Here is a 72,089-nt window from a genome sequence, read left to right as displayed (position 1 = left end):
TTAGTATATGTGAGGATGTGCCCATTGTTGTTGCTAATGTTACTATTTTGACTGACTTTGTTATACTTGAGATGCCCGAGGACGACAACAAGTCGATTATCCTTGGTAGACCCTTCTTGAATACTGTAGGGGCTGTTATTGATTGCAATAAAAGCAATATCACTTTTCATATTAATGGCAATGAGCATACAGTGCACTTTCCAAAGAAATAATTTCAAGTGAATGGTATTAATGTTATTGAAAAATCTCCGACAATCACTACTGGAAGTTTTCAAATACCTCTATCTACTGTCAAAAAGAAATATGAAATGCTTATTGTTGGGGAAATGCATATCCCCATTGAGGTAACTTAGTGATTTACGAAAGTTCTTTGGTTTCATGCTAATCGAAAGTGGTTGTTAATAAGACTTGATCAACCTTATTAATGAATCATTTTCAAACGGTATGAAGTTGATGAATTTAGTAAGCACTACTTTCTATCCCTACTTTTTATTCTCTGTTTTTATTAGTTAAATAAAATAAAATTCCATGTTTTGTATGTTTTCTGAATTTCCCATGCAATAAAAAAATGACCCAAAAATAAAAGTTCTTAGAATGCCCTGAAAATTTTGTATGATTTTTTCCTGAATATTTAAGAATTTTTGGTGCAAAAATAACTAGAGGGGGTGCACCAGGTGGGCACAACCCACCTGGGCGCGCCAGCACCCCCTGGCACGCCCTAGGGGTTGTGGTCCCCACGTGGGCCCCCTCACTTATCTCTTTAGTCCACATTGTCACCTACCTCCAGAAAAAAATCACTCTTGCTATCCCTCCCGTGTTCTTGCTCATTTTGCTGCCATTTTCGATCTCTTTGCTCGAAGCTCCATTTCTGAAACTATTTCGGGAGATTGTTGCTTGGTATGTGACTCCGCCATTTGTCCAATTAGTTTTTGTTTTTGTGGTTTATACTTTGAATAATTAGCTACTCTTGGTGCTGCTGTAGATGTGCTTGCATGTTGAATTCTTAGTGGTCTAAGTAGTTTGAATGCTTGCTATGGCCTCTATGTATCCCTATGAGTAGTTGCTATTAGTATTGTGAAGTTTTGTTGGAAAAAATTTGTGCACTAAAAATTCAGATTTTTGTTCATAGGAAAAATTGTACGCGGATATGATGAACCTATTTGAAAGAAGTTCCTCGAGGAGACGATCCTCGAGGGCATCCTCTAGTGACAGCTCTGCTCGTCAGTCTTACGTTGAACCAAGTGAAAGTTCCACGTGAGATGCAGCCACCAAAACATGCTTATGGCCTTGCGATGAGTATATGATGCAGGTGGGCATCAAGGAGGAATTTGAGCAATATGTTCACAATGTCGGTCTCGGTCCCTACCTCTCAGATAAGTGTGAACAGTGCCATCTTCTCACTGAATCATGCATGTGTCAAAGGATTTAAATATTTCCCTCATGAGTCTAGGGTGTTGTTTATGCTTTATGATGAACCATTTACTATTCCACTAGAAATTTTTGCTTACGATTGCAAACTTCCATTTTGGGGTTCGCTTGATGAGCCAGCAAAGGCTGAGTATGAGACCTTCTTGACTAGCATTTGTTACTGTGAAAATAGAGGAGTGAGGCAAGGAAGAATAAAGAGCATTCACTTTCCCGCAATTCAGTACCTTGCATTATTTAACGGGAAATGCATAGTAGGCAAGCAAGACTATAGCATACTTTGTTCGCCAGACTTGAGCCTCATTCACACCGCTCTCACTGGTGAAAGGAATTATAACCTTGGAGCGATTGTTGCACATAGACATAAGCATAATGCCAAAAGTGGCTGGTTGTATGGTGGAATTTATGCCACACGTTTAGCACGAGGACTGGGTGTTTCACCTTTGCCCTTTGACCCTATCCTACCCACTCGATATTTAGATTTTGATGCCTTAAAGGAGCATAAGATTCTCAACTGGAAGGGTTGATAGCTTCACTTATAATTTGTTGTTTAACCAATCACATGGTGTGGACACATATTTGCCTGTGCCTGCTCTCTTTGATTGTCACAGCAAGGAAAGATATTTTGTTCTTGACAGCGAGGCCCGATCTCACAATGCATCAGTGTTGGCGGCACAGTGTGCTGAGGCCTCCGCACCGAGAGCCTCTGTGAGCTACCACGCCGACTACTACCCTCCAGGCTACTGGTTCACTACCAAGTTAGGCCAAAAGCCTAAGCTTGGGGGAGTATGTGTCTCTCACCGACATTACATTCATGTCCACTTATTCCCTTTGTCGGTGTTCACACTTTTTCATTGTATCATCCATGCTTAGATTTATTTTTCTTGCTTTCTTCTTGTGTGTTTGAAAAACTTTAGAAAAACCAAAAAAATTAGTTGTAGTAATTTACCTTCTATGCATGCTTAGTAGTAGTATTAAAAAGGAAATCCAAAAAGATTTCCTTGTTCTTCTTTTGCTTGTTGGGAGCTTTCCCATGTAAATAGTTTTTGCCATTTTTGTTTTTTATTTGCTTGTTGAAGAAAACCAAAAACTCCAAAAATATTTTAGTGTGTTTCTCTGAATTTCTTTTCTTTTATTCGAGTTGTACCGAGGAGAAGACCACGATGAAAATGTTGAGTGGCTCTCATATGAATAACTGTTGAACTAATAAGAGCCCATTTTACCTTGTCTTCTTCTGTTGAATAAAATGTTTGTAGATTCCAGCTTAGTCCATGGCACTCTTGCACTATTAATATTTTCATATCATTCGGTCGTGCAAGTGAAAGGCAATAATGAAGATATTCGATGAGTTGGCCGTGGCAAGGAGAAACTAGTATGAACTCGACTTGTTATGTCTGTGTAAATATGTTTAACCTAGTATCCAAGCTTCAGCCCATTATGATTAAACATGTTTGTAATGACAATTAGAGATTATAGTTTCTCATGCCATGCATAAGTAGCTGGGAGTGGATAATGATTTATCTTGGATATCAACATAGCGTTAAAATGATTGTGATGTAGTATGATGATATGGTATCCTCCTCTGAATGTTCGAGTGGCTTGACTTGGTACATGTTCATGCATGTAGTTGGATCAAAACCAACATAGCCTCTATAATATTTATGTTCATGGTGTTCATATCCTACTCATGCTAGTGTCCAATGTTACTTATGCATAATGCCTGGTTATGATCGTTGTTGCTCTCTAGCTGGCTGCTTCCCAATCTTAAATTGCTAGCCTTCGCCTGTACTAAGTGGGAATTCTGCATGTACATCAAAAACCTCAAACCCAAAGTTATTCCAAATGAGTCCACCATACCTATCTATATACAGTTACCCTGGCGTCCTAAGTAAATTTGCATGTGCCACCTCTAAAAACTTCTAAAAAATTATCCGTTTTGTGTGCCTGGATCATTCATGGAACGATAGGAGGTGGTCGATATGTTCGGTGCTAAGCATGTTATCCTCAGGTCGAGTGTTTATTCACTCTCCATCACACGAGGAAATGGGCGGTAATAGGGATTCCCAGTCCCGAACTAAAAAATGCAAATAATTAAACAAAACTCCCCCGGGGACTGATGTTGGTATGGACAGCACCCGTTGTTTCGGACAAGCCGTGGAGTGTGATTGATGGTGGAGGGGGGTAAACCTTTACTTCTATCGCTTGGGAACCGCCACTAGCGTGCTTAGCATGGAATATGTTGATAAGTGATGGTCGTGAAGTGAATGAGAAGGGTGCATGTCTCAAAACATCATTTATCTCTGTTTTAAAAATTGAGCTCTGGCACCTCTCCAAATCACTGCTTCCCTTTGTGAAGGGACTATCTATTTACTTTATGTTGTGTCATTACCTTCTATAAACAAGCGCCAGAAACTGAGTAGAGCACAGCGGTCATGATTTATGCATTGTGTATAGCTCATGCTGGGTGCATCATGACAGGATCTTTTCTACCATGAATTACAATGTTTAGTCGCTGCTTGAACTTTGGAGGTGCTCTGCATTTATGTTTTGCGGTCTCGGAAAGGGCTAGCGAGATACCATTATTGTCATATTATATCATGGTTGTTTTGACAATGTGTTGTTGTTTGAGATATCTTATTATTGCTCGCTAGTTGATTATGTCATTGATATGAATCATTACAATCTTTAAGAGTTATTGTTGACATGGTTAGTTATAATGTTGGCTGAAAACCTAGGTGCTATTTAAGCTTATTTATGCAAACAAGAGCAAAAGAGTTCATAAAAGTTTTTCTTTCTCACTTTCAGTTTATCAACTGAATTGCTTGAGGACAAGCAAAGGTTTAAGCTTGGGGGAGTTGATACGTCTCCAACATATCTAATTTTTCTCATGCTTTTCCTCTTATTTTGGACTCTAATTTGCATGATTTGAATGAAACCAACCCCGGACTGGCGCTATTTTCAGCAGAACTACCATGGTGTTGTTTTTGTGCAAAAATAAAAGTTCTCCGAATGGAACGAAACTTTTGAGGATTTTTTATACCAATAATAAGAATTTCTGGAGCCAAGACCCACCGGAGAGGGGCCCCTGGGTGGGCACAACCCACCAGGGCGCGCCCCCTCTCCTAGCGCACCTAGGTGGGTTGTACCCACCTGGTGGCCCCATTGATGACCCCCTGATACTATAAAATCACATTGTTCCAGAAAAAAATCATTGGTGATCCACGAGACGGAGCCGCCACCAAGCCCTGTTCTTCCTCAGGAGGGCAGATCTGGAGTCCGTTTGGGGCTCCGGAGAGGGGGGTCTTCGTTCTTCGTCATCACCAACCCTTCTCCATTGCCAATTCCATGGTACTCCCCACCGGGAGTGAGTAATTCCTTCATAGGCTCGCTGGTCGGTGAGGAGTTGGATGAGATTCATCATGTAATCAAGTTAGTTTTGTTAGGGCTTGATCCCTAGTATCCACTATGTTCTTAGATTGATGTTGCTATGACTTTGCCATGCTTACTGCTTGTCACTTTGAGCCCGGGTGCCATGATTTCAGATCTGAACCGTTTATGAATTCATCATTATATCCTTGTTCTAGATCCTATCTTGCAAGTTATAGTCACCTACTACGTGTTATGATCCGGCAACCCCGGAGTGACAACAACCGGGCCCACTCCCGGTGATGACCGTAGTTTGAGGAGTTCATGTATTCACTATGTGTTAATGCTTTTTCCAGTTCTCTATTAAAAGGGGGCCTTAATATCCCTTAGTTTCCAATATGTACCCCGCTGCCACGGGAGGGTAGGATAAAAGATGGCATGCAAGTTCTTTTAATAAAGCACGTATGACTATTTACGAAATACAAGCCTACATTATATCGATGAACTGGAGCTAGTGCCGTATCGCCCTAGGTTATAACTGTCACACCCCGGATATGATTTTCCCAATATGTACTCCAACTCTTGCCGTTTTTGGCGCTAAGTTATTTTATTTTCTCGGGTTTGGGTCTTTGTCTCCATGTGTTGTTATCGTTGTCATGCATCTCAAATCATGTCATCATGTGCATTGCATTTGCATACGTGTTCATCTGATGCATTCGAGCATTTTCCCCGTTGTCCGTTTTGCATTCCGGCGCTTCGTTCTCCTCCGGTGGCCATTTCTACCTTTTCTTTCGTGTGTGGGTATTAAACATTTCCGGATTGGACCGAGACTTGCCATGCGGCCTTGGTTTACCACCGGTAGACCGCCTGTCAAGTTTCTTACCATTTGGACTTCGTTTGATACTCCAACGGTTAACCGAGGGACCGAAAAGGCCTCGTGTGTGTTGCAGCCCAACACCCCTCCAAGTTGGACCAAAACCCACCAAAACCCTCTCCATCTTCTAGAGCATTCGATCACGATCGTGTGGCTGAAAATCGCACCTCATTTGGACACTCCTACCTCCCTCTACCTCTATATAAAGACCCTTCTCCATCGTCGGCGCCGCCACGACCGCTGCGCACCCCGCCGGCCGGAGCCGCACCTCGCCGCCCGGAGCCCGCCGCCTCACCGCCGCCCTCATCCGCCACCTCCAAGCGCCGCGCCGGCCCTGCGAACCTCTTCTCCGGCAAGTCCCGTCTTCTCTGGCGTCGAATTCGGCCATCCTCGGGAATCGTGCCGCGCTTCTACAGTACACTCGTGCCGGATCCAAATCTGGGAAACGGTTGACTTTTGCCCGAAACCCTAACTTTTTGCATATTTCATCATGCTATAACTCCTCATCCGTAGTTCCGTTTTGGGCATATAGCATATCAAAATGTTCGCCTCAAAGAGCACATCATTTCATCTCATTGCGTCATTTTCATTTGAGTTCATCCTGATGCCAAAAATGCTGTTAGAAGAGTGCTATTTGAGATAATTGTCAGATCTGCTACTCCAATTAGATATTTGTTATTTTTGCCATGATTATTGTGTGCATGATATGCCCCTAAGCTCTTCATGAGTTTTGTTATATGTTTTGCCATCTATCCGGAGGTGCAACCCATGTATTTTTGTGATGTGTGTGGTGACCAGCACAAGCTTGCAAGGTGGAGCATTCGTTAATGCTGATTTCAGGGACTTAGCATGTCTACTAAGTCTTTGGCCTGTTTATCTCATTATGCCATATGTTCATGTTGATTCCTAGTGACCCGTGCCTCTTTTGAGGATGATCAGTAAGGATGTTTTGTTAATCTTGTAGTGCTATATCCATCCATGTCTTTGTTTGCAATTATGGAGCACCCTAGCTTGAGTCAATCGAACTCTACTTTTGTCATTTCGTGAATCTGGGCAGATTGTCTACTTGTTAGCAATTTTGCCGAGGATGTTGTAGTTGATCTGTGCATGCTCTGCTATTGTTCTTGCCATGTCTAGCTTGTGTTTTGTGTATTCTTGATGGGTGCATGCTTAGATTGTCCTGACTTGCTCTGTAGTGAGTGCATCAAGCTCGTAAACATGCCTACTTGATATCTGTTTTCAGCATGCTCCAGTTTTCACTAAGTCTGAGAACTGATTATGTTTTTTCCATGTTCACATGCTTGCAAATGTAGTTTCTAATCCCTTTTGGCTCAAGGTCACTAAGGGACTTTTGTTAAGCTCTTTGAGTAGCTCCATGCCATGCTTTACTTTGACATGTTCAGGTCATGTAGCATATATTTTTCATGCTCCAAAGAGTGCTATCTGATCTGAAATTCCAGACAAGTGTTAATTTCACTAAGTCTGAGATCTGTTTGCCAAATGCATTTTTGCCATGCTTGTTTGAACGTGTTAATGAATGAATTGGCCATATCTCAGTGCTAGTCTTTTGTTAAGCTTCATGAATGGATTCCTGCCATGTATTTTGATGCCATGTTTGAGTGCTATAGCATGTTCATCTTGTTGCATTTAGATGGCTACTTGCTGTAAATCGCAGAACGTGGTCATATTTGAATCGCTTGCCATTTCCAAACCGTAACTCCGATTCCGGCGTTCTTTACATTGTTTTCAAGCGATTTCATCTCACCTTTCCAGTGGCACACTTGTATTTCCAAGTTGAGTCCAGGTTCTTGCATTCCTTGTCAAATCTTGCATATGCATCACATATTGCATCCCGCATAGCATACCATCTTTGCATCATATTGTTTGAGCTATGCACGTGGTTGATTGCGTTCCGTTTGCTTCTTTGTCTTGTTTGGGTAGAGCCGGGAGACGTGTTCGCTAACGAGGAGACCGTTGAGTTTGCTTTCGAGGATCCAGTCAACTCTGACAACTTTGCAGGCAAGATGATCATACCCTTGAAATCACTACTATCTTTGCTTTGCTAGATGCTCGCTCTTTTTCTATGCTTATGCTACGATAGCCTACCACTTGCTTATCATGCCTCCCAAATTGCCATGTCAAACCTCTAACCCACCTTGTCCTAGCAAACCATTGATTGGCTATGTTACCGCTTTGCTCAGCCCCTCTTATAGCGTTGCTAGTTGTAGGTGAAGATTGGAGACCGTTCCTTGTTGGAACATTATTTACTTGTTGGGATATCATTATATTATCATGTTATCTTAATGCTTCTATATACTTGGTAAAGGGTGGAAGGCTCGGCCTCTCGCCTAGTGTTTTGTTCCACTCTTGCCGCCCTAGTTTCCGTCATATCGGTGTTATGTTCCCGGATTTTGCGTTCCTTACGCGGTTGGGTTATAATGGGAACCCCTTGACAGTCTGCCTTGAATAAAACTCCTCCAGCAATGCCCAACCTTGGTTTTACCATTTGCCACCTAGCCTTTTCCCTTGGGTTTCGCGGACTCAAGGGTCATCTTATTTTAAACCCCCCGAGCCAGTGCTCCTCTGAGCGTTGGTCCAACCTAGAGCACCGTGCGGGGCCGTCCCTTGGAAACTTGGGTTACGTTGGCTCTCGTACGCTTAGCTTATCCGGTGTGCCCTAAGAACGAGATATGTGCAGCTCCTATCGGGATTTGTCGGCACAGCGGGTGGTGTTGCTGGACTTGTTTTACCATTGTCGGAGTTGTCTTGTAGAACCGAGATACCGAGTCTAATCGGAATGTCTCGGGAGGAGGTCTATTCCTTCGTTGACCGTGAGAGCTTGTCATGGGCTAAGTTAGGACTCCCCTGCAGGGATTTGAACTTTCGAAAGCCGTGCCTGCGGTTATGGGCAGATGGGAATTTGTTAATGTCCGATTGTAGACAACTTGAACCTTAACTTAATTAAAATGAATCAACAGTTTGAGTTACCGTGATGGTCTCTTCTCGGCGGAGTCCGGGAAGTGAACACGGTGTTGGAGTAATGCTTGCGCAGGTTGTCCTTTAGTTACTCGTTCACGCTTTGCCTCCTCTTCTCGCTCTCTTTTGCGAACAGGATAGCCACCATATATGCTAGTCGCTTGTTGCAGCTCCACATATTTACCTTGTCTTACCCATAAGCTTAAATAGTCTTGATCGCGAGGGTGCGAGATTGCTAAGTCCCCGTGGCTCACAGATTACTTCCAAACCAGATGCAGGGCCTGATGACTCTGTTCCAGATGACGCGCTTGAGCTCAAGTGGGAGTTCGACGAGGACTCACGCCGTTACTACGTGTCTTTCCCTGATGATCAGTAGTGGTGCCCAGTTGGGGTGATCGGGGCCGTGTCGCATGTTGGGTTATCTTTTATTTTGGCGTTCGTAGTCGGGCCATGAGTATTTGAATGTTGTGATGCTATTTATGACGTTGTGTGACATGGCGAGTGTAAGCCAACTATGTATCTCCCCTTTTATTATCTATATTACATGGGATGTTGTGAAGATTGCCTAACTTGCGACATTGCTTTCAATGCGGTTATGTCTCTAAGTCGTGCCTCGACACGTGATAGCTATAGCCGCATCAAGGGCGTAACAAGTTGGTAATCAGAGCCTTCCCCGACCTTAGGAGCCCCATTGCTTGATCGTTTTTAGCTGCCGAGTTGTGTCTAGAAAAATGTTTTGAGTCATTTAGGAATTATATATCGGAGAGATTAGGAATTCTTTTTACTCCCAGTCTCCTCATCACTTTGGTAAGGCATCCTGACGTAGAGTTTTGACTCTTCTCCTCTCAAATTTCACTAAAAAAAATTTAGGATCACGCGGGTATCTTGGAATCGTTCCGATGGTTTTGTTACGAGAACATTGTTCTTGGTGCCTCCTGTCTTTAGGGGTTGTGGCAGTGTCCCGGGGAGTTGAGCTCCGAGGTGTTGTCGTCACAATTTTATCGTTGCAGTTCTGGAATACCTGAGTCTAGTACGCCGACATCGAAAATCTCTTTTATGCAGTTCGTTGGTGAGATAACCTCGACGCCACCCAGTACTGGGGCGGGAGTTCGGGAGTATCGCCATAACTTGTATAACGGATGCTTTTCGAAGGTTGAGGTAGATGGTTTCCGAAGTTTTCTCGGTTATGTGTTGAAGGATGGATACAGCTGGATGTAGGATTTGCTAGATTTGGGTGAGATATTATGCTTCCCCTGTATCCCCAGCACCTGATTGCATAACCGGAAAGGTTCGGAAGTTTCATAGGTGGGAATTCTTGTAGCTCTAGTTATTATTCCACGGATATTTGGTTTGAGATTGGGATTTCTTACCGAGTATTCGTTCTTGATCCGTACCTTGTTGATTTATTTCTCTACCTAAATTCTAAGTGGCTTCTCAATTTATGGATATGTGACCATTTCAAGAGGAATGCATTCGTTCTTATGTTCGGATGTGAAGACTTTATGTTGCAAATTTTCATTCCATTGGATTCAGCTTCAATATTTGTCTATCAATGTGCTAATGGTTGTCACACTCTTCAGGATGCCTCCCACTAAGAGCACCAATCAGAATCAGAATCAGGATCCGCCACCACCTCCTCCTCCTCCGGAGGCATGGCAAGCTGTGATGGCCGCAACCAATGCAAACACGCAGTTGATCATGCAAATTCTTCAAGAGCGCAATAAAGCGAACCAAGGGAACCAAGGCAACAACCAGAATCACTCTGCTACACTCAAGCAGTTCCTTGCTAATGGGCCAAAGACTTTCAGCAATTGTGTTGAGGCAACTGATGCTGACGATTGGCTCGTGGATCTGTGCAAGCATTTCGAGTGCAGTAACGTCAGGCCAAAGGACTTCGCCAAGTTTGCTTCCTTCTAACTCAAAGATCAAGCTGCAGAATGGTTCCAGCAGTACAAGGATTCCAGAGGAGGCCGTGCGATTACCTAGGATGAATTCCGTCAAGACTTCAAAGCTCATCATATTCCTCAGAGTGTGGTTGAAAGCAAGCGTGAGGAATTCCGCAACCTGAAGCAAGGCTCTTTGTCTGTCTATGACTACAACAAGTTGTTTCAGAAGCTCGCCCGCTTTGCCAAGCAGGATGTCCCTAACGAGAAGAGCATGATATACCAGTTCAGGGGTGGTCTCAAAGAAGAAATCCAGCTAGCTCTTGTTCTCTTTGAGCCCTTGAGGTACGATGAGTTCTACAACATGGCATTGAAGCAAGAGGCCGCTCAACTGAGGTGTGATGCTTCCAAGAAGCGAGTCAGAGATGCTACTCCTTCTTCCTCTACTCAAGTGGTCAAGCAGCAGAAGTATTGGCTTCCTCCTCCTCTGTTCCGTCAGCCATATCAACAGAAGAGCAAAGGTGGCAGTGGATCTTCCCACCCACCCAACCCTGGCTTTCAGAACAAGACTTCGTCTCAAGCTCCAAGATCAAGTGCGCCGTATCACCGTCCGCTTTCAGAGGTCACGTGCAACAAGTGCCAACAGAAGGGTCACTATGCCAACAAATGCTTCAATCAGAGGCGTCTCCCTCCTCCTCCTATGAGATCGGCAAGTACAGCTGTGGTCAAGCATAATCCCAAACACGCCAAGGTCAACTTGCTGAATGCAGCTCAGGCAGAGGACTCGTCAGATGTCATCATGGGTAACTTTCCAGTTAACTCTTTTCCCGCAAAAGTTCTTTTTGATACTGGTGCATCGCATTGTTTCATGTCAAGATCATTTGTTTCCAAGCATGACTTCGTTTCGCAAATGTTGGGTAAACCTATGGGAGTGGTTTCTCCGGCTAAGTCTATGAGGGCTACTTCTATAGTCCCGGATGTTTCTATCATGATGGGTGATTTCAAGTTTCTGGCTTCTCCAATGGTTCTTGGTAATTCGGATATTGATCTTATTCTCGGGATGGATTGGCTTTGTAAGCACAAGGCTCAGCTTGATTGTGCAGCCAGGCAGATTCAATTAACTCATTCGTCTAAGGATTTAATTGTCTTTGCTGCGAATGACGATACCATCCGTCTGTTCTCTCTCAATGAGAAGGGTGAACTGGATGCTATCTCGCAAATTCCAGTCATTTGCGAATATCAAGACGTCTTTCCAGAAGAGCTTCCAGGAATGCCTCCGCACCGGCCAGTTGAATTCGTCATCGACCTTGAGCCTGGCACGGAACCAGTGTGCAAGCGTCCTTACAAGCTCGGACCTGAAGAGTTGAAGGAGCTGAAGAAGCAACTCGATGCTCAAGAGAGAATGAGTCTCATCCGGCCTAGTTCTTCTCCGTGGGGTTGTGGTGTTCTTTTTGTGAAGAAGAAGGATGGAACGGACCGACTTTGTGTTGATTACCATCCATTGAACAAGAAGACCATCAAGAACAAATACCCACTTCCGAACATCAATGAGCTGTTCGAACAACTCAAAGGTGCCCAAGTATTCTCCAAGCTTGATCACCGTATGGGTTATCATCAGATTCGAATCCGTGAGCAAGATATTCCCAAGACGGCTTTCAGGACAAGCTATGGTTCATATGAATACACTGTCATGTCTTTTGGCCTCGTCAACGCTCCTCCGACATTCTCTCGCATGATGAACTTCATCTTCAACGCCTACACTAATGACTTTGTTTTGGTCTATCTCGACGACATTCTTGGTTTTCTCGAAGAACAAGGAAGATCATGCCAAGCACTTGCGTTTGGTACTCGATAAGTTGAGGTAACACAAGTTCTACGCCAAGTTCTCCAAGTGCGAATTTTGGCTCGATGAGGTTCTTTATCTTGGTCATATCATCTCTGCCAAGGGCATTGCGGTGAATCCTGAGAAGGTGTCTGCAATTGTGAATTGGGAACCTCCTCAGAACGTGAAGCAACTCCGTAGCTTCCTCGGTCTCGCAAGCTACTGTCGAAGATTCATTGCAAACTTTTCTAAGATCGTGAAGCCTCTCTCTAATCTTCTCCAGAAGCACGTCAAGTACGTTTGGTCTCCGGAGTGTGACATTGCTTTCAACACTTTGAAAGAGAAATTGATCACTACTCCAGTTCTGACTCCGCCTGATGAATCCAAGCCGTACGAGGTCTTTTGTGATGCCTCTCTCCAAGGTCTTGGTGCAGTGTTGATGCAAGAGAAGAAAGTTGTGGCTTATACCTCTCGCCAGTTGAAGCCCAACGAGAAGAACTACCCCACTCATGATCTTGAGTTGGCGGCAGTTGTGCATGCTCTTTTGACTTGGAGACATCTCTTATTGGGAAGAAAAGTGGACATTTTCACTGACCACAAGAGTCTCAAGTACATCTTCACTCAGCCTAATCTCAACCTCAGGCAAACTCAATGGGTCGAAATGATTCAAGAGTATAATCCGAGTATCGAGTATACTCCAGGCAAGGCCAATGTGATTGCTGACGCATTGAGCAGAAAGGCTTACTGCAACAGTCTGATTCTCAAGCCTTATCAACTTGAGCTTTGTGAAGCTTTCCGCAAACTTAATCTGCAAGTTGTTCCTCAAGGTTTCCCCGCCAAGCTTCAAGTCTCTCCTACCTTGGAAGACCAGATTCGCCAAGCTCAGCTTCTTGATGCTATGGTGAAAAAGGTGAAGATTGGGATTGCCAAGAGTCAACCCAAGTACAAGTGCTACCGCCTTGATGACAAGGATACTCTCTTCTTCGAGGATCGTATTGTTGTGCCCAAAGGTGATCTTCGTAAGGTTATCATGAACGAGGCTCACAATTCTCTCCTCTCCATCCACCCTGGGAGCATGAAGATGTATCAGGACCTCAAGCAGGCTTATTGGTGGACTCGAATGAAGCGCGAGATTGCTTAGTTCGTGAATGAGTGTGATGTCTGCAGAAGAGTGAAGGCAGAACACCAAAGGCCAGCTGGTCTCCTCCAACCTCTTGCCATTCCAGAATGGAAGTTTGACCACATTGAAATGGACTTCGTGACTGGGTTACCAAAGTCCAAACGTGGCAATGATGCTATATTCGTTGTCATTGACAAACTCGCTAAAGTGGCTCATTTTCTGCCTATCAAAGAGTCAATCACTGCAGCTCAATTGGGGGAGCTCTATACCTCTCGAATTGTCTCTCTACACAGCATTCCTCAATTGATATCTTCAGACCGTGGCAGCATCTTTACCTCCAAGTTTTGGGATTCTTTTCAGAAGGCCATGGGCACCATCCGCTTCAGCACAGCTTTCCATCCTCAAACTAGCGGTCAAGTCGAGCGTGTCAATCAGATTCTTAAAGATATGCTCAGGGCTTGTGTGATCTCCTTCGGCATGAAGTGGGAGGATTGTCTTCCATATGCTGAATTCTCCTACAACAACAGTTTTCAAGCAAGTTCGGGCAAGGCCCAATTTGAAATTCTGTATGGCAGGAAGTGTCGTACCCCTCTCAACTGGTCTGAAACCGGTGAACGTCAGCTTTTGGGAAATGACTTGATCACAGAGGCAGAGGAAATGTGCAAAGTCATTCGAGATAACCTCAAAGCAGTCCAATCCCGCCAGAAGAGCTACTATGATAGTAAACACCGTGATTTCGCTTCCGAGATCGGAGATCATGTTTACCTCCGCGTCTCTCCAATGAAAGGTACTCGCCGCTTCGATATCAAAGGGAAGCTTGCCCCTAGATACGTGGGACCTTTCAAGATCGTCAGCAAGAGAGGCGATCTCGCCTATCAACTCGAGCTTCCTTCAAACTTTGCAAATGTTCATGACATGTTCCATGTCTCTCAGCTCCGAAAGTGCTTCAAGACTCCTGACCGCACCGTCAACTTCGAGGACATTGAGCTCCAAGAAGATCTCTCTTATCGTGAGCACCCCGTTGCTATTCTTGAAGAGACTGAACGCAAGACTCGCAACAAGTCAATCAAATTCCTCAAAGTCAAGTGGTCACACCATTTCGGCCGTGAATCTACCTGGGAACGCGAGGATCACCTCCGTTCTGAATACCCGGCGTTCTTTCAGTCCTAGATCTCGAGACGAGATCCTTTCGTAGTGGTGGAGTGTTGTAACACCCCGGATATGATTTTCCCAATATGTACTCCAACTCTTGCCGTTTCCGGTGTTAAGTTATTTTATTTTCTCGGGTTCGGGTCTTTGTCTCCGTGTGTTGTTATCGTTGTCATGCATCTCATATCATGTCATCATGTGCATTGCATTTGCATACGTGTTCATCTCATGCATTCAAGCATTTTCCCCGTTGTCCGTTTTGCATTCCGACGCTTCGTTCTCCTCCGGTGGCCATTTCTACCTTTTCTTTCATGTGTGGGTATTAAACATTTCCGAATTGGACCGAGACTTGCCAAGCGGCCTTGGTTTACTACCGGTAGACCGCCTGTCAAGTTTCGTATCATTTGGACTTCGTTTGATACTCCAACGGTTAACCGAGGGACCGAAAAGGCCTCGTGTGTGTTGTAGCCCAACACCCCTCCAAGTTGGCCCAAAACCCACCAAAACCCTCTCCATCTTCTAGAGCGTTCGATCACGATCGTGTGGCCGAAAACCGCACCTTATTTGGACACTCCTAGCTCCCTCTACCTCTATATAAAGACCCCCTCCTCCAAATTCGCGGTTCCCCTCGTCCCTAACCCTAGATCCAGCTCCTCCGCGCGGCCGGACACGTCCGCCGGCTGCCGGACACGTCCGCCACCGCCCGCAGCCAACCGGAGCACGCCACGTGGCACCCGCGTGCCCCACTTCGCCGCCGGCCGCGAGGGCCCGAGGCCGGCCCTCCATCCGCCCGACTGGGCCGAGCCGCTCCAGCCGGCGCCACCCCGTCTTCCCCGCGTCCGGTGCGTTACCACCGGATCCGGCCACCGCCGCCCTTCTCCATCGTCGGTGCCGCCACGACCGCTGCACACCCCGCCGATCGGAGCCGCACCTCGGCGCCCGGAGCCCGCCGCCTCACCGCCGCCCTCGTCCGCCGCCTCCAAGCGCCGCGCCGGCCCCGTGAACCTCTTCTCCGGCAAGTCCCGTCTTCTCCGCCAAGTCCCGTCTTCTCCGGCGTCGAATCCGGCCATCCTCGGGAATCGCGCCACGCTGCTACTGTACACTCGGGCCGGATCCAGATCTGGGACACGGTTGACTTTTGCCCAAAACCCTAACTTTTTGCATATTTCATCATGCCATAACTCCTCATCCATAGCTCCGTTTTGGGCATATAGCATATCAAAATGTTCGGCTTAGAGAGCACATCATTTCATCTCATTGCGTCGTTTTCATTTGAGTTCATCCTGATGCCGAAAATGCTGTTAGAAAAGTGCTATTTGAGATAATTATCAGATCTGCTGCTCCAATTAGATATTTGTCATTTTTGCCATGATTATTGTGTGCATGATATGCCCCTAAGCTCTTCATGAGTTTTGTTATATGTTTTGCCATCTATCGGTGCAACCCATGTATTTTTGTGATGTGTGTGGTGGCCAGCACAAGCTTGCAAAGTGGAGCATTCGTTAATGCTGATTTCAGGGACTTAGCGTGTCCACTAAGTCCTTGGCCTGTTTATCTCATTATGCCATATGTTCATGTTGATTCCTAGTGATCTGTGCCTCTTTTGAGGATGATCAGTAAGTATGTTTTGTTAATCTTGTAGTGCTCTATCCATCCATGTCTTTGTTTGCAATTATGGAGCACCCTAGCTTGAGTCAATCGAGCTCTACTTTTGTCATTTTGTGAATCTGGGCAGATTGTCTACTTGTTAGCAATTTTGCCGAGGATGTTGTAGTTGATCCGTGCATGCTATGCTATTGTTCTTGCCATGTCTAGCTTGTGTTTTGTGTATTCTTGACGGGTGCATGCTTAGATTGTCTTGACTTGCTCTGTAGTGAGTGCATCGAGCTCGTAAACATGCCTACTTGATATCTGTTTTCAGCATGCTCCAGTTTTCACTAAGTCTGAGAACTGATTATGTTTTTGCCATGTTCACATGCTTGCAAATGTATTTTCTGATCCCTTTTGGCTCAAGGTCACTAAGGGAATTTTGTTAAGCTCTTTGAGTAGCTCCATGCCATGCTTTACTTTGCCATGTTCAGGTCCTGTAGCATATAGTTTTCATGCTCCAAAGAGTGCTATCTGATCTGAAATTCCAGACAAGTGTTAATTTCACTAAGTCTGAGATCTGTTCGCCAAATGCATTTTTGCCATGCTTGTTTGAACCTGTTAATGGATGAATTGGCCGTAGCTCAGTGCTAGTCTTTTGTTAAGCTTCATGAATGGATTCCTGCCATGTATTTTGATGCCATGTTTGAGTGCTGTAGCATGTTTATCTTGTTGCATTTAGATGGCTACTTGCTGTAAATCGCAGAACGTGGTCATATTTGAATCGCTTGCCATTTCCAAACCGTAACTCCGATTCCGGTGTTCTTTATATCGTTTTCAAGCGATTTCATCTCACCTTTCCAGTGGCATACTTGGATTTCCAAGTTGAGGCCAGGTTCTTGCATTCCTTGTCAAATCTTGCATATGCATCACATATTGCATCCCGCATAGCATACCATCTTTGCATCATATTGTTTGAGCTTTGCACATGGTTGATTACGTTCCGTTTGCTTGTTTGTCTTGTTTGGGTAGAGCCGGGAGACGAGTTCGCTAATGAGGAGCCTGTTGAGTTTGCTTTCGACGATCCAGTCAACTCTGACAACTTTGCAGGGAAGATGATCATACCCTCAAAATCACTACTATCATTGCTTTGCTAGATGCTCGCTCTTTTGCTATGCCTATGCTATGATGCCTACCACTTGCTTATCATGCCTCCCAAATTGCCATGTCAAACCTCTAACCCACCTTGTCCTAGCAAACCGTTGATTGGCTATGTTACCGCTTTGCTCAGCCCCTCTTATAGCGTTGCTACTTGCAGGTGACGATTGGAGACCGTACCTTGTTGGAACATTATTTACTTGTTGGGATATCATTATATTATCATGTTATCTTAATGCTTCTATATACTTGGTAAAGGGTGGAAGGCTCGGCCTCTCGCCTAGTGTTTTGTTCCACTCTTGCCGCCCTAGTTTCCATCATATCGGTGTTATGTTCCCGGATTTTGTGTTCCTTACGCGGTTGGGTTATAATGGGAACCCCTTGACAGTCCGCCTTGAATAAAACTCCTCCAGCAATGCCCAACCTTGGTTTTACCATTTACCACCTAGCCTTTTCCCTTGGGTTTCGCGGACTCAAGGGTCATCTTATTTTAAACCCCCCGGGCCAGTGCTCCTCTGAGCGTTGGTCCAACCTAGAGCACCGTGCGGGGCCGTCCCTTGGCAACTTAGGTTACGTTGGCTCCCGTACGCTTAGCTTATCCGGTGTGCCCTGAGAACGAGATATGTGCAGCTCCTATCGGGATTTGTCGGCACAGCGGGTGCTGTTGTTGGACTTATTTTACCATTGTCGAAGTTGTCTTGTAGAACCGGGATACCGAGTCTGATCGGAATGTCTCGGGAGGAGGTCTATTCCTTCGTTGACCATGAGAGCTTGTCATGGGCTAAGTTGGGACTCCCCTGCAGGGATTTGAACTTTTGAAAGCCGTGCCTGCGGTTATGGGCAGATGGGAATTTGTTAATGTCCGGTTGTAGACAACTTGAACCTTAACTTAATTAAAATGAATCAACAGTGTGAGTTACCGTGATGGTCTCTTCTCGGCGGAGTCCGGGAAGTGAACACGGTGTCGGAGTAATGCTTGCGCAGGTTGTCCTTTAGTTACTCATTCGCGCTTTGCCTCCTCTTCTCGCTCTCTTTTGCGAACAGGATAGCCACCATATATGCTAGTCGCTTGCTGCAGCTCCACATATTTACCTTGTCTTACCCATAAGCTTAAATAGTCTTGATCGCGAGGGTGCGAGATTGCTGAGTCCCCGTGGCTCACAGATTACTTCCAAACCAGATGCAGGGCCTGATGACTTCGTTCCAGATGACGCGCTTGAGCTCAAGTGGGAGTTCGATGAGGACTCACGCTGTTACTACGTGTCTTTCCCTGATGATCAGTAGTGGTGCCCAGTTGGGGTGATCGGGATCGTCTCGCATGTTGGGTTATCTTTTATTTTGGCGCCGTAGTCGGGCCATGAGTGTTTGAATGTTGTAATGCTATTTATGTACGTTGTGTGACGTGGCGAGTGTAAGCCAACTATGTATCTCCCCTTTTATTATCTATATTACATGGGATGTTGTGAAGATTGCCTAACTTGCGATATTGCTTTCAATGCGGTTATGTCTCTAAGTCGTGCCTCGACGCGTGGGAGCTATAGCCGCATCGAGGGCGTAACAGCCTGTCCTGGGGTAGTTTGGGAGAGTTGACCGGACTCCAAACATGTATTCAAAACATGGTGAACAAGAAGCTCAAACTCGTCAATGTAGTCCAGTTCATGCTCCACCGCCGGATCCTCCCATGCCAACAGCGGGACTTCAACTTGTGGAAGTTCGACCAGGCGCAACACCGAACTCTGAACAGGCTCTTCGACACAACTCACGAAGATGCCTGGAGGGTGCTGTTCAAAAGCGCCGAGGTCCCCCTCCCATTACTGAGGATCGCAGATTCAGCACGAAGTGCCAAGCCAGTGCGGTAAGCTGCTCTACCTTTCACAGGATACTTATTTTTTATAGATTGACTCCATGCGGGATCTAAACTCCGGTACCTTTCACAGGACTGGCAGGAGACGGCCGACAGATCGACTGTCCGGCTCCTTTGCCCGAAGGCCCAGCAGATGCTCTTCTGGCGAAGATGCTGACTCCGGCTCCTTATATGGTGCCGGAGAATACCAAGAAGGCCAAGGGAACCCGAAAGAGTTCCCGACTCTAGGCGTCATCGGACTCACCGTCTGAGGACTCTACGGTGCAATCCTTCCCCGAAGACAAGGAGGCAGAAGAGGATGCTCCCCCTCCAGACGGGGGAGACAAGAAAAGGAAGGCCGCCCCAACTGGGGAGGCCGAAGGGTCCAAGAAGGGGAGAACTCTCCTTCCGGACTACTCTACCACCACCGCCGACGGCGAAGACGAGTGGCTGCCCAGGGCCAAGCCCCTGGGGAAGTCGTAAGTATTCGGATACCAGAGTAAGTCATAGTATTCCTTTACCGCACTTCTTCACCTAAAGCCGAAATATGATTATGCAGGTCGCCCCGAGCCCGTATCGATGTATCATCGGACGACTCCCTGGGCTCGTCGGACTTGGATAGCGATCCAGTCCCGACCACCACCTCCCCCTATCCTGTGGACGACGCCGAGGTGCTATCTCACGAGGCACCGGGTCGAGGGGAGAAAGTCCCGGAGGCGCCTCAAGGTGTCCTCCTGGACTCCGGGAGCCGAGGGGAGAAGGCCCTTAAGAGCTCCGAGTTCGGCCCTCAGTCGAACACCGCGCCAGAACCTCCAGTGGTTCCGGGCTTGGGCAGGCGGCCTCCTTCTGAGAGGGGCAAGAGGCCTGTGCCGGTGACCTCTGTCCATCCAGAGGTGCCGGACAATCTGTTGGAGGCGCTTCGCAGCGCTTCCATCAACGAGGAGCACCGTTCTATTATGAGTGTGGTGGTCCGGAAGGTTCAGTCTGCCAAGAGCGGATTGACTGAAGCCTGTGCCAGCCTTCTAACGGGCTTTGAGGTAAGTGTTTTAAAATATAGGAAAAATATTACCGCATAGACAGTAGCCCCTGATGCTTTGTTCGGTGTTCATAAAGAAAAGCCGAACAAAGGATCAAATAATATCGCAGGAGTCTAATATAAGTATGTCAATATGCGTATGCAGGCCTCGCTGCGGGCATCCGCCGCACTGACTGCGGAGGTCACCGTACTGAAGCCGGACCTCGAGGGGTCCAAGAATGAGCTCAGCCTTGCCAAGAGGCAGCTCGAGGAGAACAAGGATAAGTAATACCCTGTCTATAGATATGTATATATAAAAGAAGACGTGATTGCAAAATGACAGGATCATCGTATATTTGTCAGGGGCCACGACCGAGGTGGCGACCCTGAAGCAAGCACTAACCAAGGCCAAAGATAAAGCGGCCAAGGAGCGCACCGAGCGAGAAAAGCAAGAGGCTCGGGTGGGCGAGGTGCAGCAAGAGCTCCAGGCTCTCGTGACGAAGCACGAGGCGTTGGAGCTTGACTCGAAGACGCGGGAGTATGAGCTTGCCGCGGCCCTCGAGAGCGCAAAAAGTGCCAAGGCCAAAGCCCAAATGGCCCTCCAGGAGATCGACGCAATGAAGAAGATAGCGGCGGGTAAGGCATTCTATATGCAGAGCAAGCATGTAAAAGTAAATTGCCAATTACTTACCCGAATTCGGAGCTCTCCAGGAGCATTCGTAGATTTGCCCCGCAGCGTGTCGGATGCCGCACAATTTTACCAGGCCGAGGAGGGAAGCTCAACAGAGAAGCTGTTCTGGTCTCAGTATACTAGGACCAAACACCCGATGCCTCTGAGCGACCAGCTAAAGCAGTTGGTCGAGCTGCACAAGGCGACCGAACAGGCCATGAAGGGCCTTATAGTCCGGCTGTGGCCTGGCGACGCCCTTCCGAAGAGCTACTTCGGCCTGGTGAGGCGGCTTGTGGATGCTTGCCCACGGCTAGAGGTCGTCAAGCGGTCTGTCTGCATCGAAGGTGCACGCCGGGCTTTCACCCGTGTGAAGGTGCAGTGGGCCAAGCTAGACGCTATGAAGCTGATCAAGGAAGGGCCGCCGCAGGGCAAGGAGCATCGCACCCCCGAGATTTATTATGAGGGTGTCCTGAAGGGTGCCCATCTTGTAGCGGATGAATGTTCAAAGGATGTAATATTTGAGTAAACTGGCTCGTGTGATCCTGTATGATGAAAACTTGTTTCATATGCGCTATGCAACGCTTGTGTGAATTTAAAATTTTACCTTCTGTTTGGCCGTTTATCCAATCTGAGAGATAGCTAGTCCTCGGCTTCTGCCCCCATGCCACGAGTGCTGGGGTGTTCGGGATAAACCTGAGCACTCTTGTTCCCATGTTTGGGTCCTTCGAGGCAGGTGCTCAGCACAACGAACAAGGCAACCAGACTAATAATGCTTTATCACTCTCACTTAGCCATAGAATTCTATAATTTTAAATTTTGGCGAAGCCCCTCGTATTCGGAAGGCCGAATTTGGGGCGCGATACACGCCTTTAAGCCGGACAGGGCCAGCCCCTCGCCCTAAGCGGCATAAGTCTTTAGGGACTCGAAAACCTCGCCGAACAGCGACCAGTCTCTCGCCTTATCATGACTGTCAGTTTTAGCTTTCTCTACTGAGGTGCTAAGCCCGGCAAGACCGGGGCACAATCGCAGTAGTTCTCCTAGCGCTACCTTAGCCGATAGAGCGGAACGTAAGGTACCAAAACATAGGAGCCGGGCAAACCCAACATTTTACCAAAGACATGATTCGGAGCTGATGCATATAATGCTATAAGTTCGGGGTGTCGCACTTGTGTAAGTGTTCGGACTTTTCACACCATATTGTGGGGTACGTAAGCCCCTAGTGTATTGGCCGTACCAAAGCGTACGGTTGCAAGGCATCGTTAATGAACACACATATATATATAACAAGAATGCAATAATAGTCGTGATGTTGTGCATTGTTTATTCAAAAAGGTGTGTTTAAAGCAGAATGATACAGATAGTGCGATAAGCAAAGAGTGGGACTATGTCCCTTCCGAGGGCAAGCTGAGGAATAGTATTAAATCAAATATTTCGCTCGTCATTGTAATCCACCTGGGAATTCTGTGGTGTGACGTAGCTTTCTGCCTCCTTGGTTGCTGCACCATGTGTTCGGCAATAGTGCTGCCGGATAGGGTTTCCAGAGATTAAGGTCCTGAAAAAGAGAAAAATAACCAAACGGGAAGCCCCTAGTGCGGTTTAAGCCGCGTCTTGGGGCGTGTCGCAGTTGTGCCCCCCTCCCCACCTATGCCCATGGTATTTTTAATGCGTAATTATGTACGCGTGGCACGAGTTTCGCCGTTTGGCTGGGACTGGGGTGGGGCCGCATTGCTACGCAAGCTCAAATCGCGCCAGGCGGTCTATTTGCCAATTGCTCCGAGCGCGCTTGAAGGTGTCCGGGTCTTGAAACGCCGAACTGGTGGATTGCCTTGAGAGGCTGTTTTGCGCTTCTGCTGCGAGGGCCGCAGTGTGCTCCTCTATTCGGAGAGAGCGCTTTGTGTTTCCATTGACTATAATAACCCCGCGAGGTCCTAGCATCTTGAGCTTGAGGTATGCATAATGCGGTACCGCATTGAATCTCGCAAATGCGGTTCGCCCGAGCAGTGCATGATAACCACTGCGGAACAGGACTATATCGAAGATTAACTCTTTGCTTCGGAAGTTATCCGGGGATCCGAAGACCACTTCCAGTGTAATTGAGCGTGTGCAATGGGCCTCTACACCTGGAATGACGCCTTTGAAGGTCATTTTTATGGGTTTGATCCTTGAGGGGTCTATACCCATTTTGCACACTGTGTCTTGATAAAGCAGGTTCAGGCTGCTGCCGCCGTCCATAAGGACTCGAGTGAGGTGAAATCCGTCAATGATTGGATCCAGAACCAGTGCAGCGAATCCGCCATGACGGATACTAGTGGGATGGTCCCTACGATCGAAAGTGATCGGATAGGAGGACCATGGGTTAAACTTTGGGGCGACTGGCTCCAACGCATATACGTCCCTGAGCGCACGCTTCTGCTCCCTCTTGGGGATATGGGTTGCGTATATCATGTTCACCGTCCGCACTTGTGGGGGAAACCTCTTCTGTCCTCCGGTGTGTGGCTGTCAGGGCTCCTCCTCGTCATCTCTATGTGGCCCCTTGTCCTTGTTTTCGGCAATTAACTTGCCGGCCTACTTGAACACCCAACAATCCCTGTTGGTGTGATTGGCTAGGTTTTCTGGGGTGCCGTGTATTTGACACGAGCGATCAAGTATACGGTCCAAGCTGGACGAACCCGGCGTACTTTGTTTGAATGGCTTTTTTTGCTGACCGGGTTTAGAGCCTTTGAATCCGGCATTGACTGTCGTATCCTCGTTATTATCGCTGCTAATGTGGCGCTTATGTTTGTTGTGACGTGACCTGCTATTGCCGTCCTTGGTATCCGAAGTGCCATGGTTCTTTGATATGTTATTACTGCGAGCCAGCCAGCTGTCTTCTCCCGCATAAAAGCGGGTCATGAGTGTCGTGAGGGCTGCCATAGATTTCGGCTTTTCCTGACCAAGGTGCCGGGCTAGCCATTCGTCACGGATGTTCTGTTTGAAAGATGCTAGGGCCTCTGCATCCGGACAGTCGACGATTTGATTTTTCTTTGTTAGGAACCGAGTCCAGAATTGCCTGGCCGATTCTTCTGGCTGCTGAATTATGTGGCTCAAGTCATCGGCATCTGGTGGCCGCACATAAGTGCCCTGAAAGTTGTCGAGGAATGCGGCTTCCAGATCTTCCCAACAGCTGATGGACTCTGCTGGCAAGCTGTTAAGCCAATGTCGCGCTGGTCCCTTGAGCTTTAGTGGGAGGTACTTGATGGCGTGTAAGTCATCACCACGGGCCATGTGGATGTGGAGGAGGAAATCCTCGATCCATACTGCGGCATCTGTTGTGCCGTCGTATGATTCAATATTTACAGGTTTGAAACCTTTTGGGATTTGATGATCCATTACTTCGTCTGTGAAGCATAAGGGGTGTGTGGCGCCTCTATATTGGGCTATATCACGACGCAGCTCGAATGGGTCTTGCCCGCTGTGTTCGGCCCGGACGGATTTACTTTTACTGTGTCCGGTGTGGCGTTTATTGTCTCACATAGTGGCGCGCCCTCATGATCCGTAGATAGATCTTGCATGCTTTGCTTTGTCCTCCAATATGTCTCACGGGTCTGGCGTATCTCCCCATGCCTTTTTATTTGAATGGTGTCGGGGTGCAGGCTGAGTTTTTGGCTGGAATGCCTCTCTATCGCGGCCACGAGGTGGCTGATCAGCCGCATCATACGCTTCTTCCTCCAGTCGGGGTAGCAACCTGTACTTTGGGTAACTCTTGGAGGGGCGCTCGAGTTTATATTCCTCGGCTGCGAGGACTTCAGTCCATCTGTCAGCTAGCAGATCCTAATCAGCTTGAAGCTGCTGCTGCTTTTTCTTAAGGCTATTTGCCGTGGCTATAAGCCGGCGTTTGAAGCGCTCTTGTTCGACGGGATCCTCTGGCACAGCGAATTCGTCGTCGCCGAGGCTTGCCTCGTCTTCGGAGGGGGGCATGTAATTATCATCCTCCTCCTCTCCATCTTCCGCTCTCTCAGGAGGGCTGGCTCCTCCATCCTCCTGCTCTAAATCTTGCTGGAGGGGATTGTTGTTGTCTTCGGCACTATCCAGAGTGTTATTATCTCATGTGCCGGTATCACCACTTTTGCTTTGGCGGGACTTAGAGCGGCGTTGCCGACGTCGGTGCTTGGGTTGCTTCTTGGAGGGGTCATCCTCCGCTATCTCGTCGCCATTGCCTTCTTTGGGTGTATCCACCATGTATATATCGTATGATGAGGTGGCTGTCTAGTGCCCTATGGGCAGTGGATCCTCTTCGTCTCCCGCATCGTCGTCCATACCGTCGATGTCTTCGGAGTTGAAGTCGATCATGTCGGTTAAGTCATCGACAGTGGCTACTAAGTGGGTGGTGGGTGGGCCGCGAATTTCTTCGTCGTCTGCATCCTAGTCCTGCCGGACATAGTTCGGTTAGGATCCTCCTGACAAGGAGAGAGACCTTAATGAGTTCAGTATGTCGCCAAAGGGCGAGTGCTAAAAAATATCCGTGGAGGTAAACTCCATGATCGGTGCCCAATCGGATTCGATGGGAACGGGTGCGGGCGGTTCGGAGTCCGTGGCCGGAGAAGGATCCGGCAGTTTAGCAACACGGCTCTTGTGCAAGGTAAGGTCGATGTTTGGCTCGATCGCCGCTAGGGTAAGGCCTCCGTGGCGGGGTCCATCCACCCGTCCAGGGATGGCACAACTGGCTCCGAATTGAGGGTCGAGGCGGCTGCCTATGTGATCTCCTAGACACTATCGGATGGTAGAGCTAAATCGTACTCATCGTGACCGCGTGACGCGCAAGGTAGAGGCTCAAATCCGTCGAAGATCAAGTCTCCACGGATATCGGCCGTGTAGTTTAAGCTTCCAAACCTGACCTGGTGGCCAGGGGCGTAACTTTCAATCTGCTCCAGATGGCCAAGCGAATTGGCCCGCAGTGCAAAGCCGCCGAACACGAAGATCTGTCCGGGGAGAAAAGTCTCACCCTGGACCGCATCACTGTCGATGATAATAGGAGCCATCAAGCCTAACGGCGACGACACAGAGGAACTCTCAATGAAAGCACCAATGTCGGTGTCAAAACCGGCGGATCTCGGGTAGGGGATCCCGAACTGTGCGTCTAAGGCGGATGGTAACAGGAGGCAAGGAACACGATGTTTTACCCAGGTTCGGGCGCTCTTGATGGACGTAAACCCTACGTCTTGCTTGATTAATATTGATGATATGGGTAGTACAAGAGTAGATCTACCACGAGATCAGAGAGGCTAAACCCTAGAAGCTAGCCTATGGTATGATTGTATGTTGTAGTTGTTGTGTCCTACGGACTAAAACCCTCCGGTTTATATAGACACCGGAGAGGGTTAGGGTTACACAAGGTCGGTTACAAAGGAGGAGATATCCATATCCATATTGCCTAGCTTGCCTTCCACGCCAAGTAGAGTCCCATCCGGACACGAGACGAAGTCTTCAATCTTGTATCTTCATAGTCTAATAGTCCGGCCAATGGAGATAGTCCGGCTGTCCGGAGACCCCCTAATCCAGGACTCCCACACCCGCTGTGGACGCCGCACTACTAGAATTCCGGCGGGAGAACTGGGACATATTCGCCTGGCATCCCTCAAACATGCCAGGAATCCCACGCAGGCTAGCCGAGCATAGCCTCAATATCCTAAAGGGATTCAAGCCGGTCAAGCAAGCTCTTCGGCGTTTCTCCGAACCTAAGAGACAGGCCATGGGAGAGGAACTAGCCAAGCTATTGGAGGTCGGATTCATCAGAGAAATAAAACACCCGGACTGGCTAGCAAACCTGGTGATGGTACCAAAGAAGGACAAATCCTAGCGCCTTTGTGTTGATTTCAAAGACCTCAATAAAGCTTGCCCAAAGGATCCCTTCCCCCTCCCATGCATCGATCAAATCATTGATGCTACCGCAGTACATGAGTCATTGTGTTTCCTCGACGCATACTCCGGTTACCACCAAATCAAGATGGCGGAGTCCGACCTAGCCGCAACGGCATTCATCACACTATACGGTCCCTTCTGTTTTAACACAATGCCATTTGGGCTCAAAAACGCCAGCGCAACATATCAACGCATGATTCAGACATGTCTGGAGAAATAAATCGGCAAAACAGTAGAGGCATACGTAGACGATGTGGTCGTCAAAACCAAACACATCGACTCTTTGACAGACGACTTGAGGCTCACATTCGACAAGCTCCGAACATACGACATCAAGCTCAATCCGGAAAAATGCATTTTCGGTGCACCAGCCGGAAAGCTCCTGGGTTTCATTGTCTCCAGTAGAGGTATTGAAGCTAATCCGGCCAAAATCTGAGCTTTGTCACAGTTGGCTACCCCAACAGACCTCAAACAAATCCAGAAGTTAACTGCATGCGTGGCGGCTCTAAGCCGCTTTATCTCCCACTCAGGAGAAAAGGCTTTACCCCTTTATCGCCTCCTTCGGCGCACCGAACACTTCGAGTGGACGGATGCGGCCATAGCCGGATTGGACGAAATAAAGGCCATCTTGGCAACCAACCCAATCCTGGCCGTGCCAAACATCGGCAAACCAATGATGTTGTACATTGCAGCAACTCATCAAGTTGTAAGCGCGGTGCTCGTTGTCGAACGGGAAGCGGACGGACATAAATTCCCTCTTCAAAAGCTGGTATACTATGTATCCACTGTCCTCACTCCATGCAAATCACGGTACCCGCACTACCAAAAGATAGCATATGCTGTATTCATGGCATCGCGGAAGCTGCGAGACTACTTTCAAGAGTGTTCGATTACAGTAGCCTCGGAAGTGCCACTTAATGATATTATAAAAAACCGCGACGCTACGGGCCGGATTGCCAAATGGGCCAATGAGCTCCTCCCGTTCAACATAACATACAAACCTAGACGAGCCATTAAGTCGCAGGTATTGGCCGACTTCGTCGCCGAATGGACGGAGGCCGAACTCCCTAAAGAGTACGGTGCATACTCCAATTGGATCATGCACTTCGACGGTTCTAAAATGCTGGCTGGTCTAGGGGCTGACGTCGTCCTGATGTCCCCAACCAGAGATACCGTTCAGTACTTATTGCAAATATTGTATACAGACTCCAACAATGCTGCCGAATACGAAGCTCTGTTGCATGGTCTTCGGATGGCAGTCTCCATGGGCATTCAACGCCTGGAGGTGTGTGGGGATTCAAACCTCGCAATATCCCAAATAAATGGAGACTTTGACGCCAAGGATCCGAAAATGGCGGCCTATCGAAACGCCATCCTAAAAATGTCAGCTCGGTTCGAGGGGCTCGAATTTCACCATGTGGCTCGGGAAAACAATCAGGCGGTAGATATCCTCGCCCGCATCGGCGCAAAACATGATGCGGTCCCCCCAACATATTTTTGGAAAGGCTGTTCAAGCCATCCGTAGTATGGGAAGGGGACACCGGTAACAACAGTCCGGACCCGGCCAAAATACCCGATACCGAACTCTCTGACACAATCGGAGGCTCCGCCACCGAAATAACACCTTCAGCCCACGAAATAATGGCCATTATTGCCCCGTGGACAGAACCATTCCTGGCCTACCTAACTAGACAGGAACTTCTGGAGGACCAAAATGAGGCACGCTGCATAGTGCGGTGATCCAAGGCCTACAGGGTCCATGAGGGAGAATTGTACAAAAAAAAGCACTATCGGAGTCCTTCAAAGGTGCATCTCCGAAGAGGAAGGGCGGAATCTTTTGGCAGAAATTCACGCTAGACACGGCGGTCATCACGCCGCAGCCCGGGCTCTTGTAAGCAAGGCCTTCCGTACAGGATTCTATTGGCCAACAGCCCGGGCAGATGCACAAGACTTGGTCCAATGCTGCGCCGGTTGCCAGCTCTTTGCAAATCAAAGTCACATGCCACCTACCGCCCTCCAAACTATCTCCATTACATGACCCTTTGCGGTCTGGGGGCTTGACATGGTTGGACCCCTTAAAGGGGGAACCCACAAGAAAAATACTTATTGGTCATGGTGGATAAACTCACCAAATGGATAGAGGCCAAACTTGTTAAAACAGCCGAATCCGGACCGGTGATAGACTTCATATCCGGGGTTGTACACCATTATGGCGTCCCCCACAGCATCATCACTGATAATGGCACGAACTTCACGGCCGATGAGGTAAAACTCTGGTGCAGCAAAATGGGCATCAAGCTCGATTATGCTTCAGTCTATCACCCACAAACCAATGGTCAAATAGAGCGAGCAAACGGTCTTATAATGAGCGGCATTAAACCTAGATTAGTGCGCTCCTTAATGGAGTCTAACACGCACTGGGTAGAGGAGCTCGACTCCGTACTCTGGGGGCTGCGGACCACGCCGAATCGTAGTACCGGATATACACCCTTCTTTATGGTGTACGGCGCAGAGGTAGTCTTGCCCTGTGACATAATTCATGACTCACCTCGAGTGCGCATGTACAAAGAAAGAGAAGTCGAGCTCGATCGGTAGAACAGTTTGGACACCCTGGAGGAGGAGTGCGACGTAGCCAAAGCCCGTTCCGCATTTTATCAGCAACAGGCTCGCAGATACCAAAGCAGAGAAGTACGGGCCAAAACTTATAACGTTGGCGAACTAGTTCTACGCCTGCCGGATAAGAAAAAGAACAAGCTCGAGCCCAAATGGGAAGGTCCCTTCATTATTGACCAAGTTCTGACCGGTGGAGCGTACCGACTGCGGGATGCATCGACTAGTCGACTCGAGCCGAACCCATGGAACGCGGCCAGGCTCCGAAGATTCTACGCCTAGCACCGGACTCTATGTTAGTCCCCTCCCTTTGTCCATTTTCTGCATATACATTATCTGTCTTGTTTCTCTTTCTTTCTTTCTTTTATTATTTCTCTAGGCCTTCAAGGGTCACCTTGTGCCTCGCTTGCACATTACAGATGCGCTAGCCGCACTCTTCATACCTGGGGGCTTCTTTCACAGAAGCTTAAATTATTTATCTGGGCCTCATGCCCCACACATGTGTTATACTTCCGCATGTACCTTTTTTCACCATTATATGCATCGATATGACTTAAGTTTTGGCCAAGCTGGGTTGCCTGGCTCTTGTATTTATGCCCTACGTTCCCGTTAATTCGGCTAGGGCATAAGGGGAGCACCTCTGCGATTGTTACTGCCGGGTCAGCCGGATGTGTACCTCAGACTGGGTGAAGCCGAAAGCTAGCGTTCTTAAGGGAATATTCGGTCGGTGAACAAAAGATGATTTTTATTTATTGTCCATATCTGCCCCCCAGATGTTTTTCCTGCGTTTCCTATCGCAGTCCGGACATGCACTTTAGGGCATGCTTACCCAGGGAAAGGAACCCTTAACAGAACTATTCTCACTGGAAGATGTTTCTTACTACCCATGTAATATAACATAACTAGTAGGGCACTTGTCTGATAAAGCATTAATGACCCCTACGCCTGGTCTCCACGCATACCCCGGTTCTTATATAACTGAGCGGGTATTCGGATACACTCCGGACTATTGGGCCCAGAGGTTGAAGCGAAAAGGTCTGCAACGACAAATGATCTACAATCCGGCTAGAAGGCATTATACATGTCACTTTAATTACATAGTCATTTAGACTGACTAAATTCCTCTTCTATACCATCCAACAGGCGGTCTAGCTTACAATCCTGTTGAGAATACTTTGCGGCTAATTCTACATGCCCATAAACTAAGCTAACGGGGATCTCTTTTCCGTCGGGCCCCACAGGTCCGACCTCGGCCATGTGATTTGGGTCTGCCTTGGTATATCGCGTCTTCACCATGGCCTAGGCTTCTCTGGCACCCTGTCGGCAGGCTAATATCTTCCATAATCGGAAGCGCCACCGTGCTCCCTTGAGCTTCTCTGCAAGCTCGGCAACGCCCTCTGGCAGGGGGACGGACGGCCACAAGGCCTGGGCAACACCTGCATCACCTGTCGAACTTGTTCGTGCAGATGTGACAGCTTGGACAGAAGATCACCCGTAGACCCGGGCATTTCCTCCGCGGGACGACCCGTCAGCATACCTACAGACATAACGCTGTTAGTCGGCTTCTTCGCCGAACTCCTTTAAAAGGATTCGTTCAAGCACTTACTGAAAATGCCACGCCGAAGCCGCTTATTCTCCTTCTCGGAGTCTGCAAGATGGCCATGAACGTCTTTTAGCTCCACGCTCAGCTTAATATTGGCATCTTGGAGATTGTTTTTCTCCCGCCTAACCTCAGTCAGCACGTGTTTGCCAGCCTCTAGCTGTCGCATAACATGCTGGTCCTCCGGATTCTCTCCGGATTCATCTGCAACATCTGTTGTTAGATCTGCAGCCATGCCGCACATTATATGGTAACCATCATTCTTTAAAGTAAATGTTACCAGCAGGTGACTTTTTCGGTTCCTGCAATGCGGCCACAGCAACCCGCAGTTGGGTCTTGCATTCCTCCAGCTCCTGTGACAGCCTAGTATTCTTCTCTGTAAGAACCTGCACAATAAAGATGATCCTTAAATCAGTTCTGCTAACTGTTTCAAGTCTCAGGGGCTACTGATACATATAAATCGTCAGATTTACTCACCCATACATCCTTTACATACTGATCCGTGGCTCTGGCTAGACCATCTTGAGCAGCACGGAGGTACGCCTCTCCAGAATTGAAGGCGTCAAACGCCTCTGGTGAGAAACAAGCGTCACGGAGTACGGCCCGGCGGCGCCTATGATTCATGGCGCTTTCCACTTCTGAGTTTGTAGCGGATAATCTATCCGCATCCTCTGTAGGGGGATTATCCGGCGCCTGCCCCATATCGGCTTCTGCCTCCATGTCCGGCCCTGGCGCCCTACTGGTGGAAGCATGATTGGCAACATCGCCGGACATATTCCGGCGAGCGTTTTTTCTGTTAAAGAAACACGGGCGTCATTACATTTCGAGAAAAACGACAACCATGGAGCGGGGTTTGTTATACCTTTGCGCCGGCGTCTCCGTCCTGACCGCCTTCCTTTTTGGCCTACCTGGCCTCGGTGCCTCCTGTTGGCGCGTTGCCATGGGTTCGGCAGGGCGTCCCGAATGCCTTCCCTGTAAAATGCCATGTGTGTATGGTGGGTGAAGTGTCTAAAAGGGGATCCTAGTTTTGGAGTTGGAATTTTTGGTTTTTCTTATGTGCGATGCAGGGAGCAGTCCGGGATAGTCGGCCGTAATGGCCACCATGGCATCGTCACAGCTTAACTGATAGAACTGTCGGTCTATCAGCTCCACGGATATAACCGAATCTTCTTCAAGTCCGGAGTCGAGGGCCCGGTCAGGGTCCTCTGGTTGTGGAGAAGGGCTGCTGACCTCCTTTATGGCTTTTCGCAGTTCCTGCCACAAAGTGGCAAGGTGAATACTTATGACAAAGAATGCGGGAAAATGGGAGCAGGGAGATATAACTTGCCCAGCTTGGAGGATTGTACATGGAGAACCCATCCCGTGGCTTGATGCGGGTGAACTCCTCTTCCTCACCCTTGAACAATTCTGACAGAATTTTCGCTAAAGCGGCGGCATTGTCCGGACCCTTACGCCCACAACGGGTGGCGTCATCTGCCCCGTTATAACACCACAAGAGGTGCCCACGATATTGAAGTGGTTGCACTCCCCGCATTATGCAAATCGACATAACTTCGATTATTGTCAATCCTGATTGAGCCAGAGCTTTGATCCGGTTCATCAGATAGAGTACTTCTCTGTTGTCTTCCACCTGGGGGCTCCATGGGTGCCAACTTCGGCGTTTCTTCAGAGGGGCATTGTTGAACTCAGGAAGACCCCGCCGAACAGGGCCCGGAAGGGGAACGTCCTCCATATAAAACCATTCTGAAGGCCGGTCTTCGAGCGACTTCTTCGGAGTACCGGACAGGCATCAGGTATCGGTGATGCGCCATATTTTGGCTCCTCCCACTTGATAAAGTGACCCCCTCTGTGTGTGAGGGACAAGGCAAAATAGCCTTTTCCACAACTCAAAGTGAGCCTCGTAGCCAAGGAACAACTCGCAGAGAGCCACATAGCCAGCGATATGTAGGATGGAGGCAGGGGTAAAAATGTGTAATTGGAGGCCATAGAACTCCAGGAGCCCGCGGAGGAATGGGTGAATTGGAAATCCGAGTCCCCTTAATAGATAGGGAACAAGGCAGACCCATTCCCCCATAGAGGGACAGGGAAAGCTCTCCGCTTGCTCCCCGCCATTATAGGTGGCGAGCCCGGCTCGAACGGGCACCATGTACGCCGGAGGGAGAAATCCCTTAGTCTGCAGTTTGACTAAACAACTGTGCGGGACTGAACACCTCTCCCAATCGCCGGGCTTAGGGCTTCCAGGGCGGGAGGAGGAGTTGCGGAGGTCGGCCATGCTGGAATGGATCTTTTCAGAAGGCGCTCTGATGGACTCTCGCTGGGGGAAGATGGTATGGATCGGATCTAAGGATCCCCATCCCTTTAATAGACAATTTATTTATCTGGCTAGGGGGCGAATGTAAAAACACCCTGGTGCCTCGTATTCATTCGACGCATGGGAGAAAGCCTTTATTGGGCACAAAAGCCAAGAGGTCCAAACATTTATGGGACCGGACACTGCTTGACAAACATTCAAAAGATGGAGAAGAACCCGCCTTGCAATGCCGAAGACAATACTGCGCGCCGGACTCGTCGTCATTGAAGCCTGGTTCGGGGGCTACTGAGGGAGTCCTGGATTAGGGGGTATCCGGACAGCCAGATTATATCCTTTGGCCGGACTGTTGGACTATGAAGATATAAGATTGAAGACTTCGCCCCGTGTCCGGATGGGACTCTACTTGGCGTGGAAGGCAAGCTAGGCAATGCGGATATGTATATCTCCTCCTTTGTAACCGACCTTGTGTAACCCTAGCCTCCTCAAGTGTCTATATAAACCGGAGGGTTTTAGTCTGTAGGACAACATACAATCATACCATAGGCTAGCTCCTAGGGTTTAGCCTCTCTGATCTCGTGGTAGATCTACTCTTGTACTACCCATATCATCAATATTAATCAAGCAGGACGTAGGGTTTTACCTCCATCAAGAGGGCTCAAACCTGGGTAAAACATCGTGTTCCCTGCCTCTTGTTATCATTCGCCTTAGACGCACAGTTCGGAACCCCCTACCCGAGATCCGCCGGTTTTGACACCGACACCCCCCCCTCCACAATCCTCCGCCAACCTCCCCCCCCCCCCCCCCCCTCGAACCCTAGCTAGCTGCCGGCGCTGGCACCGCCAACCCCTGCCAGTCTGCCCGTGCCTCCTAGCTTAGATAATAAAGTTCACGTTACCCAGCGATTCACATACCGTCGCCCCCCTGAGTTTTTAGATGAGGCATGCGGTGTCCCTCCCCACCAGATCCACATCCCCTGCTCCAGAGAGTCACAGCCTAAGCCTGACCACGTATCCCGGGGAGCCCGGCGAGTGTTCGGCCAAAAAGAGGTTTATCATGGCCTCTCAGGCGGACGTTGGCGAGGTGGCCGCCATTCGTCCTGACCTGTCGATCCCAGGGCAACACCTCGTCACGGAAGCCGGCAAGGACGTTGACTATGTTGCCATGCCGAAGGCTTCACGCCAGCGGGCTAGCATATTACTGTATCTCGAGAAAGCTGGCTACAACATCAAGCTCATCGATAGTGGCGGATTCACACGGGCCATGTCACAGGTTAAGTGGTCCATCCCTAACCCCTCTGGTTCAACTGTCGTCGATATCTTCGAAGGCCTTGCCGCTGATCTCCTCCGCCACACGGTCAAGGATTTGCAATTCTTGTACGCCATCGAGCCCATTTTGTCATTTTTTAAGGACACGTTCTACGACGGCGGCCTGGGGTCCTCAATTGCTAAGTCAGATCTCATCGACCACGACACGAGGAGGGAACCCACAAAGGTTCTTCCAAGGTGAAACAACCCATTTGCGACATCAGAGAGCGCACCATGGGTCTGTGCTCTTCCAACTAGAAGGATCTCGTCCATGACAAGTGAGACAACATCCTATGAGCAAATCTTACTTTTTCTAGCTAGCCAACCCCCACTCTTTGTTGTAGTAGCTTTTTTGATGTGGTATTTTAACTATGTCGTGTTTAATTATTTTAGTTATGCAAAAATGTAATGTTCAATAGGGCTATGTGATGTTTAAGTATGAATTGTCCACTTCAGTTTCACGAATGGCTATATTTGGTTGTTTATAGTGAGTAGATGCCTTGCTTAACTTTATTTGGTTGTTAGGTTGGTTGCAGTGAGCATTTGTCCAGTTATCAAGCAGATGCCTTATTTATCTGTATTTGGTTGTTAGGTTGGTTGCAGTGAGTATTTGTCCAGTTTTCAAGCAGATGCATTGTTTATCTGTATTTTCTTGTTACATTGGTTGCAGTGAACCCCTGTTCAGTTTTCAATGGCTATATTTGGTTGTTATACTGACCATTTATGCCTTGTTTATTTCAGTCATTCATAATGTGATGTTCATTATGTGCAAGTCGGAACTGTGCAGCTCGATTTCATCAATACCAATTGGAATGGCTATATTTGGTTCCAGTTATGCCTGGTCTAGTTAACACATGCCATTTGTTTCAGTTTTACACATTTATCCAGTGTGATGTTTAAGCATGAGCTATGCTCTATTCATTTTCAACAATACCAGTTTGAATTGCAATATTTAGTGGCTGTTAAGCCCGTTGTAGGCAACATGCCCTTCCATTTTATATCTGCTTCAACAGCATGTTGAAACCAACACATCCAAGCTATCATTTGGAGACGATATTTTTTACCTTGGCTATATTTGTTTGATGTTAAGGTTGTTGTACTTATCATGCATTTCCACTACTTATGCAGGACAACAACGGGAGTGGCCAGCATTTTTCGCCGGGGTTAGTTTCATCCCTCGGCTTGTACCCCCCCCCCCCCCACCCGCCGTTCCTTAATATAGTGCATATAGATCCAGGCATGGACATTTTTTAGCTTCTAATACTGACCTTTTGCTTGTAGGTACATATGTCCTTGGCCAAGATCCACGCATCGACCATTTTTGCGTATGGGGCAATGAGATATTTATGAACCAGCATCAAGTGAGCAAACTGATAAGGATTATTAACAAAAAGATACGAACGGTGGCCATCAAATTATTTGCTTACGCTCTATCCAACACAACAGTGAGCTGTAGGATGGTAACTACAAACTCTGTGGCCTTCTCTTTTTACTGCCCATAATGAGTTGTAGACAACAATGTCTGAATCTTTTTTGTTTGTAGTGGTTCCCAAAGCAGTTTACTCAAGATTACCTTGTAAAGTACATGATTGGTGGATACGTGATGAAGGTTAAAGTTTTTCATCGAGACTACAAATGAGCATCGAAAAGTCCTAATGAAGACAGTGAAGGATGGGCGGGCAGTCATCACAAGGGGTTGGCCTAGAGTTATGCACGCATTATGCATGGAGGAGGGCACAATATGGGCATTCCGCTTCACCTCCTCCAACAATCAGAATGTCTTTCACCTGTCTCTTTACAATCTTTAATACAACTGTGGTTCATCTTGCTTTAGTTGGTGCTTCTGTAGTTCTTCAGTATATGTACATGTGCATCGAATTATGCATTCGTGCTTGAACCTATATTGTAATAAACATGGTTCGATATGAAATAAGTGATTGCCTACTTTCAAATTCATAATCTATGATTTTTAAATGCAAAGATTAAATTAGCGATAAATTAGGTTCTGCAGGCCAGTACACTACACACGGTTTGCGAAAGTCAAACGTCTGCGATAAACATGGAGATCAGAGACGTTTCTCAGATCCACTACGTGTGCGATGAATCTCTACTGCACACACAATCAACCAAGAAAAAATGTGTGAGATTAACAACAACAGCGCACACAGTTCCTTATTATTAAATGTTTGCGAAACTCACCTTATCACACACACTTTACAATTATGGACTGTTTATGATGTCATGTGCATAGTAAATGTTTGCTCATACAAAAACCCTTGGGATAGGCCCTCATCCGACGCGGGTACGATGAATGAATCGTATGGAATATATTCAAGCTTCGTGTATAGTTTTATAGGGAAAACTGTATGCACTCTTATGTCGAATCGCATACAGTCAAGGAAAAGTAAATGTGTGATTGTCTACTTATCATACATATTCTATAATAGTGAACTGTTTGTGATGGGGCGCGCATGGTAAACCTATTACCATGGAAGAGCGACTGCGATGGCAATGCAAGCACAAACAAATAGTAAGGATGGAGCATTTAGGATATGCGAGATATCACAGACTGTTGTATGAAGACTCACGTTTGGGATACATGCCGGCAACGCATACGCTTAGTTATGCAAAACGTATGCATTGCTACTCCCTATCCCCAATTATTTCTTGGTCATGTGGGAAGGACCCCCCCCCCCCCCCATCGCCCACACTCACTAGGTGACGGTTAAAAATGTCGTTGCGGAAAGAGGTTAAAAACGTTTGTATAGCAGCTCATTGTATTCCTCTTATATTTGGTAGTAAAACTTTATGTTGTATTTCAGAATAAAAATATCCACAATTCCTCTAAAATCAACATTTTGGATATTTTTTGTTAGTCGCTTGCCCCCCCCCCCCCCCCCCCCCCCCCCCCCTCTCAAACACACATCCTTGATCCTTCAGCAACTCGTTGTTTTCTTCTAACCATACCATGGGAAATTTTGCCATCCTGATGGGGGAACTGATCACATGCTTTTACCGTGGTGTTGGAATGGTAGTTGTGAAGTTTACGTCGAAAAAGATCATACATCATGTCCCTTCAATAAACAAGTGTATTGCCAGTCGTTCTTTGTTTAATTTTGCATTAAAATCCATGTAATAAACGAGGGCCTAAATGGGCATATACCCAAAGTGGATGTTATCATGAGAATATATATACGGGAGTTCGGCTTTGGTCCCTCAACATGAGTATCAAACAATCCCTACAACTTTGATCATCTGCATCGGTTAGGTTGATGACATGTCAGTGTTTTTTACACATGGCAACACGACCTGTTGAAAACAATCCGAAAAGGAAGTAAGCCTATCTTACTTGGTTGGGGGAGTGGGTGTGCAATCTCACCACCCATGTTCAAGTCCTCATGTGCGCGAACTTGAGTCCTATTTGTACTTCCTCCGTTTCTTTTTACTCCCCATATAAGATTTGGTCAAAGTCAAACTACATAAAGTTTGACCAAATTTATATAAAAAATATAAATATCTACAATAACTAAACTATATAGTATGAAAATACATTTCATGGTGCATCTGCTAATATTGATTTCATATTGTGAATGTTTATATTTTTTTAATATAAAGTTAGTCAAATTCTACAAAGCTTGACTTTGACCAAACCTTATATGCGGACTAAAAAGAAACAGAGGGAGTACTTTAGATATCTCCATTAATTTTTGAGGAATCAACAAACGAATGCAAAGAAATTAAAACAAACAAAAGACAAATCAAAACTAGAGAAAATATAAATTATATAAAAATACTCTATCTGGTAAAGAAATATAAGAGCGTATAGATCACTACTTTAGTGATCCAAACACTCCTATAGTGATCTATACGCTCTTATATTTCTTTTACAGAGGGAGTAGTTTATAAGCATTCATGAGAATCCGGAATTATTCAGGAGTAATCTCTAACTTCCAGGTTTACCAAATATTTATGTTTTGTTTCAGAATTTCCTATCTTTAACTATAAAACTCTCATCTTCTCCCTAAGTTGTTTGGAATTTTTCATTTGAAATCTCTATGTCGTTTTCATTTATTTCTGTTTATGAAATTTTCAATTTTGTTTTGTTGACTGTGCTACTACGAGTGAAAAACCATTACCCTCTTCAATTTGGGGGAGGGGCCTAATTTGTCCTGTTCGAAAAGTCAGGGTGTATACTTTTCTCTATCATTATAGGTTTACATATACATGTCGAATGACTAAGTAATTACTCCTTTCATATATGTTTTTTTAGCAAAATAGGGGCATCCCTCTCAGATTTTCATATGAATTAAAGAAACCATATGGTCTGTTTACAAACTACTACCAAACGCCCAAACTAGACCAAAAACTAACATGAACCGGCAGTTCTAAAAGCAAGGCTAGCCACTTCGGAACCTCCTCCCTTAGTTAATAAAAAGATAAATCTTTTGCCTCGTTTCAAAATAAATAAATACGACAAGCTAGCAAATTAGCATGGCCAGAAGGGCTCCACCAGTTCTGGCCTGCATGCACCTCCTAGCTCTGATCCTACATGCACCCACAGCTGCATCCATGAACGACCATAGCCACTTTTGTTGGTTAAGCTAGAGTGTAGCCTGATTAGCTTAGCTAGCTAGGTAGGTCTCTGCTCTTTCCCTAGGGGGTCCCTATCAGCTCTTGGCAATACAGTGCGCGCCTCATGCACGATGCTGATCACAAACTCAACCCAAGTCCTTTCGTGCTATAGCTGCTAGCCGGTGCGCGGAGACCAAAGAACGAGAGCGTATGCACGCGGTGTTCTGCCTAATGAAAAGACGCAAAGCTTTTACATGCTCTCGAAAAGAAATACGCGGGTATACACGCTGGTACTTACTAGTACTGCGCTTCTACTAAAAAAGAGCGATCGAAATTTGAAACCAATGCATACTACTGTACTACTCCCTCCGTCCCAAATTACTCATCGCATAAATGGATATATCTAGAACTAAAATACATCTAAATACATCCATACTTGCGACAAATAATTCGAAACGGAGAAAGTATGTACTATCATAGTATTAAAAAGCATCTTACATTTTGGGACTACTCTTGCTGTTGTGCAGAAGTACTAATTCCAATGGAAAACATATGGACATCGTTGTGTTCTAATCGCGTGTTGCTGTGGATTTCAGTTTGTTTTCTTTCTTTTTTGAATTGAAGTGTTCCTTCAGAGTTAATGTACTGACATCTTTGTGGTCATATGATAAAGTTCTATGGTTTTATCGGACTATTAGTGATAGGCCAAATAATCAAGATTTGGCTTGTTGATTACAACATGCATGGTTGATCTAGAGGTTAATTTGTGTTGAGCTTATAGTTGTACAGCTAAGTGCCAATAATCTCAATGACAATGTGGACGAGAACATTTATGTGCTGCCCAATTACAAAAGAGCGGTTTGGTCGAAACCATATATTCTGCAGGTACTACAGAATATCAGCGCATATATTCACTTGCTGCTGGCGGCTCGGGCGGCGACTCGATCCGGTTTTCCCGGTAGCCGTCCCTGCGAGCCCTCCCCTCGCCGCCGCCGGTTGGCGCCGCCGGGCTCGCCCGCGCGGCTGACGGCGGCGGCGTGGTTCCATTCCCGTGGCGGTTTGAGCAGGCGTTTGGCGTAGTGCAGGCGGTGGCTGGATGCTGTGAAGGCGGGAGTTGCAGCGGCGATCCACGCGGGGATGGATCCGGCGGAAGCATGGCTGTGGGTGGCCAGATCAGCACCATGCCGCCGCACTCGTGGACGCCATGGATGGGGCTGTCACCAATGGCGGCGTCAATTCCTCGGATGGAGCACATGAACCGCTCGTCTCTTCCTCGTCATTGAGTGGAGATCCGCCCGCAGTCGTCCAAGCAGCCGTGTCTAGTACTGCTGCGGCACCTCCATTAGGGACAGCCCAGCCGGTGCGTGTACGGAAAACCGAGGTCCAACCTGAGAACTTGCTCTTACCATAGTCATTGCTCCTGGGCTACCTCTGTGGTGTTGAAGCAGTGGCCCTGGCCGTGACCTGCATCTCCGGCGTGTTGGTCTCTTACTTGGCTCGGCCGCCAGGTCAAGGTGACACCGTGAATCTGGCCAGCATGCCGCTGGGCGGTCTTCGGCCAGGCGGTGGTCACCTCAAGAGGTTTGGACCTGTATGATCTGTGTCTGGCGAGGACGACACGGAGTTTGTGGCCGCGAGTCTAATGTCGTCTCATATAGATCAGCCTACGCTGCCATTTGTGAGGATGGTGCATGGCCTTCGGAGTGTCCCGAACTAGGGATTTCGTGGTGCTGCTGTCCTTCGTCTCCGTCAAAGACTTCTTCGAGTGTTGGCGAGTGGCTCTTGTCGAGTCTCGTCAGCCTACTCGTCCAGGCATGGTCATCACTCGCCGTAAGGACCGTGCACACATGCAACTATTGGGATCGAGGCAAGTGGAGGAGACAACATAAAATGATTTCCATTGGGTGGTACTTCTCGAGTACCCAATCTAGAGCTCCGGGGTGAAAACTCTGGTCTGACCTAGTTGGTTATACCTGGCAATGGCGGCGTTCTTTACGTCGTTACCCAGATGACGGCATTGCTCGGAGTTTGCTTAGATTTGCTCTTCAGGGTGAAAACCCGTGAGCCAACCCTTGGTGGTTGGATTTGGCGACGGCGGCGCTTGTGCGTCGTTCCCTTGTTGGAGGCGTCGCTTTTGGAGAACCCTTCTCAGAGTCTTTATGATGTCAAGAGATGACTGGGGCCGATGGTCACCGTTGTACATCGTCAATCGTTGTTTCATTGCTTCGGTTTTTTTTTCTTTTCTTCCTCCGCCTAGGCATAGCTTTGGTCTTTGCATGACTTTGCCTTTGCCGGCGTGATCATTTTTGTGTGTGTGTGTGTGTTGTGCTGGCTGTGTGCATCTTAGTTATGCAGAGGCCGGGTGTACTCATCATGATTGTATCCCTCGATACTACTGTGTGAGTCAATAAAAAACACCCTTTTTCGAAAAATATTCACTTGCTGCTTTTTGAGTGAATTAATCATGACGTAATTCACATCTCTTCCTTTGGACTCAAATAATTAACATGAAGGGCACACATAGGATATCTGCATATCACTGTGTCTGTATGTAGGCCAAATTCCAAACTCCATATTTGAAATTCTTTTGAATATTACCGCTGATTCTAAAACAACTATAATTGTGTAATATTTTCCCGGCTTTAAATTGACAATGGTGGATACATTTTTTATTATTTTCATATCATGTAGATTCGCTTTATAAGCTGGTCAAAGCATAAATCGGTTTTCCTCGAGAGCACCAAGTAAAGGACCCCGTGTGATAAGAAGCTTGCCTAACTTTTCTTTGTTAGTGCACATATGGGACAGTGTCACAGTGCTCTACATGCAACAAACAACAAAGAGGCATCATGGGTCATTCAGCCAATGTAAAAGGAGAAGAGAATATTGTCCACTTTATTTATCCCCATTTCATGTGATGAGAATTATTACATATGCAGCATATTTGTGGTTGATGTCTTCCTCATGATGAGAGATTTGCGGTGTGACATTCTAAGGAACTCTTGATGCCCAGTTATTTAGCTATCTAGTGACTGGGATAGCCCTTATAATTCCCTTTTCTTTTCATTATCATTATTCCTTCTCCAAGATATAAATGCTCATCTTTTGTATTGAATATTTTCCTCCAAGGTACTATAAATCTTATTTTTTTAGGAGGCAAAAGATTTGACTCATCCATTAATTAAGAGAAGAGAGAGACACTGGCATAAAGTATTGTAAGTTACTGAGACTCCTTATGTCAGTGTGGTGGATTCTCACAAATTTGTTTGGTCAAATCAATTTAGTTTAGGTATATACAATTGGGTGTTTGGTTGTTAAAATGCACACAAATATGAGAACCAAGTTTTTCCTTGGATGGTCAGTGGAGTTAGTTGTACCCTTTGTACTCCCTCCGGTCCTTTTTACTCTGCATATTAGAATTCTCTGAAGTCAAACTTCACAAAGTTTGACCGTATTTATATGAAAAAATATCAACATCTGCCATGCTAAAGTGATACAATATGAAACTTTAAGTCATGACACATCTATTGATATTGATTTCAGATTGTCAATGTTGGTACTTTTTTATATAAAGTTGGTCAAACTTTACGAAGATTGACTTCAGTCAAATGTTATATGCGAACTAAAAAGGACCGGAGGGAGTATATTATACAGGATTGGCTCTTGCCTTCATTTTATTCTTTGATTTTCTCCACGATCTTCTTTATTTTTCTCCTTTGCTTTCGGATGACCCATGCAAATATTACATGTAAATACTACTCCATCTGTAAAGTGATGTAAGACGTTTTTGCAGTTACATTAATGTACAAAGGTAGTACTTGTTAATACATGTTAATGAAGGATTAGCAGGTGACTCATGCATATCTTTAGTAACGGATCGCAAAGTGACTTGTGCATGTCTTCAGTGAAAAGATCAGTGTTCCCAGCAAAAAAAAGAGTACTAGGCGAATTATTCATATCTTTTATTTAGCGGATGATTTATGCATATATCCAAAATCATTAAGTATGCAGGCTTGGTCTTTTTTACTACTCCCTCCGATGCATATTACTTGTCGCAACTTTAGTAAAACTTTGTACTAAAGTTAAAGTTGTAGTAAAGCTGCGAAAAGTACTATATTCACTAGTAGATCTTTAGAAAAAAATGATAATTCTGTCAATTTTCAAGCTATGCAAGCACTGCTTTTGGTGTGCGGCTTGTATTTGATGGGTTTCAAAAAGAACAGGCACAAAATACCTTTGTTTCCACATCGAAGCGTGCAAGTCGATGCGAGGGCCAGATCATTGGATAACTATTTTTTGAACTTTAACTTAATTACCAGACACATCAATCCACAGTTTTCACTAGTTTCTACATACATAGAAGTAATGTGGCGACGTGGAATGGCCTAGGCTGACTTGACAGGTCTTACACACATGACTAACCATTAGGTACATGTGCACAGACACAGCGGGAGAGGAAGAGAGAGAGAGAAACCACACTGGGGCAACCAACGTCTACTAGAATGTTTACCTGATCCCTGGAAAACCAAGCTGGTTACTGTGGAACTCAAGCATTCCAAACCAACGTGCCCAGAGAAATACGGACACCTTGTGGCTCCATGGAACTTGCACCAGGAAAAAATGTCTGCCATGAAAGCAAGAAATTGAAGGCTAGAGCTAAAGCATTTGCATAAATAGTATATATTTTTGTGTCATGCATGCTATTGGGTGCAGAAAGGATTAAAAGGAGGCCCTTAAAATTTGACGTTGACAGTGATGTGGGTGAGGCCCCAATAATTGAGTACTCGGCCGTGGCCGGCCCTTTGGCCGCCCTCGAGCCCTGTGCAACACACGAGTTGACTCTTCTTTTACTCCCTTTCACTCATTTCAGTCCCTTTCTGTCCCCATCCCCAAACCACATGAATGTGCCTTGTACGTATCTACTCCGCCTCCATGTGCGCGTATGCATGTCTCTACCGCTTTCTCATATGCAAAGGCATCCATGGCAGGAAGGAGGAGAAAGTAAAAGCTAGGGAGAGAGAGAGTGTGTGTGTGTGAGAGAGAGAGAGAAGAGAAGAGAGAGATGATGATGATGATGGTGGTGATGATGCATGGAGGGAGACGATGCCATAATGCCCAAATCCCCATGCTTAACTAACTCGTTCTCACCTTTGGGGTCTGGGGGAGACCTGGGGTGAGAGGATGGTGCATGCCTAGAGAGGTGTGCCATTTGGTTCTTCAATGAATGACACACTTTGGCTAGCTAGTGTAGTGTGCTTGCTATGCTCTGGAGATGCCGCGTGCGGGTGCAGTGCAGGCCTCCCAAAATCAACCAGTGATTATTATTCCACGTTATACGGCTTGTTTGAAAGGCGCCTTATAGCCAAGCACTATCTAGTACAAAAGTTCGTTGGTCATCAAATTATACGTACACACAAATCATTTTCAACTTTGAAGCTGCTCGTTCTTGTACTTGCATGTTTGATTCCGAGATGGAAGCTGCTCATTGATTAATTTGTGCTAAGTAGCCCAGACTTATAAAAGGTTGCTGATCTATATATATGGTCAGTTCAGTACGGCGATCGGTGACCCGGCGCAGCGACTTGAATTAAGACCTAACACATCGCATCACGTACCTGCGAAATGAAGCTGACAACACGTACTTGCACGAGTGAGCCTACATAGCCAAACCATCATGAAAGGACAGAAACTAGACAAAGACCAAGTAAATCCTTACTACTCTCTCCGTGTCATAATGTTTATCAAAAAACGTCTAACATTATTGGACGGATGGAGTAGTTACTAGCAGAAAACTCTGAGCCTCTGATGAACCAACAATACTTTTTTGCCAGGAATATCTGACAGATATTGCTATACGTCCGTCTTGATGCGTGCATGTATATATTTATTATCTGAGAGTATAGTACAGTATAGTACTCACTCCGTTTCGAATTACTTGTCGCAGGTATGGATGTATCTAGATGTATTTTAGTTCTAGATACATCTGTTTCTGCGACGAGTAATTTCAAACGAAGAAAGTATATGATAGTGACGGGCCGGCCGGTTGCGCTACTGTAGCATAACAGTAGATTTCTCCAACCCCAAGCCGATAGCTGGAAGCAAAGCAAACTGCCCGGTTTTCTACAAGCAAATAGATGCAATAGGGATACCCCTTGTCGCTTGACAAGAAAGCGCAATAGAAGCTGGACGTGATAGCCGGGCGGGCCAACCGTCACATGCATCAGCATGCATGCATGCCCTCCTCTCCCCTCTCTCTAGTCTCGCTTCACCTCTCAACTCAACACCTCCCCTACCACCTCTGCAGTAGGAGTAGTGGTATTTCACTACGTACGCATACACCAAGCCAATGCTCCAAAAAAAACCCATCACGCTCCCTCCCTGAGGTGTCGATCCGTCCAGTGACACAACATGTGAAAATTCAATGCATTTGACCGTGTCAAAACAACGGTTTATAATGTATGAACATCCCAGAATGATTATATAAAAGAGCAAGAGCTTCATCACTTTCATACGTACAGTGCACTGTACACACGTCTGTATCTTGTCATGCACGTACCACTCCTGCATCCCACGCAGAAATAAATACGGCGAGGTGGTTTTATTCAAAGCCCGCACCTACCAGCGTGCATGCAAAGAGACCGGGCAAAGAAGAAAAACAAAACTTACTTGTCCAGTTCTGCATCGGCGCCATGGATTCCATTTGTAGCAACCCCGCCTGCCTCCACTGGGCCAGCAGTCGCGCGGGGCCGTAGGCCGGCCTCCGTAGCTCCTTGTGATCGCTGAAAGATATGCTCCAAGACGTATAAAATATTTCGCCCTAGGCTGCGGCATGCAGTAGGACACCACGCACCGGCGTCCGTCCCCCTACCGATCCATCCAGTCCCCTCCTCTGACATCTGCCCCTACCAGTACGGTACACCGCATGCAAAGCCAACTATAATAAACAAGAAAGGAATTACTGTGGATAACAATGTCCGGGTGTTTGCTCGCAATTGCAAGCCTTTAATGGGGCGTTAGCAGCGGCAGCGGCAGCAGCACATGTCTCAAGATCACTAGGCAGAGTATGTTAACCAAGGCTATCATCACCCCCCGTCCTAGCACTAGAGACACCAACACCTGCCGTGTTGGGTCTAAAAAGGGGTCATTAGGGGGCGGGCAGGGCCCATCGTCGCCCCTTTCCAAATCGTGGCGATCATGTGATGCTTGGCGCCACCAGCGATAGTGGTGCTTAGTTAGTTAGAGTATGTACGTCCTAATTGATTGCCTGCCCGCCTCTCGTGCATGCATGCCACAGCGACAGTGCGACACTTAATTACCGTCCTTTGCATGGACGATGTATACAGTGGACACATGAGACTTTGCTCCATTTGCTTATGCGATGATTGTCCAAATTAAGCTTTCTCGGGGCAGAGTAGAAGTACAGCTACAAGGAGGTGTTCATGCCGGCCCTTGGCGCCCCTGTGCATGACCATGTAGCAACCACCCAGCAGGAGCATGCGATGCATCGTGATCGAGCGGTACGCCTACAGCGTTACAGCTGTGGGTACTGGAGCGGGTGTCCTCCGATCCGGCGCGGCACGGTGCATATCAAATCATCTGACCATGTAGTACGTACCCTCGCAAACAGTTAGCCACAATCAGCCAGCCCACGGTAAAATCTGCGTGTGTAGGATATGCTTATGGTATCATCGTTCATCAGCACAGTGATGTGCTGCGCTGCTCGAAGCAAAGTAAAAGAGGCCGGCAAAAGCTAGGCTGCGGTGTGCTCAAAGGATGGGGGAAAAGATGGGCAAAAGCTAATGCTGAGCTTGTGAGTGAGAGAGATGCAGTCACTGTAGCAGAAGCAGCGGCAGCAGCAGACGTGGACTGTGGAGTTTGGTCGAGGGGATTCTGATTCGTGAATCATGCGCCCACACACACACGCGCACGGCCACACCAATCCAACGGGGTGGCAGCTGCTGCACAGCACGCGTCTCCCCGATGAACAGTGCGACGCCGGCCGGCCGCACGTCCATCCCCGCCCGCGGCACCGGCATGTGCGGTGTCCGCACGGCCGCACGCACGGCGCTGCGTTGCGTTGCGTCGGCCGATCCATCGACGGATGGATCGATCAATCACGACGGCCCCTTTGCTTTGCTTTGCGGTTCGGCTCCACAGGCGCCGCGTCAATCGACGCAACAGCTGCACGCACCAGCCGGCCAGTGGCAAGGCCGCATCTGCATGCATGAATGCGTGATGGAACCCCCGGCCGGCCCAGGGCCACGGGGACAGGCTCGCGCACACGTGCGCACGCCCAGAGGGCTCCTGTAGCCGCGGCCCGGCCGTGTCGATCGATCCTCCTTCCTTCCTTCCCCTGCAGCCTTCTTCTTCTTCCCTTCTCCCCCTGGTCCGGACTCTGAAGTCTGAACCATGCAGTTGGTTGCAGTGCCCAACTGTTGATCGTTTTTGTCTGTCACGCTCAGGAAGCAGCATCAGGCGAGTAAATTGCGCGTGCACACATAACGAAATGAACCAAGAAAAGTTTTGTTGACCATACAGCCAAGCTGGTGACCAGGTCGATTACACTGTTCTCAGAATACTAAACATATTCAGACACTTCCGTCTAGAGGAATCTAGCTGTTGAACCTATTCTGTAACAAAGCTACAACCTGAGAGCATAGACAAGGTGCTACGACTACTAAGTGCCGACTGTTTAAAGAAAAAATAGAGATCCAAGACGATTCCAAGATGTGTTAGGAACGCACAATGGAAACAGTTAACAGTAACACGCAGATAAGAGCAGTGTCTGGCTTGTCTGGCCTGCTTGGCACCTATTGTGCAATCTGCATTCTGCATAGCTAAAACGGACAGAAATTCTACTGGGACACAAGACACGGCAACATACTTGCACTAAGGATGATAGCAACTTGTTGACACTACCATGCTTGCACTAAGGATCATGTTCGTCCAGGTTTTTTCAGAAGTTTAGCGGATGTCCACGTAGCGTTCCTGATGAACCTGGAACTTTTTCAGAGCAGCAACAGCACTGGGTTAGGTTTACCTGCTCTGGAGTTTTCGTTCTTTCTCCAATTCCTGGTACTGTGGAATGAACAAGTCCAAAGTGTCTTTAATGATAAGCTCGCGAAACCGACACTATAGCAAATTACAGGTTATTAAGTACTGAAAATGATCTTAGCAATATTCAAAAAAGTTCTTTTTCCTGAAAATGGTCTACAGAAGGCAGAACAGAACAACTGAATCGCAAGGAACAGTAGTGAATAGTTTCAGGGAGAAATAGCAGCACAGAACATACTATAACACTGTGACACCACCCTCATGATCAGGTCGATGCAACTAGGTATCAGTTTTGCTTAAAGGAACGAATGTAGGCGCCTATTGCCATTCTGCCAATAATCCAAGCCCAACAATATGGCAACATTACCTTCGAGTAAAATACAGTGTTTTTTACAGGAAGGTACTAGATATACCGGATACGGCCAAATAAAGATTTAAAATCCCTGAAAAAGAATTCAGCTACAGCAATAGACAAATCAATGTTGATGCACCAAGTCTCAGCGCTTTCACAGTTTCACTCATTTAGCAATTTTGTGCTGTTGATTCGCCGATTCCTTGCAGTTGCAGGTTGAACTTCTGTATTTTTCTGAGATTAGCAGAATTGTGTTTCTTGAGAGTTCACAAGAAAACTAGCTTCTCCCTCTCAAACTTCATGTACGGCCTCACCGATAAAAGAGAGAAACATAAAAAACCAGTGAATGATTTTCTGGACAAGCTATCTGACTGTCTCATCGTCCCACAAACTGAACCAAAACTGATAAGCGCTGTTTTGTGCACACGTTTTTCTTGTCATGTCTTTGACTATAAGATAGAAATGAACGTTGTATGCGTTATGTCTTTGACTATAAGGCAGGGGATAGGCGGGCGGATAGAACAGACCTCGGCTGGGACGCCTTCTCCTCTCCTCTGCAGCTCTGCTACGTGGGGATCCCACTCCATATCTCTGGCGAGGCGAAGATGAAGGGGCGTGACGGCGGCGGCGCCGGCGTGGGCAGCGGATCAGCGCGGCAGCGATGGCATGGTTGGGTTTTTTTTTTCGAGACAAAGGCATGGTTGGGTTTTAGAGAGGGGAGCGACTATGTATCGCTTACAGCAATGTAGCAGCTCCAATCGATAGTGGGCCAGCCCAGTAACAGGTTTCATCATTTCTCCACTCAGTTTCGTCTTTTCTCTCGTTTTCAAATTTTCATTTCCCATCTTTTCATTTTCTTTGTAATTTCCAAAAAAAACTAAAAACTCAAATAGTCCACAAAAAAATACTTAGTTTAGAAAAAGAAAGTTGTCCAATGCTAAAAAAATGCCTTTCCTGTGTTCAAAACACCTTCGTCCAATATTAAAAAATTGTAACAAAAAATGTTCACATGTTTCGAAAGAAATGTACGTGGTATATAAAAATATGCTAGTTGTGTATTAAAACAATTCTAAATGCGTATAAAAAGTGTTATTGATGTATATGACAAACATACTATGTGTACGAGACAAAGTAGACATTAAAGCATATATTAAAAATTTATTAATCATGTATTTAAAATATGTTCCTGATGTATAAAAAAACGTACAGCACATAAAAAAATAGACATCAAAACATATATCTGAAAAAATGTTAATTATGCATTTGAAAAATATTAAAAATGTACAAAAAAATGTTTATTTAGTATATGAAAAATGTACAATCTGTATGAAAAAGACTAGACATCAGAACATGCAACTGAAAAACTGTTAATCTAGTATCTGAAATTCTTAAATGAGCATAAAAATGTTCCTACTGTATAAAAAAATGTAGAATCTATATGAAAAAAAAGACCTCAAAACAATGTTTAAAAAAAGTATTTTTTAAAAATGATCCTGATCCATACGGGAAATGTAAAATGTGTATGATAAAAAGGTAAAAATTAAAATAAAACCGAAAATAAACAAAGAAAACAAAGAGAAAAGGAAAACAGGAAAACCGAAGAAACCAATGCAATGCAAAACAGTGGAACATGGTGGAAAAACAAAAAAAAGAAACAAATAAAAGTGAAGCAAAAAAACAAAGAAAAAAAGAAAAGCCAAAAAGGCGGTAAAAACAAAAACAAAATGGAAGAAAGAAAAGGAAAGAAATACAACGACAAGACCGGGCCGAACGTGCGACGAACGCATGACCAAGAACACTCTAGTGGGCCGGCCCAAATGCACGAGCACTGCGGGCGAGGGAAGCTACCACTTCGCTATAAGCGAGATATAGCCCCCACGTTTGGAGAGCAGATCGTGCGAAACAGAAGTGAAGAGGACGAAGAACATTTTTGCCCGACTAGTAAGTTTGCACGTGCAACGCACGTCTCAACTACATCGAATAATTGTCTAATTTTACATGTTTTCATCATTGCAAATGTTTTACTACCAATAATAGCGTTTGTTGGGCTAAAAAAACTAAATCACATGGACAAATGAATGTGCAAATGAGTATACGTAATATATGTAGCTACCACCCACTAATAATTTTTAGTTATTTATGTGGCCGTATCATTCACATTGCTTCTACCCTTATCTCATGGTTACATTCAAAATGATTTTTAATTACAAGTCCCCTCCTCTGTTTTTTTCCTAGCTTCATGAATGTACTTTCAGAGATTTTGTATAAGTCATCCAATGGGAATAGATGAACATCCGAATCAAAACATCTCGCTGATCTAAATGAAGTTGAAATTAGAGCGGAACGACATTGAAGTCCAAACATTGCATTCCCAAATGAAGTTACAATAATGATAAAATAGGTTTAAGCAATATAATATGTCATCCAAAAGGAGGAACGACTATAAACACAATAGTATGGAAATATTTGATACACCACAATGCTTCTTTATTTCACTGAAACAAGCGACAAAGCACGGAAAAAAGATGAAGGCTTTAGAAGTTGTTGTCTTCCTCGCTATACTTCAACAACATTTGTAGTGAATGTTGATTCCAAACAAAAAGCTGAAAAGGGGCACAGTAATTCAAGTTACTCACATAACTTCATGTATCTATCATATATTTTTCATGTGTATGGTGATGAACTTCCATAACACATAATAATAAAGAGGAAGACTATTGAGAGCGGCGATTTGGTGCCCGGGCTCAGATGAGCCCGGGCATGAACAGTGCCGCGATTTGAAAAAGAAAAAAGTTCAAAAAAAATCCAATTTTTTTGTGATGCAGGACGACCCTGTGCGTGAACTCCATGCAAAATTTTGTGAAGTTTGGAATTTGAGGAGCTCGTGGCAAAAAAGACAAATTTCATATGTCGGAGAAACTTTAGAAAATCGCATTGCTCACGCCTAATTTTGTTGTTGTTTTTTTTGCCACGAGCTCCTCAAATGTCCAAACTTCACAAAAATTGGCATGGAGCTCATGCACAGGAGCATCTTGCACCCAAAAAAAATTGTAAATTTTTTGAACTTTTTTTCTGTTTCAAATCAAGGTACTGTTCACCAGGCTCATCTGAGCCCGAGCTCTGGGTTGAATTATCGCTAACCAATAATCAATAAAAAGAGTGATGAAACAACAAGGTATAATCTGAACTTTGTGTTGGTTAGTTCCTACAGCTAGGTGAAAGCAACACTCCATCCAACTAACTCAACAAATGAGTGTCCTCCAAATCCCAGAGCTTACTTGTGTGGTGCATCTATTGGTGAAAACGTTACCTGTACAGCCACTCCTCAGTCTAAACAACAAGCCAGGGATAAGCGGCACAATGGATCTTCTAAAATGTCACAGATCCAATCTTTGACAGACACATCCTTAGAACACTCTTTGGCACCACCCGTCAAAATCCCTGATACGTCCGTTATAATCAATGAGCCTATGGCATCTTAGCAGCCCTATGACCATAAATCAAGAGAAAAACTCTGTGGTTAACAGTATGACATGAACGAGTAGTAATTGTTGTTCTAGTTAACCTGCAAGGTACGTTGAGCCAGTAAAATAGGTCCCATAATCAAACTTTATGGATTTGGCCCAGTTACCATATTAGAATGGAATGGAATGGAATGTGCTCTTTGTCTGGCACTGCTCTAAGCCTTACTGGCATGCTGCTACTCGGCTCACTGTGATAAAAAAATTGCGGGCAAAATCAGAAGTACAAGTATCCTGTTAGATAGAAATGATTTTTTTTTCATTTTTGCAAGAGAGAAAATATAACCTTGATGATAGCGGCCATGCACATATTAAGCAAGTATTCCGAATTTCAGATAAAGTATCCGGCACATGTAATGCGCTATGTCAGATGACAGGTAATGTCTTCTCACATGAAATTCAAGTTGCATCATCCAAGCAACAAGTATATTAGGCAAATGGTGTTGTAAGACAGCCTAACACAATAACCTTAGGAAGCAGTGGCCACAACGTAGCAGCCACTACCAAAGTTGTTCATACCACCTTATCCTGCCCACTGCGGTTCCCTACAATTCATGCCTCTGCTATCAACCATCGGCCATGCCGTGCACACCTGAATGAAGATTAAACCATCAACCCGTCATGCCGTGTCTTTGAAAAGTGTTGCATTCAACGGAAATCAGCAAGGGGGCAAAAACCTGATTCAGAGATACAAGCGGACCCGAAGAATGAAATTAACAACACATTTTGACTGGCTGGCGGATGTGGACCCCACATCCCCGAAAGCGGCAGCCACAACATGAGCCCGCTCGCATGGCCGCAAAGGTAGGCTCAATCTAGACGAATGGGGTTACTGATCTATTGCTCAGCGGCGTGACTGGCCGTGAAAAGGAGCCACGAAGTTGCAAATAGGTAGTTCTTTATGAGTAGTGCAGTAAGGTTCAGTATTCTTTCTAGTGCTTGTTAGAGTGCTAGTTTAAAGTTGCATAAATAAATCATGTGTTATTTTCGTAAGACTTGCTTCAGCATAAACAGAGTGCTAGAGTGCAGTATTTGGTCCAGCTGCAATCTACTCATAAGATTTTGCCCGGAAATAGAGTGCTAGAGTGCTAGAGTGCAGTGTTATTGTCATGTTACCCAAAGAGAGGGGGAGACGGATAAGAAGAGACTAAATCCCTAGGGATTGGGTGGCTCCTATGGTCTCTGTTCTGCTTCGGTTGGGCAACTACAATGGTATCCTGAGCAGAGGTTGGAGGTCGCTGATGAAGCTATGTACCTAGGGTAGGGTCATGGACCTGTCCCAACTGCCCTACTCAAGGACATCTCTAGAAGAAATCACCTTTCAATCGACTTGGAGGTGTTCCACTCGACAGACTCGAAGACACTCGACCAAGAAGCAATCACTCGACCAAGATCCAACCACTCGACGGCCAGGAGACCTAAAGGCACTCCGCACGCTAACGGTTGGTTATTAAGTAGCTTTTATGGTCATCATAGCACTTTATTAGGGGCGTTACCAGTAACGCCCAACCTTAATGTATTTAAAATCCTGCACAACTGAGGGCCGGAGGGGTCCGACGAACTCTATATAAGCCACCCCCTCCTCAGTGTAAAGGGTTCGCACCCCTATAATTCATACATGCATAATCCAGTCGACCGCCTCCGGGCTCCGAGACATAGGGCTATTACTTCCTCCGAGAAGGGCCTGAACTCATAAACCTCATGTGCTTACAACTACTCCATAGCTAAGATCTTGCCTCTCCATACCTACCCCCCTACATTATTGTCAGACTTAGAACCACGACAGTTGGCGCCCATCGTGGGGCAGGTGTTTTAGCGATTTGTTGCAGGAGTTGCGATCTTTTCCGATCCAAATCATCATGGTTTCTGGCGGAGTTTTGGTGGAGGGCCGCGAGATCCGTCTCGGCGCGCTCACGTTCATCGCCGACGACTCCGCTTGGCTTCAGGAGGCTCCGCTCGACGTGGACGCACTCCCTGTCCGCGGGGCAACGCACTTTCGCGCGTGCGTCCGCGGCGTCCTCTTACAGCAACCGTCGACCCATTATCGGTCGGTTCCTGTGTTGTCCTCCCTCCCTATTCCCCGCCGGCACAAGCGCTCCGGTCGGTCGAGACTTCAGCGGTGGGTGAGACACGCGGTGGCACGCCAGTCGGCCACCCCTCAAGTCGCGGCGATCGAGCTCGACGAATCCCTCTACGGCCTGTTCGACCTGTCGACTGGCTCCGCAGAGACCGCATCCGAATGCGACAGCAGTGATCCGGCGATGGAGGTTCTGATGGTCGATGGACCGCCCAGTCCTCCCAGTTTTCCCCGCACCGACGGAGGCGCGGGTGGAGGCGACCCGTCGCGTCCCCATGAGGAATATCTCCCCGAGCCTCTCACGTCGCTGCAGAGAGAAGAATTTCGCGGCCGGAACATGGATGCACTGCACACTCCTATCGTTGGAGAAACCCCCGAGGCTCATGCCTTGGAGGACGCGCGCCTGGCAAACTTGGCTGAGCGCACTCGACTGGAGAACCTCCAGCGAGCACTCGACGAGCGTGCGCAACAACGGGTTCCAGAATCCAGTCGACGTCAGCTCTTTCCGCCCCCGCAGGTATATCGAACTCCGATTCAGAATTTAGCAGTTGCAGCCCGTATAGCAGAGTCGATTCAACCTTCCCAGTTGGAGGCTGGCAGAGGCTTGCTGCAGATCAGAGTATTACTCTGGGTAGCAGGAGACCAGAATTCCGCTGTTTCTCAGTCGCAGAACAGGATTCATAGCAGATCCATTGCTGCAGACACAGTCCAGTCAGCTCATAGCCCAAGATCGCCCCCGAGGTGTGAGGGACATGGGGACTGGCGTAATCAGTACGGGAACCGTGAGCAGTATGATCACCGATTCGATTGTGACGGTCGATGTTGAGTGCCCACCCCTCCTCCGAGGAGCGGGTCGTATGTGCCTCGACAGCAGGATGACAGGCGCCCTCATAGTGGTGGGCGAAGGATTCTAGTCGACCCTAGGGAACCAGGCTTTGATGTGAGATCCATTCTCGTTCAAGGTTTGGTCGACAGAAACAGAGCTCACCGAGAAGGTCACGACAGAGATGCACCTACCAGCATCAAAGTACATGTTTCGGGGCCAGAGTGTTTTAGTAGAGCCATCAAGGCCGCTGTGATTCCTCCCAACTTCAGGTTGGCGACTGGAGTCAGTAAGTTCACTGGTGAGTCCAAGCCCGATACTTGGATTGAAGACTACCGAGTGGCCGTCCAGATTGGCGGTGGCAATGATGAAGTGGCCATGAAGCACCTGCCTCTCATATTGGAGGGCTCGGCCAGAGCGTGGCTGAATCAGTTAGCACCCAGCAGCATTTACACTTGGGAAGATCTCGCCCGAGTGTTTGTCACCACATTTGAAGGAACATGCAAGCGACCGGTAGGGCTGGCGGAACTGCGGTCTTGCGTGCAGAAGCTGAATGAAATTTTGAGGGATTACATCCAGAGATGGATCACGTTACATCACACGGTAGAGAATGTGCCTGACCACCAAGCAGTCTGTGCCTTCAAAGAAGGCGTCAAGTACAGAGAACTGAATCTGAAATTCGGTCGAACCGGAGACATGTCTCTGAATCGGATGATGGAGATTGCCACCAAGTACGCCAATGGTGAAGATGAGGATCGACTCAGGAGTGGCAAGCTCAAGTCAGTCGCTCAAGAAACCGGAGGAGGAAATTCCAATCGGAAACAGAAGCGGAAAGCCGAGCCAGCTGCTCCTGGGGAAGCCTTGGCTGTAACTCAAGGAAAGTTTAAGGGGAAACCCAAAGGACCTTGGAACCCCAAGAAAGTTAAAGACCAAGACGGAAATGATGTGATGGATTTGCCATGTCACATCCACACCAAGAAAGATGAAGAGGGTAAGTTCATTTACCCGAAATATACCACTCGACAGTGTCGGCTCTTGATCCAACAGTTCCAGGGCAAGCAGCCCAAAGATAAGAAAAAGGAGTCGGACAAAGTTGAGGACAAGGAAGACAGTGATGATGGATACCCCCAGGTAAATTCCACCCTGATGATTTTTGCTGATGTTGAAAGCAAAAGTCGACTGAAAGTTATCAACCGTGAGGTGAATATGGTTGCTCCGGCAACACCCAGTTATCTGAAGTGGTCTCAGACTGCCATCACATTCGACCAGTCTGATCACCCAACGCACATTGCCACCCCTGGGAGGCAAGCTTTGGTGGTCGAGCCAGTTGTTGAAGGCACTCGACTGACCAAAGTCTTGATGGATGGTGGCAGTGGTTTGAACATACTGTATGCTGAGACGTTAAAAGGGATGGGCATTCCGATGTCTAGACTCAGTACCAGCAACATGAGTTTCCATGGAGTCATTCCTGGAAAGAAGGCTGAGTCACTCGGCCAGATTGCTCTTGATGTGGTTTTCGGTGATTCCAAGAATTACCGCAAAGAAAGGTTGACGTTCGAAGTTGTAGATTTCTAGAGTGCTTATCACGCTATTTTGGGCAGGCCGGCTTATGCACGCTTCATGGCTCGACCATGTTATGTGTATCTCAAATTAAAGATGCCTGGTCCCAAAGGTGTGATCACTGTTATGGGCAATCGGAAGAAAGCAAAAGAGTGTTTTCAGAAAGGTTCAAAGATCGCTGATGCTCAGATGGCAGTGGTGGAGCTGCAGGAATACCAGAAGACTGCAGACCCGAGTGATTTGTTGCGAGCCAAGAAGCCCGCTACAGAATCAGCTTTTCAGTCATCTGGCGAAACGAAGCCGGCTCACATTCACCCGACCGATCCCAGTGCTACTCCGACTCATATCTCAACAACACTCGACTCCAAATAGGAAGAAGCGCTCATCCAGTTCCTCCGTGAGAACTGGGACATTTTCGCATGGAAGCCTTCTGACATGCCGAGTGTTCCCAGGGGGCTGGCTGAGCACCGCCTACGAGTCGACTCAAAAGTAAAACCTGTCAAAGAACATCTCCGACGGTCCGCCGTCCAGAAGAGAAAGGCTATTGGTGAGGAGGTGGCTCGGCTCTTAGCAGCAGAGTTCATCCGAGAGATCTACCACTCCGAGTAGCTCGCCAATGTTGTCATGGTCCGGAAGAAGGACAAGTCACTTCGCATGTGCGTTGACTTTAAACATATCAATCGGGCATGCCCGAAAGATCATTTTCCTCTCCCCCGCATCGACCAGATAGTCGACTCGACTGCAGGATGTGAGCGACTGTCTTTTTTATATGCCTATTCCAGGTACCATCAGATCCGTCTGTATGGACCTGACGAGATCAAAACAGCTTTCATCACTCCATTCGGGTGCTTCTGTTATGTTACCATGTCGTTTGGCCTCAAGAATGCCGGAGCCACATTCATGAGGATGATTCAGAAGTGTTTGCTCACTCAAATCAGTCAAAATGTGGAAGCATACATGGATGATATTGTGGTCAAGTCACAGAAGGGTTCCGACCTGCTGACTGACCTTGCTGAAACCTTTTCCAACCTCGGGAGGTATGATATCAAGCTTAATCCATCAAAGTGCACATTCGGAGTTCCCGGCGGAAAACTACTCGGTTTTCTCGTTTTCGAACGGGGAATCGACGCCAATTCAGAAAAAGTTGGTACTATACTCCGAATGAAAAGTCATGTGCGAGTGCACGACGTCCAGAAGCTTACTGGTTGCTTGGCCGCTTTAAGTCGATTCATCTCTCGTCTTGGCGAAAAGGCATTGCCTCTTTACTGATTGATGAAGAAGTCCGACAAGTTCGAGTGGACTCCTGAAGCTGATGCAGCGTTTGCAGAGCTCAAAGCTCTGCTCTCCACCCAGCCGGTGCTTGCTGCCCCAATCAGCAAAGAGCCTTTGCTGCTTTACATCCCAGCCACGGGACAAGTCGTCAGTACGGTACTTACGGTAGAGCGGGAAGAAGAAGGAAAAGCCTTCAAAGTTCAGCGCCCAGTATATTATATTTCTGAAGTTTTGACCCCGTCGAAGCAAAGATATCCTCATTATCAGAAGCTTGTATATGGGATTTATATGACCACAAAGAAGGTTGCTCACTACTTCTCTGATCATTCCATTACAGTCGTTAGTGACGCTCCATTGTCAGAGATCCTGCATAACAGAGATGCAACTGGTCGAATGGGAAAATGGGCGATTGAACTCCTTCCTCTAGATATCAATGTCGGTGTCAAAACCGGCGGATCTCGGGTAGGGGGTCCCGAACTGTGCGTCTAGGCCGGATGGTAAGAGGAGGCAAGGGACACGAAGTTTTACCCAGGTTCGGGCCCTCTCGATGGAGGTAAAACCCTACATCCTGCTTGATTAATATTGATGATATGGGTAGTACAAGAGTAGATCTACCACGAGATCGAAGAGGCTAAACCCTAGAAGCTAGCCTATGGTATGATTGTTGTTGTGTATGTTGTCCTATGGACTAAAACCCTCCGGTTTATATAGACACCGGAGAGGGTTAGTGTAACGCCCTCGATGCGGCTATCTCCCACGTGTCGAAGCACGACTTAGAGGCATAACCGCATTGAAAGCAATGTCGCAAGTGAGGTAATCTTCGCAAACAACCCATGTAATACAATAAGGGAAAAGAGATACATAGTTGGCTTACAATCGCCACTTCACACAATACATGAATAAAGCATTACATCATCCAGATACAATCAAGGTCCGACTACGGAACCAAAATAATAGGAGAACCCCAAATGCGACAAAGGTCCCAGATCAACCCCAACTGGGCTCCACTACTGATCAACTAGAACGAGACAACACGAAGGACAAGATCTTCATCGAGCTCCTCCTTGAGCTTGGTTGCGTCGTCTGCACGGACTCATCGGCACCTGCAAGCTGGTTTTGGAAGTATCTGTGAGCCACAGGGACTCAGCAATCTCGCACCCTCGCGATCAAGACTATTTAAGCTTATGGGTAAGGTAAAGGTATGAGGTGGAGCTGCAGCAAGCGACTAGCATATATGGTGGCTAACATACGCAAGTGAGAGCGAGAAGAGAAGGCAAAGCACGATCGAGAAACTATGATCAAGAAGTGATCCTAGAACAACCTACGTCAAGCATAACTCCAACACCGTGTTCACTTCCCGAACTCCGCCGGAAAGAGACCATCACGGTTACACACGCAGTTGATTCATTTTAATTAAGTTAAGGTTCAAGTAATCTACAACCGGACATTAACAAATTCCCATCTACCCATAACCGCGGGCACGGCTTTCGAAAGTTCAAATCCCTGCAGGGGTGTCCCAACTTAGCCCATGACAAGCTCTCATGCTCAATGAAGGAATAGACCTCCTCTCGAGACATTCCGATCAGACTCGGTATCCCAGTACTACAAGACATCCTCGACAATGGTAAAACAAGTCCAGCAAGACCACCCGCTGTGCCGACAAATCCCGATAGGAGTTGCACATATCTCGTTCTCAGGGCACACCGGATAAGCTAAGCATATAGGAGCCGATGTAACCCAAGTTGCCAAGGGATGGCCCTGCACGGTGCTCTGGGTTGGACCAACACTCAAAGGAGCACTGGCCCGGGGGTTTAAAATAAAGATGACCCTTGGGCCGGCCTAACCCAAGGGAAAAAGAGGCTAGGTGGAAAATGGTAAAAGCAATGTTGGGCCTTGCTGGAGGAGTTTTATTCAAAGCAAACTGTCAAGGGGTTCCCATTATAACCCAACCGCGTAAGGAATGCAAAATCCGGGAACATAACACCGATATGACGGAAACTAGGGCGGCAAGAGTGGAACAAAACACCATGCATAAGGCCGAGCCTTCCACCCTTTACCAAGTATATAGATGCATTAATTTAATAAGAGATATAGTGATATCCCAACAAGTAAACATGTTCCAACAAGGAACAACAACTCCATGTTCCAACAAGGAACAAGCTTCAATCTTCACCTGCAACTAACAACGCTATCAGAGGGGCTGAGCAAAGCGGTAACATAGCCAAACAACGGTTTGCTGGGACAAGGTGGGTTAGAGACTTGGTTCAACAATATGGGTGGCATGATAAGCAAGTGGTAGGTATCGCATCATAGGCATAGCGAAAGAGCGAGCAACTAAGCAAGCAAAGATAGAAGTGATTTCGAGGGTATGGTCATCTTGCCTGAAATCCCGCAAGGAAGAAGAACGAGTCCATGAAGAAGACAAACAACATAGATGAACGGGTCCTCACAACGCGACGTTATCGGAAACAACCCGAAGAAGCAAACACCGGAAAAGAAGCACACATCATAGTAAACAACCAACACATGAACATGGTATGATATGTGGGATGCGGTATGCGATGCATATGCATGATTTGACAAGAAATGCATGAACCTGGCCTCAACTTGGAAAACCAAGTGTGCCACTGGAAAGATGAGATGAAATTGCTTGAAAACGATATACAGAACGCCGGAATCGGAGTTACGGTTTGGAAATGGCAAACAATTCAAATATGGCCATGTTCTGCGATTTACAGCAAGTAGCCAACTAAAAGCAACAGGACAAACATGCTATAGCATCCAAACATGGCATCAAAATACATGGCAGGGATGCATTCATGATGCTTAACAAAATTTTAGCACTGAGCTACAACCAATTCATCCATTAACAGGTCCAAACAAGCATGGCAAAAATGCATTTGGTAAACAGATTACAGACTTTGTGAAATTAACACAAGCCTGGAATTTCAGATCAGGTAGCACACTTTGGAGCATGAAAACTATATGCTACAGGACCTGAACATGGCAAAGTAAAGCATGGAATGGAGCTACTCAAAGAGCTTAACAAAAGTCCCTTAGTGACCTTGAGCCAAAAGTGATCAGAAAATACAATTGCAAGCATGCGAACATGGCAAAAACATAATCAGGTTACAGACTTAGAGAAAACTGGAGCATGCTAAAAACAGATATCAAGTAGGCATGTTTACGAGCTCGATGCACTCACTACAGAGCATGTCATGATAATATAAGTATACACCCATCAAGAATGCACAAAATGCAAGCTAGACATGGCAAGAACAATAACATAGCATGCACGAATCAATTACAACATCATCGGCAAAATCGCTAACAAGTAGACAATCTGCCCAGATTCACGAAGTAGCAAAAGTAGAGCTCGATTGACTCAAGCTAGGGTGCTCCATAATTGCAAACAAAGACATGGATGGATAGAGCACTACAATATTAACAAAACATCCTTACTGATCATCCTCAAAAGAGGCATGGATCACTAGGAAACAACATGAACATATGGCTAAATGAGATAAACAGCTCAAGGACTTAGTGGAAATGCTAAGTCCCTGAAATCGGCATTACCAAGTGCCTCACTTGCAAGCTTATGCTAGTCACCACACACATCACAAAAATACATGGGTTGCACCTCTGGAAAGATGGCAAAACCCTTAACAAAACATATGTAGAGCTCCAGGTCATATCATGCACACAATAATCATGGCAAAAATGACAAATAGCTAAACGGAGTAGCAGATGTGACAATTATCTCAAGTAGCACTCTTCTAACAGTATTTCGGGCCTCAAGATGAACTCAAATGAAACTGATGCAGTGAGATGAAATGATGTACTCTCTGAGACGAACATTTTGATATGCTATATGAATGAATCGGAGCTACGGATGCAAAGTTACGATGCGATGAACATGTGCATATGAATCTGGGAATTTCGGGGACTTAGTGAAATATAGACCTCTCCGGGAAAAGTCAACGGGCGGACGAGGAGTTCCGGGACGAGGAGATCCGGGACGCGGGGGCGGTGTTTGGTTCGTCTCCTGGTGGATCTCATCCATCTTCGTCTCCGGCGAGCTCGAGGAAGTCCGACGAGGTCGGAGTTGGCCGGAGTTGGCGGTTCCGGGCCGGATCTGGCCGGATCTCGACGAGGGCGGCGCGGGCAGGCTTGCCGGCGACAAGGCGGCGGCCGAAGCGGGGTATAGGCGGCGGAGGGTCGCCGGCCGGTGGGAGGAGCTGGGGCTCCGGCGAGCAAGGATGGCGGCGGCGACCGGCGGAAAACTGCGGCGGGGCGGCGGCGCTCGGAGGCGGCCGGGCACGCGGGCGGCTCGAGCAGCCGCAGGTGACGCGCGGGCCGCGCGGGCCGGCTGCGGGCCCCGTGGGCCGGCGGCGGGCGCAGAGGAGAGAGAGGGAGGAGGTCGGCTGACGTGGCGACGCGCTGTTGGAGGAGAGCGGCGGTCGGACATGTCCGGGCGGTGGGGATCTTTGTCCAGTGCGCGAGGTAGGGGAAGGCTAGGGTTAGACCGTAAATTTCGGAGGAGAGCACATATTTATAGGTAGAGGGAGCTAGGAGAGTCCAAATGACGTGCGGTTTTTGGCCACGCAATCATGATCGAACGCTCTAGATGATGGAGGAGGTTTAGGTGGGTTTTGGGCTAAATTGGAAGGGTGTTGGGCTGCAACACACACGAGGCCTTTTCGGTCCCTCGGTTAATCGTTGGAGTATCAAACGAAGTCCAAATGGTACAAAACTTGATAGGCGGTCTACCGGTAGTAAACCAAGGCCGCATGGCAAGTCTTGGTCCAATCCGGAAATGTTTAACCCCCACACACGAGAAGAAGGTAGAAATGACCACCGGAGGAGAACGGAGCGCCGGATTGCAAAACGGACAACGGGGAAAATGCTCGGATGCATGAGACGAACACGTATGCAAATGAAATGCGCATGATGACATGATATGCAATGCAAGACACGCAAGCAATGACAAGGCAACAACAGCAAATAACTGGACGACACCTTGCACATCGGTCTCGAGGCGTTACAGTTAGGGTTACACAAAGTCGGGTACAATGGTAGGAGATCTGCATATCTGTATCGCCAAGCTTGCCTTCCACACCAAGGAAAGTCCCTTACGGACACAGGACAGAGTCTTCAATCTTGTATCTTCATAGTATAGGAGTCCGGCTGAAGGTATAGTCCGGCCATCCGGACACCCCCTAATCCAGGACTCCCTCAGTAGCCCCTGAACCAGGCTTCAATGACGACGAATCTGGCGCGCAGATTGTCTCCGGCATTGCAAGGCGGGTTCCTCCTCCAAGTACTTCATAGAAGATTTTGAACACAAAGATAGTGTCCGGCTCTGCAAAATAAGTTTCCCCATATTGCCATAGAGAGAATAATATTTACACAAATCTAATCTGCTGACGTATTCTGTAGTGTGACACACCACGGCCAAGCCTTTATCCGAGTCATTTCATTATCCCACCTCAGTGCGTCATGCGAGGCGGTTTCCTTGGCACGTCTTGTTAAAGCAGAGATCGTGTCCCCTTATTCTGGGATTCTCATCAATACGGGCGTGGGTAACCCAACCGCGCCATTGATTACGGCGCTTGGAGATAAGCGAGTTTTACCAGGCTGGTGGGGACACGTAGTTGCATCCACCCATATAAGGGGATAAGGATCCACCTTTTCACCTACGCCTTCTTCCTCCCTTGCTTATCCATTCTCGCGCACTCGAGCTCCAGCGCCCAAGTACGCACTCCCCACCTCAACCTTCTCCAGCCATGTCCAGAGCGGGAGGCAAGTGGATGGTCTCCTCCGTCACGGAGGGACACATCAAAAAACTGAGGAAGGCCGGATACTTGTCTAACGACATTGCATACCGGCTTCCCGAAAAGGGTCGGCTCATCCCCACCCCTAGGCCCCATGAGAGGGTGGTGTTCCTCCCCCATTTCCTCCGCGGACTGGGCTTCCCTCTTCACCCATTTGTCCGGGGGCTCATGTTCTACTATGGCCTGGATTTCCATGATCTGGCCCTGAACTTTGTCCTCAACATCTTGGCGTTTATCGTCGTGTGCGAGGCTTTCCTCCGCATCCGCCCCCATTTCGGCCTATGGCTCAAGACTTTCAATGTCAAGCCGAAGGTGGTGCGCGGCAACCAAGCGGAGTGCAGAGGCGCCATGGTGGGCAAGCTGGCCAACGTCTTATGGCTCGAGGGCTCCTTTGTGGAGACCCTGAAGGGGTGGCAATCGGGGTGGTTTTACATCACCGAGTCGCGCGACCCCGAATGGGTCGCAGCCCCCGAGTTTCGATCCGGACCCCCTACGCGGCTCACCTCCTGGAAGGAGACGGGCCTGTCGTGGGGTAAAAAGGGAGAGCTGACCGGACTCCAAACATGCGTCCAAACCCTGGTGGACAAGAAGCTCAAACTTGTCAACGTAGTCCAGGTTAGCTCATTCGTCTGATCCTCCTGTGTCAACAACGGGCTTTCAACCTGTGGGAGTTCGACCCGGCGCGGCACCAAACTCTGAGCAGGCTCTTCGACACTACGTACGAAGATGCCTGGAAGGTGCTTTTCAAGGGCGCCGAGGCCCCCACATCCGCTACCGAGGATCGCGGATTCAGTATGCAGCGTCACGCTCATGCGGTAAGCTATTTTTTCCTTTTACAGGGTATCAGTTTTTCATAGTTTGACTCCATGCGGGATCTAAGCTCCCTTACCTTTGACAGGATTGGCAGGTGACGTCCGGATAGATCAACTGTCCAGCTCCTTTGCCTGAAGGCCCAGCGGACGCTCGCTTGGCGAAGCTGCTGGTTCCGGCACCCTATGTGGTGCCGGAGAAGAAAGCCGCGAAAAAGGCCACGGGGACTCGAAAGAGTGCCCGGCGCCAGGAGGTGTCGGATCCATCATCCGACGATTCCGAGGCGCATTCCTCCTGTGAAGACGAGGAGGAAGAAGAAGAGACCTCTCCCCCTCCAGCGGGAGGAGAGAAGAAAAGGAAGGTCGCCCTCTCTGGGGAGGCCGGAGGGTCCAAGAAGGGGAAAACCCTTCCTCCGGACTACTCCACTGACACCGACGACGGTGGAGAGGAGTGGCCGCCCAGGGCCAAGCCCCTGGCAAAATCATAAGTATCCGGATACCAGAGTAATTCATAGTATTCGTTTATTGCACAACTTTCCCTTACGTCAAATATGTTTATGCATCCCACCCAAAGACCGGCTCGACGCGTCGTCGAGCGGCTCACTGGACTCGTCGGATGTGAACTCGCTTCCGACGGCTTCCTCCCCCCGCCCTACGGACGACACCGAAGTGTTATCCCAACAAGTTTCAAGCCGGGAGGAGGTGGTCCTGGAGACGCTGCAAGGCGACCTCCCGGACTCTAGGAGTAAAGGGGATGAAACCCCCCAGGGCTCCAAGTCCGGCTCTAGGCCAGACACCGCTCCGGAACCTTCAAAGGTTCCAGAGTCCGGCGGGGGACCTCCTTCCAAGAGGAGCAAGCCCACCATGCCGGTGACCCCCGTCCAACCGGAGGCGCCGGACAATCTGTTGGAGGCGCTCCAAGGCGCCTCCATCGACGAGGAGCACCGCACCATTATGAGTGCGGTGGTCCAGAAGGTTCAGTCCGCCAAGAGCGGACTGACTGAAGCTTGTACTAGCCTTTTAACAGGCTTTGAAGTAAGTAAAGAATGTGTAAGTAATATTACCGCATAGATAGTAGCCCCTGATGCTCTGTTTGGCGTTCGGGAAGAAAAGCTGAATAGAGGATCAAATAAAATTCGCAGGAGTCTAACAAAAAGGAGTCAATATGCGTATGCAGGCTTCTCTGCTTGCGTCCGCCGCACTGACTGCGGAAGTGGACACGCTAAAGCAGAACCTCGAGCGGTCCGAGCAAGAGCTCGGGCGTGCCAAGAAGCAGCTCGAGGACAATGAAGGTAAGAAATACCTTGTTTAAATATATATAAAAAGGTGCAATTGCAAAAAATGACAGGATTATCGTGGCTATTGTAGGGGCCACGTCTGAGGTGGCGACCCTTAAGCAAGCGCTGGTCGAGGCCGAGAAGAGGGCGGCCACGGAGCGCACCGAGCGGGAGAAGTATGAGGCCGAGGTTGGCAAGGTGCGGCAAGAGCTCCAGGCTCTCATGGAAAAACATGAGAGTTTGGAGCTTGACTCAAAGACGCGAGCGTCCGAGCTCGTGGTGGCTATTGAAAATGCCAAGTCTGCCAAGGCCGAATCCCAGAAGACCCTCCAGGAGTTGGATGAGGTGAAGAAGATAGCGGCGGGTAAGGCATTCTTTATGCAAAGCAAACACATAAACGTGAGTTACTTGTTACTTATCCGAATCCGGAGCTCTCCAGGAGCATTCGCAGATCTTCCCCGGAGTGTGTCTGATGCCGCAACATTCTATCGAGCCGAGGAGGGCAGCTCGACAGAGAAGGTGTTCTAGACTCAGTATGCTGAGGCCGGACACCTCGTGCCCCTGAGCGACTAGCTGAAGCAACTGGTCAAGCTCCACAAGGCGGCCGAACAGGCCATGAAGGGCCTCATAGTTCGGCTGTGGCCTAGAGAGGCTCTGCCTGGGAGCTATTTCGGGCTGGTGCGGCGACTGGTGGAGGCCTGTCCAAGGCTTGAAGTCATCAAGTGCTCTGTCTGCATTGAAGGTGCTCGTAGGGCCCTTGCCCGTGCTAAGGTGCACTGGGCAAGCTGGATGCTGAAAAGCTTGTGAAGGACGGGCCACCGCCGGGGAAAGAGCATTGCAAGCCCGAGAATTATTATAAGGATGTTCTGAAGGGTGCCTGCCTTGTAGTGGATGAATGTTCTAGGGATGTAATTTTTGAGTGAAACTTGCTCGTTTTGTCCTGCGCGCTGAAAACTTGTTCATATGCGCTAAGCAATGCTGTTGGAATTTAAAATATTACCTTCTGTGCGGCTGTTTATCAATTCTGAGAGATGGCAAGTCGTCGGCTTCTTCCCCCGTGCCGCTAGTGCTGGGGTGTTCGGGGATAAACCTGAGCGCTCTTTTTCCAATGTTTGGGTGCTTCGAGGGAGGCGCTCAGCCCAACGAACAAGGAAATCGGACTATAATGCGTGAACACTCTCACTTAGCCATAGAATTCTATAATTTTAAATTTCGGTGAAGCCCCTGGTATTCGAAAGACCGAGTTCGGGGCGCTATCCACGCCTTGGCCGGACAGAGCCGGCTCCTCGCTCTAAGCGGCATAAGTCGTTAGGGACTCGAAAAACCTCTCGAACAGCGACCAGCTCTCGCTCCATCATGACAGCCAGTTTTAGCTTTCTCCACTGAGGTGCTCGACCCAGCTCAACTGGGGCACAATCACAGTGTTCTCCTAGTGCTACCTTAGCCGATATAGCAGAACGTAAGGCACCAAAACACAGGAGCCAGGCAAACCCAACTATTGACCCAAGACATGATTCGGAGCCGATTCATATAATGATATAAGTTCGGGGTGCCGCACTTGTTAAAGTGTTCGGACTTCTCACACCATATTGAGGGGTACTAAAGCCCCTGGCGTATTTAGGCCGTACCAAAGTGTACGGGTGCAATATGTTGTTAAGGAACATATATACATATAAAAAAAGAGTAATGCAAAACTAGACAAAAGCTATGCATTGTTTATTAAAGAGGTTGCGATAAGCAAAAGGTTGGACTATGTAACATGTCCGTTCTAGGGGAAAGCTGCGGAATAGTATGCGAAACAGGTATACTGCTCGTGATAGAGACCACCTGGGAGTTCCCTAATGCGGTGTGGCTTGTCTGCTTCCCTCGTTCTTGCATCGTTTGTGCGGCAATTGAACTGCCGAACAGGCCTTTCAAAGAGTGGAGACCTGAAAGTAAGAGAAAATTAAAAAATCGGCAGCCCCTGGTGCGGTTTAAGCCGTGTTTCGGGCGTGCTGTGATGGTGCCCCTCCCCCTGTACTCATGGTATTTCTAGAGCGTAGTTATGTACGCGAAGTACTGGTGTCGCATTTTTGCGAGGGCTGGGGTTGGGGCCGCATTGCTACGCCTGCTCGGGTCGTGCCAGGAGGTCTTGTTGTAGGTTACTCCGCGCGCGCTTGACGGTGTCCGGTCGTTTAATGGCCGGACTGGAGAACTGCCTAGAGAGGCTGCTTTGTACTTTTGTTGCAAGGGCCGCCGTGTGCTCCTCCGTTCGGAGGGAGCGTTCGGTGTTTCCATTGACCGTAATTACTCCTCGAGGGCCTGGGATTTTGAGCTTAAGGTATGCGTAGTGCGGTACCGCATTGAACTTGGTGAATGCGGTTCGCCCGAGCAGTGCGTGATAGCCACTGCGGAATGGGACTATGTCGAAGATTAACTCCTCACTTCGGAAATTATCCAGAGATCCGAAGACCACTTCAAGTGTGACTGAGCTTGTACAGTTGGCCTCTACACCTGGTATTACGCCTTTAAAGGTCGTTTTGGTGGGCTTAATCCTCGAGGGATCTATGCCCATTTTCCGCACTTTATCCTGGTAAAGCAGGTTCAGGCTGCTGCCGCCGTCCATAAGGACTCTAGTGAGATGAAATCCGTCAATAATTGGGTCGAGAACCAACGCAGCGAATCCGCCATGACGGATGCTAGTGGGATGGCCCCTTCGATCAAAGGTGATCGGGCAGGAGGACCATGGGTTGAACTTTGGGGCGACTGGCTCTACCGCGTATACGTCCATTAACGCGCGCTTCCGCTCCCTTTTGGGGACGTGGGTTGCGTATATCATGTTCACCGTCCGCACTTGTGGGGGAAAACCCTTCTGTCCACTATTGTTCGGCGGCCGGGGCTCCTCGTCGTCATCGCTATGCAGCCCCTTGTCTTCATTTTTGGCGTTTAACTTGCCTGCCTGCTTGAACACCCAACAATCCCTGTTGGTGTGATTGGCCGGCTTTTCGGGGGTGCCATGTATCTGGCACAAGCGGTCGAGTATTCGGTCCAAACTGGACGGGCCCCTAGGATTCCTTTTGAATGGCTTTTTCCGCTGACCGGATTTAGAGCCTCTGAATCTGGTATTAACTGCCATATCCTCAGCATTGTCGTCGTTAATGCGGCGCTTCTGCTTTTTGCGACGCGACCTGCCACTATTGTCCCTGGTATCCGAATTACCAGGGTTCTTGGTCATATTGTTGCTACGAGCAAGCCAGCTGTCTTCTCCCGCGCAAAAGCGGGTCATGAGTGTCGTGAGTGTTGCCATAGACTTCGGCTTTTCCTGTCCAAGGTGCCGGGCAAGCCACTCGTCACAGATATTGTGCTTGAAGGCTGCTAGGGCCTCAGTGTCCGGACAGTCGACTATTTGATTTTTCTTTGTTAGGAACCATGTCCAGAATTGCCTGGCCGATTCCTCTGGCTGCTAAATTACGTGACTTAGGTCATCGGCGTCTGGGGGTCACACATAAGTGCCCTGGAAATTGTCGAGGAATGCGGCTTCCAGGTCCTCCCAACAACTGATTGATCATGTTGGCAAGCTGTTAAGCCAATGCCGAGCTGGTCCTTTAAGCTTGAGTGGGAGGTATTTGATGGCGTGGAAATCATCGCCGCGGGCCATGTGGATATGAAGGAGATAATCCTCGATCCATACCGCAGAATCTGTTGTGCCATCATATGATTCGATATTTACGGGTTTGAAACCCTCGGGGATTTGATGATCCATTATTTCGTCTGTGAAGCATAGTGGGTGTGCGGCGCCTCTGTACTGGGCTATATCACGACGTAGCTCCAATGAGCTTTGTCTACTATGTTCGGCCCTACCGAATTTGTGGCCAGTGTGACGGTTACCGTCTCGAGCCGTGGGGCGCCCATGCGATCCGTAGATCGATCTTGTTTGCCTTGTCCCTGCCTTGTCCTCCAACATATCTCGTAAGTCCGGCACATATTCCCGTGCCTTGGTACGGGGTGCGGCTTGAGTGGAGGGCCGAGAGGCCTCTCTGTCGCGGCCGCGAGGTGGCCGGTCGGCCACATCAAGTGCTTCCTCCTCTAATCGGGGTAGCAACCTGCGCTTTGGGTAGCTCTTGGAGAGGCGTTCGAGTTTATGCTCTTCGGCCGCAAGGACTTCAGTCCATCTGTCGACTAGCAAATCTTGATCAGCTCTAAGTTGTTGCTGTTTTTTCTTGAGGCTTCTTGTCGTGGCCATAAGCCTGCATTGAAAACGCTCTTGCTCGACGGGATCCTCTGGCACGATGAATTCGTCGTTGTCGAGGCTTACCTCGTCTTCGGAGGGAGGCATATAATTATCGTCCTCGACCTCTCTGTCTGCCGCTCTCTCATGAGGGCTGGTTTCTCCATCCTCCTGTGCTAAATCTTGCTGGAGGGGGTTTTCTTCGGCACTTTATGGAGTATTATTATCTCCCGTGCTGGAATCACCGTATTTGTTTTGGCGGGATTTTGAGCGGCGCCGCTAACGCCGGCGCTTAGGCTGTTTCTTGGAGGGGTCATCCTCCGCTGTTCCATCGCCATCTCCTTCTTTTGGGGTGTCCACCATGTATATGCCATATGACGAGGTAGCTTTCCAGGGCCTGATAGGCGCTGGTTCTTCATCGTCTCCTTCATCGGCGTCCATACCATTGATGTCTTCAGAGTCGAAGTCGAGCATGTCGGTTAAGTCGTCAACAGTGGCTACAAAGTGGGTGGTGGGTGGGCTTTAATTTCTTCATCGTCCAAATCCCAACCTTGCTGACCGTAGTCCGGCCAGGGCTCTCCTGATAAAGAGAGAGACTTCAGTGTCTTCAGAATATCGCCGAAAGGTGAGTGCTGAAAGATGTCCGCGGCAGTAAACTCCATAATCGGCACCCAATAGGATTCGATCGGTAGGGGCGCGGAGGGTTCGGAGTCCGGAGAGGAGTCCGGCTCCTTGGAGTCACGAGTCTCGCAGAGTGCGGGGCTGGTGTTCGGCTCGATCGCCGTTGGGATCGCAGCCCCCGAGGCGGCGTCCAACCACCCATCCTCGATCGGTGCGGTTGGCTCCGAATTAAGGGTCGAAGCCGATGCGGGCGCGGCCTCCAGGGCACTGTTCGGCGGCAGAGCTAGATCATGCTCGTCGTGACAGTGCAGCGTGCTCGGCAGTGGATCGAGTCCGTCGAAGATCAAGTCCCCGCGGATGCCAGCCGTGTAGTTTAAACTTCCAAAGCTGACCTGACGGCCAGGGGCATAGCTTTCGATCTGCTCCAGATGGCCAAGTGAATTGGCCCGCAGTGCGAAGCTGCCGAAGACGAAGATCTGTCTGGGGAGGAAGGTCTCACCCTGGACTGCATCGCCATTGATTATCGTATGAGCCATCAAGCCTGACGGCGATGACAAAGAGGAACTCTCAATGAAAGCACCAATGTCGGTGTCAAAACCGGCGGATCTCGGGTAGGGGGTCCCGAACTGTGCGTCTAGGCCGGATGGTAACAGGAGGCAAGGGACACGAAGTTTTACCCAGGTTCGGGCCCTCTCGATGGAGGTAAAACCCTACGTCCTGCTTGATTAATATTGATGATATGGGTAGTACAAGAGTAGATCTACCACGAGATCGGAGAGGCTAAACCTAGAAGCTAGCCTATGGTATGATTGTTGTTGTGTATGTTGTCCTACGGACTAAAACCCTACGGTTTATATAGACACCGGAGAGGGTTAGGGTTACACAAAGTCGGTTACAATGGTAGGAGATCTGCATATCCGTATCGCCAAGCTTGCCTTCCACGCCAAGGAAAGTCCCTTTCGGACACGGGACAAAGTCTTCAATCTTATATCTTCATAGTCCAGGAGTCCGGCTGAAGGTATAGTCCGGCCATTTGGACACCCCCTAATCCAGGACTCCCTCAATCAAGTTTGAGGCAAAGAAAGCTATCAAGTCCCAGGCAATAGCAGATTTCGTCGCCGAGTGGATTGAACAGCAACTGCCGACTTAGGTTCACTCGGAGCATTGGACCATGTTCTTCGACGGTTCCAAAATGCTGAATGGTTCCGGTGCCGGGGTGGTATTGGTCTCCCCCCGAGGAGATAAGCTCAGATATGTTCTTCAAATCCACTTTGATTCCTCCAATAACGAGGCAGAATATGAAGCACTTTTATATGGGCTGCGTATGGCCATTTCACTCGGCGTCCGTCGCCTCATGGTCTATGGCGACTCAGATTTGGTGGTTAATCAAGTGATGAAGGAGTGGGACGTCAGAAGTCCAGCCATGACTGGTTATTGCAATGCAGTGAGAAAGCTGGAGAAGAAATTCGAGGGGTTAGAACTTCATCACATACCCCGAC

Source organism: Triticum aestivum, chromosome 7A, assembly GCF_018294505.1.
Source record: "Triticum aestivum cultivar Chinese Spring chromosome 7A, IWGSC CS RefSeq v2.1, whole genome shotgun sequence".
NCBI lineage: Eukaryota > Viridiplantae > Streptophyta > Magnoliopsida > Poales > Poaceae > Triticum > Triticum aestivum.
Note: the sequence above shows the minus strand (reverse complement) of the source record.